The sequence below is a fragment of the Strix uralensis genome, chromosome Z, assembly GCF_047716275.1.
Source record: "Strix uralensis isolate ZFMK-TIS-50842 chromosome Z, bStrUra1, whole genome shotgun sequence".
In the NCBI taxonomy this organism is placed as follows: domain Eukaryota; kingdom Metazoa; phylum Chordata; class Aves; order Strigiformes; family Strigidae; genus Strix; species Strix uralensis.
This window is the reverse complement of record NC_134012.1, coordinates 89786615-89858703: the sequence shown is the minus strand read 5'-3', so window position 1 is coordinate 89858703 and position 72089 is coordinate 89786615. Positions and strand designations below refer to the sequence as shown.

General features: G+C 41.5%; 1 protein-coding gene across 1 annotated transcript; it reads right to left on the bottom strand.

Annotated features, from left to right (window-relative positions):
• Positions 1–12519: 12519 nt before the first annotated feature.
• On the bottom strand, positions 12520–61129 carry NPR3 (natriuretic peptide receptor 3). The gene is made up of 8 exons (XM_074856352.1): positions 60418–61129; positions 55537–55659; positions 49894–50060; positions 31477–31612; positions 28082–28176; positions 24751–24886; positions 23105–23192; positions 12520–20224 (listed from the first exon to the last, which is right to left on the bottom strand). The coding sequence occupies exons 1-8, from the start codon at positions 61127–61129 to the stop codon at positions 20113–20115; spliced, it is 1569 nt and encodes a 522-aa protein (XP_074712453.1). The 3' UTR covers positions 12520–20112.
• Positions 61130–72089: the final 10960 nt, after the last annotated feature.

Sequence of the window (72089 nt, the reverse complement as noted above, 5' to 3'; positions counted from 1 at the left end):
TTGCAAGAGATTTTGCAGGTCATATAGATATTCCAGCAATGCAAATCCAGTCAGCTGTAGTCCTTCGGTATTCCAGTCTCAAAATACAACTCTTCAGAGCTGTGCAGAGTCACAAATGAGTTGAAGCATTAGGCAGCTGACAGCAATCTGCCCTGGGACAGAGTTAAAGCTGTGGTCACTGACAGTTTCATACTGTGGTTGTTACAGTGTTGAAGTAATTTTCCTAGGAAAGTTCTAAAATGTATGTACAACCTGCAGTTTTCTTTTTGTTGTTCTTCATGTTAGGTGTGTAAAGTGCCATGCAACATTCACCTAGACTCACTGTGGTGTTTTTAGCATAGGAAAAAAGTCCAGAGAGACATTTTTAATTATGTCATGGCCCATTTTCACAGATTGACTATGTGATCGTTTCTAATTTGCTTTTTAAAAATACCCAAGGCACAGGGATATCTCACAGAAATATTCTGGAAACCCATCATAGAAAATGCTATTTTTTCACAGACACATAACTGCATGAATTCAGATAAGATTCTGACATTAATTTAGGCATGGTGGTTTATGTTTATGTATGAATCTTTTGCTTCAGGACACAAAATAATCACTAACTAATACATTTTAGGAAAAATTCCTCCTCTGGGAAGACTTCACCTGATGAGATTTTTCTCAGCTTTCTTTAAACTATCTGATCACTGCAGAACACAGGGTAAATGCTATGAACTAAAAAGATCCCTTGGAAAACCTGATTTCTTTCTTCTTATTATTATTCTCCTGAGTAATGCATACATTTCTCACTAATGATGATAAAAAGTCATAATGTCCCTCACCAGGAAGAGTCAGTCTCCCTGGTTTCTTTTCCCAGCCATAGCTATAGAACTTCTTTGATATAAACCCAACATCCACATCCAGGCTTAAAAATGAAACCTTGTTTCAAGTCAATTGAGTGACCTTATTGACTTCACTATAATTGCTCATACTGCCTTACACAAGGGAAGAACTTAAACCCCAGACAAATTAACGTTCCTTAGTTTTGTCTTTGACGCTGAATACCAGTGGTCAGACAGTTTGGCTGGCATGTTTTTCTCACCTTTATAAATGTTAAATATTGCCTTCTTTAAAAGTTTTCTTCCCCTCCCCCTGCCCCATCTCAAGATTTCCTCACACTAGCTGGTGGAGTTAATTTTCTTTCCATTGCAAGGAGGAAAACAACTAAACAAGGGTCTTCTGTCCACTTGTCAGAAAGCATTCAACAGAGAACTCCCACCAGAGACCAGATCCAGCAACTGTCCAGGACAGCTGCAGAAAACTGAAGAAGCAACGGAATTTTGCAGGCCAGGTTATGGTCTCCACGTCAGCAACATAAATCCTAAAAATTGTTTCAACTGGTAATACTTAGCGGTTTCATAAGCTCTATGCCTTACAGAAGTGCTGAGTCCTTTTTAGCATGCACTCCACAGGCCAGGAAGGCCCATGAGGCACTTGCTTCTCCTCTGATTGCAGCAGTACTATTTCTGTATCTAAAGATTTGTGATCAAAATCTCTTGAATGTTCAGGTACCTAGCTGTTCCTTGATAAGTAAATCAAAATAAAACTTATGTTTCCTCTCATATGCCACCTTTACTCCCAGTCACCTCCATCAATTTCATGGAGGGAATGTGCATAAAGATAGCATTCAGCACCGTACAAAAATCAGTTAATAATATGTGTAGGTTTTTTCTTAATTAAAGAAGTTAATTTAGTTAACAATGTACCAAATATTTTGCAGCATTAATTTATTTGTGTCAATTCAATTTAAAAAGTTTGTTAGAAACATCAGCTAAATCAAGTATTTCTCAAATAGAGAAGGCACTAATTTATCTGCAATTTAATGTGGCTAGATATTACTCGCTTCACTTGTGCTTATGTGCTTCACAGACTAATCCTATGGGAAAACTCATCGGTCGGTACTTTTCACATTTTCTTTTCCACCTCTGTACCAGACCAGCTATAATGCAAGTGGGGGATTTTATCTGTGAATTCAAAAAAGGTGCTTCTCCTTTTTTTGTGTGTGAGTTTTGAACCTTTTCAGACCAGAAAAGAACATCAGAAGATACCTCTTGTAAACAAGAAGTGGTTAAGTATTTTGCTTGGAGAGAGAGTTCCTATGTCTTTGGGAACAATGTTACTTGAAATGTTTATTATCACTTCCTCTTTGAAACAGTTAAATAAAGAGACCTTAAACCAAAGGTTCACAGTGATATTAGCAAAAGGTTAAGATAATATTTTTAGATTATTTTTTCATCAATTATTTCAAAGGGAAAAGCAGCATAATTTAATTGCTGATCCCATTTCCACAAAATAGTGTGTATTGATAAAACAGATGTAATCACATCCTCTCTGAACACTCTTGCATACTATAGTTGTGGACAGGGTAAATGAACCAGAACAGAATAGGAGGAAGTATGGGTTACATGAAAACACTGCAAATTGGTGTGTAAAAACTTTATCAGAAATGTGCTTTTATACAACGCTGTTTGAATCATTTGGTGGTCAGTTCTCCAGAGACTAATTTCATAGTCACTCCTGGCCCCTCGCTGTCCCAGTGAGAGAGCTCTGCAGGTGTGCTAGAGCTGCATGAGGAAGTGAAGGGATCAGCTGCAGCAGGAAATTACCTCCATCTTCTCTCACCTTGGGCAGGAACAGAGGCACTCTGGAGGATCTTGCAGGGCTTCAAGGTGTTTCTAGTTCAACAGCCCCCTCTGTGCCATTTCTTAGGCAGGGACTGTTAGAGTACAGCAAAGCTTTGGCCATCCTCTTTCTGTCCTGATGAATGCAAGCCCCATCTCCATGCTGAGATGTGGTGTGTCTTTCAAAAAACCAATTTGTATATGTGGCTTTAATAGCACAAAGAAAATGTTATAAAGGATGGAGAGATGAGAAAGTAAACATGAAAGAGTAAGAGGGGAAGACTGGAAGCCACTGATGTGAACAAAAGCTAAAAGATCCAAGCCAAGTAATCCAGGCAGCCAAAGAAGCTATAATCCTAGGACATAGTGTAATTTACTGAGCTACATTTTCATAGTACTGGAAATTCCTGAATAATCTCAAAGACAAAAAAGAAGTTAATTCTTTTTCCCCTGAAAAAATGGGAACATTTTAGATGTTTAATGAAAGAATGGGATTAAATGATAATGTAATATACAGCCCAATTTATGCTTTTGTTTTATTACTGATTTATTAAATAAACTGAAAACATCTGCAGGGAGAGTAACAGATTCAGAACAAATGAAAACAGGTTGTTTTCCCAGCAAAAGATCAAATAAAAAACTGCAAAATGTTTCAGGTTATCCTAACTCTACTGCTTAACACAAAATTAAATGTTTAATTTGATGATTATTTTGTTCGCTTTTTTTACTGTTTTCATCTGGAAGTATTTTGTCCAGTTGCACAGCTGATACAGGCATTTGACCTAGAGGGCAAGCAGTAAATTTAGAAATAAATCCAAGTAAAAAGCCAGGAACAAATGCTGAAACATTTTCTGTCCTGTCTGTTTTTCTGCATCTCAGATAACAAAACAAAAACTTTAGGAATTCTACCTTGAAATCCAAAGTGAAAGCTATCTGGTCCAGGGAGCTAACCTGACATCTTTTTCAGTGTTTCAAATACTGTTACTTCAAGAGTGACATAGAAAAGCAAGTATTTGAAAATGCCTTTAAAAAAACTTATAATGGAACTGTTCTCATTAGTGAATGAATTAGGATATAGAACTGGCCTGAAAAATTCCTTATGGGTTTACAAGTTGCAGCAAGTCTCTGGGGAGTTAAATTCTGAGCTATAAACCTGCCAAAGTACACAGATCTATGTGCTGTAGACAACGTTTGGGAGCTGACAACATTCCACAACAAAGACACCTCTGATACTGAAAACCAGACCTCTATGGTTTTGTGCCTGCTGTGTGAAATCACACTTAGTGCAGGCTTAAATGTAAGGTAAAAATGATAACGTTAGGAAGAAGGAAAATTCCAGATAATAGCAGAAAAACAAAAATAAGTATAGTTGTTCTCATTTTAACAAACTTAGGAGGGTTTCTTCCTTGTTTTCTTTGATTTGCAAACTCCTGTAGAAATGATTTAATGTTCATTACTGTTTTAGATGTGTTTTGCAAAAATATTTACCCTTCCCTTTCCTTGTCCTTCTCCTCTGTTTATTTCAATGCCAAATGATAAATAATGACTCCAACTTATAGTACCATTCAAACTGTTATTGTGAAATGGGCCTGGGACACCATGCTTAATTGCCCACGCAGTGCATGGATTTATATTGGCTAGCATCAGACCAAGAGAGATGATAAAAGCTGAATCCAGCATTGATTCCTTCCATCAGTAGAGACCTTCAGCTGTTTCTCTCTCCCGCTCACTCTTACAGCCTCCTTGTATTTAGTCATCCTTTTGCACGTAATCTCTGAACCCCAGATATCTTTCAGACCCATTCACCCCTCTGTCAAATGTAGTTGATATTGGCCAGCTGTTTCAAAACTTGCTACTGATGGACAAACTATTGGAGTGCATAATCCCATTCCTTTAGTAAACCAGGCAAATGCGGGGGAAGGCATAACAAGGCCCTTAATTACAGAAACCCCTTCTCTAAGTTTTAACTTGCTACAAAACTCTTGCTTGAACCTTTGAGTGTTTTTAAGAAAAAAAAGTTGAAGGTAATATTACTTAATATATTTACCTTACCTTTAAGTAACTTCTTTGTGTTACATGCTTGAAAACAGAGATGTTGAAAAGAAAAAGGAAAAGGACTATTTTCATTGCAGAAAACACTGATTTTTTTTTTTTTTTTTTTTTTTAAAGACTGACAAACGAATTTTTTTAGTTCAGGAAGATGTAACCGTCTTTCAAAGGTTTTGAAGGAAAGAGTATTATTAGCAGGGCTCAACAGTCTTTTTCACACTGTGCATGAACAATTTTCAGTCAACCTCAAGTATAAAGCTTTTCGCATGTGATCATCAAATTGGGAGTAAGAATGGCAACAACAGGAAATGTATCAAGAAGTTTCATAACTTGGAATAGGCATTGAGAAGTCTTTCATCCTGAATGTGGTGGGTGAATGTATTTTACTTTGCTAGGTTACATACAAGTGTTTGTGAGAAATCTTGCACACGTGTGTCTTAAAAGTTAAATTCAGTTGTGGGACAGGGGAAATAAATCTACCAAATTTATTTTGGTAGATCATGTCTTGAACAATTTCTAAAGCTTGTCCTTTATTGTAAGAGCTGTTTTCCTTTTCTGAAAACTACAAACCCTAAAGAGGGCTGTGCGAAGAAGGATGGTTAGGGAAAAGAGACCTTATTTCCATTAAAAACCGTTGCTTCTCAACTATCAATTTTTCTCCAAACACTGGACAGAAATGTGTGTATCTACAGGGGAAGCATGATTTTTATGGCATACAAAGCATTTAGCCCCGACTCTTTGAAAATAACATAGATATACAACCTAGCTCTGTTTCCACTATGTAATTAATGCAGACTTTTAGCATTTCTAATACATATATGGCATTATCTAACAGAAGACAATGTGTTGTGCACAAGAATGCATTGATACAATTTGTCTAGATTTATTAAGTTGCAGTTAATGCATTATTTAGGTAGTATAACATCACCTCCTTGATTTTTAAACAGTAACTGCAATAGGGAATAATTTGCTCCAGTAGAAGAACAAGATGGATAGTTTGTAAAACTGCACACTGTCTCCCACCTAGGACACTAACCTTCTTGGGAATCATAAATTAATCCAGTTAGCCCTGCAACCACAAGGGAGCCTAAGCAACATATGAAACACAGAGCACTAGAGCAGTGTAAATGTAAATATGTGGGCATTTAAAATTACCAGAGCTGCAGACCTGAGAGGTGATGTTTTTGATTGAAGGCCCTGCTTCAGATTGTATTTTGAACACAGGTGTTAGTCAAGCAATAACTTCAGGTTTGTTACATCCATGGGGCTGGCGGGACTCCTGGAATTCCAGGAGATCCTTTTGCCAATTCTCAACAGCAAAAAGAAAAAGAATTAGGATCATTCCTGACTTCCTAATGAAAGGACCACATATGTTTCTATAGTAGTATGTAACTTAGTTAAAAATAATTTCTCTGATTTTTTTGTTTTGGTTTGGTTTTGGGATTTTTTTAGTGTTTTAAACTTTCATACGTAGTTTTCTTGCTGTTTTCAGTGCTTTCCCCCTATGTGCATTTGCAAAACTACTAGTGAGATATAACCAGTTACCAAAAAAAGGACATAATGATCAGATTTTCAGTGTAGTAACTAAGGATTTGGGGATTGAGGAGGATTTGGGACTGACTTTTTTTTTAATATTTCTGTTCTCCAAATGATTTGTGATTTTGGATGCATTGTTTGTACATGGGCCTGCTTGAGTCAATCTAAAGTAGATCTGATTTTCTCAGAGTAAGGCTCTGCCACTGGAAAAGTCAAATTACATAAAAGTATCTCAAAATAGGCATTCCCTGAACTGAGAGATTCAAAACCACCAGTTCTTTTTCACAGCCTTGACTGCTGCACCTGGAAGCATTTTAACCCAACCAACCTATTTGGATGCAAGTAACTTACGGCATTTGCCCCATAGTCAGGTACAATATTTAGCCAAATCAACAATAGAAATGCAAGGACTGCATCAGATGCCTGATCTGTCATGGGACATACCAATTTATGTAGAGTTTCAGTTGAAGACCTTCTTCTACAGGGAAAACTCAGCTGGCATTCAGACAGAACATTAAAATATTCTTTGAGAGATAGCAACTGCTCATTGTCAATGCTGTGTGGTGTGTGTGGGTTAACGTTTCCACAGGACTTTCTTACCCTTGTGAAGCCTTGTGTAAGATGTTGCTACCAGTGTTCAAAGATCTTTCTCCTGCAATGTAGCTCTCTTTGCTGCCTAAACACAGGACTGCAGTTCTACAGATAACACACTCAGCTTCAAATTTTACAGGCCTGTAAGAATAGGAAGAATTATGCTAGCATCATGGGATACGTATGGGTGTGTCTTTGCCTCCTCCCTCTACAATAGTACTATCCTGTTAACATTAGTCTGCCAAGTTAGGTACATTATGTTCTAGCAGAACACAGCCTCCTAATAATGTTTGTTTGACAGAAAATAAACTTTATTTTCAACAGGTGGTCTGTATGGAATTGAAGGCTGGAATACTGCAGTTGGATTTTGATCATTCTTCCAATCTGGGAGGTTAGGCTCTGAGAAATCAGAGAGAAGCCAGTTATTTCTGGCTTCAGAACATCCTAAGGAAAGTTGTCTTTTATGAAAAAAACAATCATGACACTGTATGGTATTCGTTAATGGACAGGTGACATAAGCAATGTCCTCTGAAGGAATGCAGCTGCTTGCCGTTATTTACATTTCTGCTGTGAGGCAGAAATAAAATCAGAGCCCCATAACATTAGAGAAAGGTACTTTCTCTCAGTACCAGTCCCTGCATCAGTAAGGGGGTAAAATGACACTAAGGTCAGCCACAAGAGAACAGATTGCAGCACTTCTCAGCACAGCCTGGTGGACCCAAGGGAAAGGCCCCTGGGCCAGAGATTCATTGCCTCAGGTTGCCAGCTTGGCTGAGGCTTTTTCTCCAGGCGTGGACAATCCAGGTGGACTCTTTAAAACAAGACAACAACAATTTTTAAAACAGCTTTAAAGAAGGAGAAAGCAAGCACTTAGGATAACTGCCAGGCAGAAGGAAGGAAGCAGGTTAGGCATGGAGTAGAGGGACTAGAGAGGATGATGGAGAAAATAAAGGGATAAAATGGCAATGTGAAAACAAGTGATGAAAGGAGGGACTATAGAAAGGACTGACAATGTAAAGGGGTGAAATAAAACATGATCTCTTATGCAGACATTCAAGGTTAGGAAAGGTTATTTCTCCTTCATTTTTATTTCCTTGGCAGAGAAAGGGAGAGCTGTAGGGAGGAGGAAATTAAGTGTTTAGTCCTGGTGCCGATGGAAACTCTTGTTTCAGCTGCAGCTCAGGCAGAGCAAGAATTTCCCCTGGTTGGACCCGGGTGAGGGCTTACAGGGCAGTGGTATCTGTGTTGGAGGCAGAAGCCCTTAATGTCTATATTAATTTGTCAGGCCTTGACTAAGGAAAGCAATGTTAATGAGGCTTTAACATACTTGCCACTGACATGTGACATGCATCTATAAATATTCAAGGAATGATGGGATCACTTAACCACTCTTTTTTTTGTTTCAGTCTCAGTTCCCATCCCAAACTGAACTGGAAAATTTTTTATGGACTTTGGCTTGTCTCAGTTGAATTCACACACACCCCCCCCGCACCTCTTTCTATACCTCCTTTCGTGTGTACTTCTGAATCACTCTCTCGAGCTGTGTGCAGGCTGCTTTCGGTTCTGGCATTGTACTGCAGATTGTCACTAAAGGCATCCTGGCATGTACATAAAAGGGATTTGGAGGTGGAAATGACCACCAGTTAAATCACCTCATCCTCCCTCCAGTCAGTGCAGTATTGTTCCTGCAGCACACTCCCAAGGGCTTGGGGTTTTAATGCTTTGAGCAACAGAAATTCCACCTCCACCCCTTTGGGAGGGGTGCCTGAGGGCTAATAGATCATACTCTTATGCAATTTTTCCTGATACATAGCCTACATTTTCCTTTGTTTAATGTCTTTACTCCGTTATTCCTATTTATAACTGGTGCTGGGTGAATCCCGGGTGGTTCTGAGGTTTATTTCTGTTTAAGAAGGCATGCAAAAAGGCAGAGACTAGTCCGCATTCTTTAAACGTTCTGGTGCCTTCCTGACAGGCTCCGTTATTTCTTCCCTAAAACTGCCCAGGAACCCAGTAGAAAGCCTCATTTCTCTCCATCCCAGGAGTGTAGGAGGTTGGATACTGGCCAGTCCTCTGCTCTGGTAAATCTCTTCTGAGAGCAGAGACTAAAGCCCTGATCAACTTGATCTATAATACGCCTTTTTCTAGTCATTCCCTAGTCATTTTCTAGTCATTCTAGGATCCCTTTCCTTGTTGCGAAGAAATCTTGCATGAAAGGATTCAGTCAGGGCTGTGAATTCTTCCTCTGGTCCCTCCATCCTGCACATGGAGACGAGTACTGCAGAGGAGTCACAGCATACTCCACACTTTAAGACTGCCCAAACGATAGTTCAACACAATAGTTAGTGGCAATCGTTTTCAGCAGGGGCATATTATACATGTGTGCAAGTTCAATGACAGGCAGTGTTGTCAGGCCTTTCCCACTATCTGAAATTCTTCATCATGAGAGCAGCTTTCTCCTTCTTCAGATGTCAAAGATGTTAGTCCTGTGCTTGATTCAGGCATCTAATTTGGCCAGGACACATAAGTCACACTCAGAGGGACTGCTCCTAGTACTGTCTTTTTAATAAATACTGGTTACCAGGGCTGTAACAAGCCTCAGATAATTTCTTCTGTTTGGTTTGAAGAGGGATTTAAATCCACAAATCCATGTTGCTGTCAGAATGTCCCCTGTCCTGTAGTGTATAATCTGTCTTCTCACTCTTTCCCTTTGAAAGCTAAGTAACAATAAAAAAAATTGTTCTGCTGCAGCAAGAGAGATAAGAAGTGAGAAATGCCTGCTGTAGTGTGGTAGTCTAGGCATTTAGATTATGGGAAAATTATTTTTAAATGTCTTGAGGCATTTTTTTATATAACAGTAAATTAATTCAGCAAGACACTGGTTCACAAATGGCATTCATGTTTAGATTATTCTCTTAAAAGGAAAAAAAACTGTAGTTCTACCCCTGATCCAAATCCAGGGCGCTGTTTTTCCCCCAGTTACGCCACTACTACTCTAACACTACGCAAGAGGTAGCAGGAAGAGGCATAAGCACAGCTTCTCCTGTGTGTTTTGTATAGTTTAAGCTTGCTATTAGCCTGCTAGATCCCGAAAGGGAGACAAAAGGAGAAATAACCAGTTGTGAAGTTTGTTGGCTCATAGACAGCACTGTAGTAGTTGGTCTTTGGTGGTTGTTCACATAGTGAATACTAGGAATAGAGCAGGCTGGGGAAACTGTCTGCTTTGGTACTGGAAAAATATAGGTGAGAGAAGAATAGGGCCATAGACATGAGCTTCCTATGTCCCCTGTCCCGGACAAACATAAAATCATGGTTACAACTTTTGCCATCAGCTAATTTCTAAGCTATACATACATGTACCTAAAATTTGAAAGCAGGGGTTTATTGTATAAATTGAATGGCAGGGCCAAGAAGTAATAGACATTGATAATAAACCACTGCACTGCCAGAACAAATAGCTGCATGGGGTAATTTCTTATAGAAAGGGAAATAGGATATCTTTTTTTCTGAGGCAGAGAACTGAACACCATCAAACCAACCCCAAAATGACTCAGGAAAATTTACTAAGAGTAGCAAATGTACACAGGGAGACCCTTTCTGGCATTACAGACTGTAAATTATGGTTATTCCTAAGAGGCAACAAAAGAGGTTCTGTCAGTTGTACAATTGCTTATTGGCAGTGCTCTTTCAACACAAGAAAACATTGGCTGAGGTTCAAGACCAGGATTTGGCTCAAATGCCACCATAATTTTTCAGAAATGTGATGAATGTCCCTCAAGAAATAGTTTCCTAAGAAAGTCACAAAAATGCATCCAGCTAGGTTACAGGATATCGAATGATACCCGAAAGTTGCTACCACTGAAGATCAACTGCTGTAAGTAATTTCACCAAATGAAATTTTTACCCATCAGACTGGCTGATACTCTGACAAAAAGATACCCAACACATTTGAACCATTTCATAAATATGGATGTATGTATACCTGTACACAATTCATCACACGTATCTCAAGCACTCATTTTGAAAGATAAGCTATTAAAAGTGGAAAAAAAATATCTAGTGACAGCTGAGGAAAGTCCTGCCACTGTGAAGGTAATAACATGTTGGATATTGACTAATAGCCTGAGGGTCATACACAGCACATAAATTCAATCAATAACTTCTCCCACCATATTCCCAAGCCTGAGTGAAAACTTTATTTTATTGAAGCTGATGAGATTTTTTCCATTGCTGTCAAATGAAGGCAGGATGTCAAAAGTTTCTCCTGCTGTCTTCCTTGATGATGCATCCCTACAATATAGCAGCGGTAAAGCATGTATCATTTCTGATCTCAGTTCTAGCAAAGTTAGAATATTAGTAAACATTAGTAAACTAATCTTTAGTTTATCCTGAATAGAATCTTAATTGCTAGAAGAGACTGGAGATGAGTCATGTAAAATGTGCACTTTTCAGAAGATCACAAAACACCTTTAATGATTACTGCAGTTATGAGGAACACAAAACACTACTTGCCCAATTTTTTCTACAATGCTTTATACAGAAATACTGGAAAATTGCTTGGTACTTCAAGATAATTCCTGTTTGCAATGGGATGAAGACATAAGAGCATGACCATCAAGCAAAAGCAGGAGAAATATTTTCTATCTGTACAACATTCACATAATTAGAAGTGTATCTCTGAGGATGCAGATTTAAAATAAACTCAATTCTAACATATATTGGGAATATCTTCTACAATTTTGGAAAGTTAATCTCTTTGCACCTTTAATCAGCTGTTCAAACTAGTAATATTAATTTCCTTGTTGGCAATATTGAGTTAATTAAATTTAGTGACATATTTAGCTATTTACCAGTGAAAGGCATTGCAGCTAGGAAAGTATTTCAATCCTCCCCAGACTGAATGGGCCTCTCCAAGCCTATATTTTTACTCTTTGCTTTTTTCTTTCCTGGGCTGCAGAAAGATTTTAGGTCCACACTTAACCCAGAGGATGTTTTCATCTCTCTATCAACTCTCCAGTGAATTCTAGGTACTTGTAGTTTTGGTACGAGTGTGATCAGATACTTCTTCCTCACACTCATTTCCAAGTTATTCTAGATTATAAAGGCCTGGCATACTCTCAAGCACAAATCTTACATTTGGCAACATCGCTACAGCAGACACATGCACACAGAAAGCAGAAGGCTAGACAAAACAGGATAATTTGAAGACTGTATTTAATAGCACAGGAAAGAAACAGAATTAAATTCCCCCAATTTGATAAGATTGCTGCAAACAAATGAACTTGTAGCTTAGCAAAACGTGTAAGTTTTGCCTCTCTGCAGGCTATAAAAATTAATGCTTACTAGTTAAGGTTTCAGTGTTTTTAAAAATTTGGTTCCTATTTAATTGCATTTCTGGAGGACTGAGAATAAATAGAAAAATATCCAAAGTTTGTTTATACTGATTAAAACCTTTTCCAGACCTTAAAATACCAGGGGGAATTTTCTTCCCAAAGAAAGGTTAGATTTGATTCCTGATTTCATCAGTTGCTAATCATCATTAAAATCAGGGATTTATATGGTGTCTCAGGCTCAGAATAACCCTCCTGTTATTAACTCCCTAACATCTGGTAGTACCCTCTATATGAAACAGACTAAGAATTTATAAACAGGTGACAAAAGACACCACAGAAACAGGTGATAACATATTCCTATGTCTTTAATGGAAACATTTTGTTACAATTTAGGTTATGTGATATTCTTGCATTTTTAAAATGTGTGAAAGAAAATGCACAGAATAAAAAGTTGAAGGACACCAATGAATGTAGATACTTTAAATGACCAAGTTGTAAAAGAAATAAAAATACATTACACAAATAAACAAAGGTTATATCCACAGTCATGAATACGCACTCTCCTCTACACAAAAACAACAATAAATAAAATCACATTATATGCAGATAGTTCTACTTACATCAGTACAATATACTGTGCAGCTTTCCATTTGTTTTCTACTTGACTGGTACTAGGTTTCTCTGTTGTCCAGTATTTTTACATTAATAATGAACAGTATCACCAAAAAAAGGGGACAAAGTTAACATCCACAGTGTCTATCCTGAGTCCTCTTAGTTTTGTGATAATTACGCTTCATGCACAAGAAACACAGCAAATTCTACCCATTGCCTTAATCCTGCCGCTCTACCCAAGTCTTCTCAACACTTTTAGACCTGCACAGTAAAGACAACTTTGTTGCTAGGTAAATACCTAACCTAACCTAAAGGCATGGTACACCCTGACCAGGCCCTATGCACCAACTAAATCTTGTTTAAATTTTAGGTAAGGGGGTATGTGAGATTTAAAAAGTGAGTAAGCTTTCTGCCGAGTCTCTCAGAAAGGAGATACGGAACAGTGTACTGTGCAGAAAAAGCTTGATCCCATCCTCCATACAGTCAATAGTATCATCATGGGAGTATAATCAATCCCTGAGCATTTTCTCTCTTCTCTCTCTCTACCTCAACTGCACAGGTATTCTCCCTATATTATCAACAGGTATTTTGATCCCTTGCATCCTATACTGCAGAAGTCATCACAACGTCTGCCACAAAGCTACATCAGGGAGATACTAAATATGGGAGGAAACGTTTACCATCTCACATGGCACCAAGATAAACGACCACTGATTAGTAACTGTGATATTGGCTTTTCAGTGGGACCTTGTTCCTCTCTGCATACACAGTTCACAGAGAAAGAGAAGTTCAGATCATCACCAACTATGAACCAACACAGCTGTGCTCATTAGGTCTGCTGACGGTTTAGTGTAACATTAGCAAAACTGTTCATGGTTTGGTGGGGAGAATTCTGCGTTCCCTGTGCATACCAGCAGAGACTAGAAAGAAACCATTAAAACAAGATTATTTTTTTAAATACCCTTTTTGGTACATTTTCTTTGCTTGCTCGAGTGTCCTCTAAAAACATTCACGACAAACACCAAGCAACAGTTCACACAGAGTGGATTTTAACCTTTCAAAGATCTAATATCTAATGAATCCACGTAAGATTTCTGAAGTACTATAGTTTAACAGACAAACTTTAACAGTGTCAGGTTATTTAGAATATTTTGCCTTTGATGCAGAATATTAACTTAGTGGTTAGTGAGAGATTTTGAATGAATTCTAAGCATATCCTTTTGAAAGCTAGTTTTCTATGCTGTAAATTTGGTGTATGTCAGTTAAGAGTCATTCTGAAAGGTAAATTCTGGAAGAAGTTAATAGCATAATAAAACAGTCTATGCAATGATACACTGGACATAATTAAACACTAGCCCAAGAAAGCCTCAAAGTCATGGAAGCATTATCTTCTTGATCGAAACCAGTAGTAACCTCATTAAAAACACCAACATTAACCTTTATCCTTTCTTCCTCTAAGGTTGAGATAAAGGGAGACCGGCATTTATGCCAAACTCAAGGCTTCACTGGGGCAAACCACAGTGCTTAGGCTTCCTGTCATTCTCTAGAAGAGAAAAGACACTATCAAAGTCTGCTGCACAGCTTGCTGACCCCTGTAGACAGCCAGGTCTGAGGCCTCTCACAAACAGCTATTTGTTTTAATTTCAACAATCATTTTCCACCAGTCCCAGAGCTCTGATGTTAAAAGGTATCTGGGAATGGAAAAAATACACGCCTCAAGCAATCTGAATTCATTTCTGCCTGTAAGCAGTGATATGCATAGTGCAAACACTTCCATTCTTCTACTTGAAAGGTTTCACATACACACAAATCTTTTTGTGCTTTCAACAGCAAGAAAGAAAGGGAGGGAGGAGATGCACACAACACATCTGAAGCTGAAACTTTTTCCAGCGTCCTTAGAAATATATTCCAAAAGTAACTTTGTATTTCTTTGTTTCTAAAAAGGGCTAAAGCTGTTTCTTACAAAACATGCACTTTGCTGAAATTTGTCCCTTCATCGCTCACTGTTGGGAGACAAGTTACTAGGGCATGTTGCTGACCAACAGAAAAGGTAATGTACCATTACAAAGTTGTATTTCTGTTCCCATATGCCCTGCTTTGGGGAGGGTGGTCACTAGATTTAATGTCATTAGGGTAAAAAAATAAAAAAAAAGATTGTCTGACATCACCTGACATCATCTCACCATGCTTGGACTAGTGCATTTCCTGTAAACCTAGTGGCACCCTGTAATCATTTTAGCTTTAATGGGACTGCTTCGATAACCACAATTTACGTTGCCAGCCTTGGGTGTTTTTAAAAGGAAAGTATGCCAGCTGTGAAATTCACATTAACCTTCAGAAAGTTTTTGGTCAACCTGATTTTTCAACTTTGCTTGGTTAAAAGACAGGCAACATCAGACAATTCTGGGTCTAGATCTCTGATAACGGCTGGTGTGGCCATAGGCCAACACAAGGTGTGCCGGCAGCTCAGCAGCACGGTGGCAATGAACAATGGCTGAAATTATGTAAAAGCCACCTCTCAGTGGAGTGGGAGCGTTTCTGACTAAATGATGAAAAATGGCTGTCTCTTTTCAAAGTACTTCTGAAGCTAGAGAAAAGAGCATGAAAAAAAATGGGGAATTCAAGAGTGTTCACTCTACCCTGGGAGAAAATGAAGAAAAATAACCTCAACGGCTTTATTTAAAGAAACAGAACAGCTACATGGCTACTCTAAAGCACAGAGGAGGGTAGTGAAGGATGTGGAACTGTCTTGAGCTCCGGAAAAGGTGGACTGAATTGCCAAAGAAATTTATGACCAGGACTATTAGCTTCCTGTCTTTGATGTCTATTCTTGGCTTTCCAGGAGCATTATGGCATTCATGAGGTGAAAATCGTGCTGGAGCCAAGGTCAGTTAAGGCTGATGCAGCCTGTTCTACTGCAAAGCTGAGAAAAATTCACTCTGAACTGCTTCAAGATGCTGAGTTTAAAGCCTGAAAACACTTCACTGAGGGCCTGAGTTTACTGCCACTGAATCAATGAGAGGTTTTTTTTGTCAGCTTAATGACAGTGTGATTGCATCTCCAAGCCAAAAAATGAATCAGAGATCAACCTCAACCAACAATAAAACATGCTGTCAGGGAGCGCATTCTTATTTTGTCCAGCACAAATGTTTTCAAAGTATTAGGTACACCTTGATAATGCTCCATTAAAAAACAACAAAATACTTTCAATAATGCAATACAGCATTTCTTAAAAACAAACTGAAAATAGCTTTAACAAACTGAATTCTGGCCACAATCTTGCAAGGTGCACAGCACCCTCAATCAAAAGTTTTAGCAATGACTGAATATTCTCAGAACTTAGCTGGGTTTGGTCTTCAGTGAAGCACATCACAAAGAAACTGGTAACTGACTGGTGATGGTGGTACTCACAGACAACTTAGAACACACAAACTGTCCAGAAAAAAACCTGCAGAACTACCAATGGCCCAGGACAGCGCATCTAGGCATCTGACTCTGAAGTTGTGGGTCTCAGCATACTAAATCACAGGTACTATTGAAAGTTTTGCTTCATCTTTATCAACATGCAGTGGACATCCATGCATTGAAGATTAAGACGGTAGAAGTCAGGTAATTTGTCCATAGTATCCTCAAGGAGAGGACTCTGAGGTGAATCAGCTGTTAAGCTGACCAATATTTGGTAATTTAAAAAAATGTTAAATTTGCAGAATTTGTCAAACTTTGACAAACAAAAAGTATGAAGCGACTAGTTCAATTTCAATTTAAGAGGCACAACTGTAAGATTTAGAAATAAACACTGACCTATGGGGCCAACCTTTCTCTGATTCAAGCACATGGCAAGATTCCCTTTCGTTCAGCCAGGGCCAGGATCATACCCTTAGGTCCCACGTGAGCAAAGCACTTAGAAGCTGAAGTTGAGCACATTTTAAGTGTGTTCCAAAGTGCTGAGCTGAGTCAAGGTCCAACTTGTGCTGCTCTGTAATACAGATGTATGTTTGTAATACAGGCAATTTGTTGAAGCCAAAAATGTAGGTTTTGAAAATCTTTTGAGAATCAATTTTTATTATTTTGATTAGACATTCCCTTACAGAATTTGAAGCCTAAACATTGTGGCATTGAGCTAATGCAGATGAACCAGAAAGGAAAAGTGCATTAGCTGGTAAAGAATCTCTCTGCTGAATAATCTAAACTCAAGGCAATTTTTGATCTATGGTCCATAGAAGACCTGGGAGCTATTAGCAAGAGGCCTGTGAGAGGCAGCTAAGAAAAGCAAGTTTTTTCATGCTATACAGGAATCTACTTATGTGAAATGTCTTAAATGATCTCCACACTTCCATGGGAAAAACGCACATGTAGGTGTGCAACAATTCAGAAAGATTAAAACCCATGTGCAAGAAAGGTTCATCTTTCTTGGGAGGTCCTGGTATGTAAAGTTGTGGCTAGGCCTCCATCAGCATCCCACCAACAGCCATCTCATAAAAAAACTTCTTGAGGTCATGACTATAAACCCTACATAAAACTGGGAATCAGAATTACTGTATTTTTAATTAAAAAGTAATCTTTCATTATACTGTTTTTTCTTTTTTAGTATGTTTAGCTATAGTAAGATGATGTAATAAAAAAGCTGTCATAACAATTTATTGTCCCAGCCAGATCTCCTGGCTCAGATCTTCTGGTCTGACCTTGCATAGCACAGGAAAAATACACTACTGTCTTGCTCCCTAACTAATGACTCTTTTGAGTACTAGTTCACACTGCAAGGCAAGTCATAACAAATATAATTTTGGTAAAAGTTTATGCTTCAAATCATACCCTCTTTTCTCTACATATTTAAGGGTTTTCCTTCCCTTTTTCTGTGTCAAAATAGTCAAATGGATAAAGGAAAGTGAGAACTCTGAAAGGCATATTTGCAAAACAAGTAGATCAAAACTCCCTTGGAAAGTATTAAAAAACCCCAAACCTTAAGCATGCCTAAAGGCTAGACAAACTCAAATGCTTGAAAAAAATTCCAAAAACTACTCAGGAAGTCTTTTTTTCTCCCCCAGCTCTGTAACAGTATGAATGCTACTCTAGCCTACATTCTTCTCTGGTGTCCATGAGACAAGGAGGCTACTTCAGAAAACTGTCCATTGACCCCAGTGTTACATTGGCTAAGGCACCTTTGCAGAAGTCATACAGGCACAGACTGGGAAATGGGATGATGGAAATCTACTGTGTGAACAAGAGCTGTTACAGTCAGTCCTAAAGACACCACATCTACCTGGTCTACATCTACCACCTGTACTGGAGCTGCCCTGACAGCCAGGAAGCCCTGCCCTCTGGCTGCCTGGGACACTGGACAGTATTTCGTAAGGGCAGGTGATGAACCCCTGCATATCCTAAGAGACAAGTGAAACACAAGGAAAAAAAAGTCCAAGGAAATACTCTATGGGCTACTTCCCCATTAACAAATAAAAGGCAGCAGAAAGAAGACAGAGCCAGCTTTCACTCTTCATTCACTTCCAGCTACCCAAAATGGTTTCTCTGAATTGGCACTCTGGCTTCTCAGGACCTTGAATTTTTGTAGAACACAGGCTTCGATGTCAAGTCTGACTATAACTGCTGTGGGCAGAAAGTTCTGCTTATGAAATCAGAATAGGATAAACGAAAAGATTTCAAGCACTAGAACCACAGTCATAGCTGAATTTTCTCTCAGAAAATATTTTTATGGGTCTTCTTCACCACACTTATAATATGTACTGTTCATTTCCATTTGTTGACTAGAAAGTGCAAGCTCTCCTTTGTCTAGTATAAAATAACCTGTCAGTAGCTATTTCATCACAGATTCAGTTTTGTTCCTGGTAAAGTCAACGGCAAAAGTCCCAGGGATACTGATGGCAATGAGATTGAAGTCAGCCCTAGAATAGTGTTTTACAACCCCAATTCCTGAAGGTAGTTCCTTGCGTGTTTAATTGTATACACATGAATAGTTAGTCTCACTGACTAATGTAGGTCTATTTAACATGTGAAAAGTTCATTATTTTCAGGATCAGGGCCATCATCACACAGACAATTCAATAACTGCATTTATATTGTTTAAATGACTATTTGAATGTTGCACGTGCCTGGATAGAAAGTGGGGGAAAAATTCTGTTAATATCCACAAAGTCACTTCTCCTCCCCTAAATACTGGTTCTAAAACATATCTACAGCTGTTGACTTTCCCTGCCTGTTACTCCTATCATAAAAAATATGTCTTCAAAACATCCTCTCCCTTTTAAACCTACCAAAGCAAAAATAGATACTTTAATAGAAAAATACAAGATAAAAATATCCTAAAAATAAAATGGTAGCATGGAATGTCATTTTTACACAAAAAAGATCCCCTTTTGAATTGCCTCAGCTATACAAACACTTTCATATTTACAATTCTGGATGTAGTCCTGTGCTCACTGAAGTTAATGGGATTTTGCCATTGACTTCACTGGGAACAGGAGCAGGCTCTACATGGACTGTATTTGCCTCTCTGACAAGTCATGGCAGTGGAGAAAAAAGAGCATGATAAAACACATACAAGACTGAGGAATTAGCCAGTCCTCTCCAGAGGCCTGATTGTCTTCTCCCTCACTATCTCACACCTGTGAAACTCCTCATCCTTCACTGGAGTTTTTCCTAACTCCCAGCACCTAAGAGGGAGAATCAGTGCTTTTGTTTGTGATACTACACAAACAAGGAATGAATGGTTTGTGTGTGTTTCCACCTGCCCGACTTCTCAGTGGAGTTAATTACACCCCAGTGGAGTTAATCACACCTGAGTGCCAGTTCCCTCCCAGAACTAAACTCCATATGGCCAATCTTGTATCCCCTTTAATCAATGGCAATGATTCAGTGATGCAGGATCATACCCCAGATGAATCCCTTTTTCCCTTTTGACAGCAACCAGCACCTGTGTCTGTGAAACCATACTTGATACCCATGGGTGAGATGCAGTTAAGGAAGGAGGTGACAGGACTTAAAAAAAGAAGGGATCAGAATGAGGCATTCCCCATCAACTAAACCCAGATCTGCTGTCCCTAATATATGCTTTAAGAAATACTGTCTTTACATATTAAGTGCATCCTATAACATCAAACTGCATCATTTTCTTTTTTCATGAGATGAAAGGCCATGTGGCATAATGTGATTAGTAAATCATTCCTGAGCTTTTGAAAGAAATTAAGACAAAATTACTGCTTAAAAGAGTGAGTTCTTCAAGAGCCTCTTCTTTTTACACTGATGTCTTTGGTTGTGTCCTTTTTCCTAATTCTTTTTTTTCCTAGGAAGAATGGGATTCTTTTTCTTCTTCTTCTTTATGCAGCAGAAAAATGAGATCTAATGGAGTCTTCACGTAACTGCCGATGTTTCCCCATGTTACACTCCTCCTGTCGAGTTCGTCTCTCAATAGTTATTCTGTATTTCTTTCTGCATGAAAGGAGAGGAACAGAGTGAGAAATCCTTCTCCCGCTACAGGATAACAAGACTTCCCTTATAAAGAATGCCTGTAGGGGACAGCTGGGTGCCAGTTGAAAAATGAAATGTGGCAGAATGTGAAACCCTGGTCAAAGATTAAAGTAGTTTGCCTCAAAACATTTTACCCAGGCTCAAGAATGCCTGTTAATTTCTACACAGCAGTCTCACAGACGTTTGCTTCTTTGAAAATTTCTGATCTAAGTGATTAGGAAGTTTTTGCGAAGTGTCATGTGAACTATGTCACATCACTGCTTTATATTGATCAAAGCCAAATCTCTCTGCAGTATATGGGGGGCGGGGGAGCACTTTCTGCAGAGTTCAAACAACAGATCTGACTCTTTATTCAGTTGGTTTCTCACTGAAACTATATATTAACTAACTAATCCTCCCATCTCCCTCTGAGAAAGCTACTATGTTTGTAATGTCAGAGGAGGTAGTATGATGAATTAAGAAGAGGGATGTAGAGGACAGATAAGAAAAATACAGTTGCTCATGCATCAGACAGTTTTTCCTGTGTGTCTTCCTCTAGGGCCTTTTGAAGAATTCTGTTATGTTACTTTATACATCAAACAAGCCCTCTGACTGCCTTTCAGTTTCCCCTTTAGTACCCAAATCTCTCCCCAAAATCATAAGAAGATTCACATGTGTATTTTATGCATTTATGCTTCTACTCAGTTTCAGAATGGCATTAGTCCAACCCCATGTGCATACAGTACCGCTTGTGCAGATGCATGACAAAAAGCTTTTGTGCCAAGGAAAGCTCTGCTCCACTTGCATGTGTAGCAGGAGTCAGAGCTAGATGTGTAGCAGTGGAAGAATGATTTTCAAAACAGCAAGGTTTTAATTTGGGTAACATGGCTCAACAGAAAGTGGGAACCTACAGGTTCTGAAAAGATTCCCTAGACATTTGTGTCTCTATCAGTAGGCTCTAAAACAACTTGAAAAACCTATGTTCTTTACTTCATTTATGTATTTTCAAGTCAGATCCTTTCACAGGTCAGAGCATGCACAGTAGTAGCTCATGCACAAGGGCAGGTCCACATTTTAGAAATGCAGCTCTTTAAGTTTAAATCCTTTCAAAGCTACGTAGCGGAACTACTACCCAGATCTTTTAACAGTTCGCATACACACTCAAAACTGTGTTTGCATGCTTATTTATGGTAATCAGAGATCCAAATGAGATGTAATCAGAAGGTACGTGTACAGTTTGAAAGGTACAGAAGGTGCAGGTACAAATTACTTCTAGGCTCACAATTGCTAGACCTACATTTTCTGAAAATCTGACCCGTAAAGCCTGATATGTTATGTTTCATATGTTTATTCTAATGGTGGAATTAGAGGGTTGTCCCTGTTCCTGCTTTGAGTGAGTGTAATCAGATCTCCAGGGTGGAATTCACCCATGTGTCTTCAGATGTCTCCAACATTCAGATTCATCTGACAGAATACCTGTGGCTTCCTTCTGTCAGTGCAGAGAAACAGGCATTTCTAAGAGGGATTCTTCTGATCTGGTTTAGCTTTTACATGAGGATGACATGAACTGCACCAAAAAATGCTCTTTTCTCCCCTCTGATCATAAATACAAAGATGGGGTGTTGAGCTCATGTGTGTACATCTACTTTTACAGACACTCACCTTTGCTCACACGGATTTCCAATCCAAATCTTTGTGTCAGATGACTAAGGGGCTAAGTTCCTACAATGATGCTTTGCATAGTTTTCTACCAGCTCAGGATATGTCTTTTGCCTCATTTCTTGTCCTCACATATAAATTCCCTCCCAATATTAGCCATGCTAAGAAACACACCTAAAAATTGTCATCTCAGAGTGAAAATGTATAAAAGATGCAAGAACCTCTGACGACATATAAAAACAGACTTGTATTTTTTTTTCTTTTAAAGACAGTCTTTAATTGGCCCCAGCTAACTTATCTTGTCTCAATCCCAAATAACATATTATATAAGCACCAAACACATGCAAGAACAAAATCACTCCACAGAATTTCAGTTGTAAACACCTGATCCTGGTTCTGCAATCCTTTGAAACCCTGTAAGTGTGCTGGTGAGTTGAAGCAGTTTTTGCTTGTTTCATTTTATTAACATGTTTTTATAAACAGATATTTTTACTGGGTAGAATTTTTTGATTCTTATATGCAGAGGTTAATTCTATTCTCCTATCTGCCTTTTCTCTTACATAGCATAAGAGGATAAATTATAGCATATATAAGATGCTGAACGCGTATAACTAATTTATTCTGTCAGCGTAGGATCAACTCTCAGGACTTTAGATTTGCTGACTAGCAGTGTAAGAATTATTTTACTTAAACAGGAATAAACCGCTGATCACCCTGCACTGACCTCAGCTTATTAAGTTAAATGCACAGCTTTGAAATCCAAATGCTCTCTTATACCAAAACAGAAATCTCTTTCTAGTTTCCAGTACAATTCCACTCAACACTCAAAAACTAAGCATGGTACCAGGCAAGTGATATAAAACTCTTGCACAATCACAGCCTGCACAATTGTGCTGGCAAGGAGTACTAAAAAAAGAAGGCTTTCAAGGCCAGGGCACTTCACTAAAGCAACTGTGAATGACTGGAACTCACAGGAATCACTTCCATGAGTAAAGTTACTCAGAGATGTAAGTGGTTTCAGTATAAGGCCCTGCGTCAATAAAATGATTTGGATATACACAAAAGGACAGTCAAAGCGTGTTCACTGTCTGTGGTGAGAATGTTACCACAGATTATTATGGCACCTCCGTGTCTCTCATCAAGGATGTCCTGTCAGAACCTGAGAGGTTTGGATGATGAATACTTTCAACGAATTGGACTAACCTGAAAAAGTAGAAAGCCATTAGCAATCCTGCTCCAAGCAAGGCACCCACAACTATTCCTGTAACCGCTGATTCTCCTAGACCACCTGCTTGAAAAGGGGAAAAGTAAACAATCAGGGTTCATATTGAGAACTATTTGCATTCACATATTGGAAAATACACACAGCTAGGAAACGAGTGACCAACATCAGATAATAACTAAAGCCTTTCAGAGCTCAGGACGCCATGGAACCTCTTCCTTAGTTCCAGTTTCTCCATGTGTATTTTTTGTCCTTGCTTTCCCTGGGGCTAAACCAGCCCTCAAGATCAGTGTCAGATGAAGATGCAATTCTAGAGATGTGATGGACAGGAATGTTTTTAAGAAAACTGTTCTGGACAGCTCGGTCTGAATCATAACACAGACTGGGATTACAGTGATGCACTAATAGGAATCAGCACTGAATATGCCCTGAGTCATTATAACAGAAACAAACTCATTTCACCTGGTTTAGCATCACAGCCCTCTAACACCCAGGTTTATTAAAACAACTGTATGATTATCCAACAGTTCCTCAGTTCCTGTTTTTTTCTGAACCTATGCTGTTTCAAGTTAAAGCCCTATGACCTTCACCTTGCTCCAAAATCTTGAGGCAAAGCAGGGACACTGGCTGAAGGGGAGCCCAGTTAGGGACTGTCACTCTGCAAACTGCAAGGGCAGCTGAAGAACAATGGCATTTTCATGTGGATGCAGCCTGCTCCCTTTTCCACGCCTACCTGGGTTTGTGGAAAGGAACAGAGAAATATTACGGAAATTAAACTGCTTCCTCCTTTTCATTTATCCTTCATCCTTTGAGGAAATTTTGTCTGTACATCATGATGTGTGGAAAGAAGAAGGTGCATAGCTACACCAGGCTGAGCACGGAGGGTATGGCCTGGAAACAGTCTCTACAGTATGTGTGTACACAAAGGTTTTTCAGGGATTAAAGAATTTTCAGGCTGCAGGTACCTTTTCCCTGCAGGACTAGCAATTTGTTTCCTGTGAAAAGCTAAGATCACCGTTTGCCACTGAGACATCAGCATCTTTCTACCCTTACCTCCTTGCAATGTCCTGCTCACTACAACATAGTCTGCAAAGTGTGTATACTGGAAAACAAGGACATCTTCTCTATAAAGGGTAGTCCCAGTCTTCTGTATTCACAGGTGTTGCCCCATTCAACTGACTTCCCTTATTCTCAGCCTACTGGAGCCCTTGCAGTGCCTTCCCACGGCACTGAAAATCATTCTGCACTAGGAAAACACTGCTCCCATCAGCACTGGCCTCCCCAGCTGCTAATTATCCATGTGATATTCTCTGTTTGGGGTTTCAGTTAAATCCTCTTTTCTGGCTAAAACAGGTTTTACCTTTTAGCCCCTGGACAGTCCTAAAGCCCCCAGGGCCCTGGGTGTGCATCATGACCACTGTCACGTCTAAGTTCAAGGAAGTGATTCAGACCACGTACCACCCACCACTGCCAGACCTTAACTTCCCAAACAGTCAGCAGAGAGACAGTCATGATGTCTCAGATGGACAACTGTCCTAAGCAATTTAATATGGCCCATTATGTTGCATCACCACATGGATTCCTCCCTCTGACAGCCTGGGCAAGAGCATTAAGTCACAAAACTTACATGATTTACACGGTGTATTGTTTGTGTGCTCCGAGACTCGGCTTTCATCCAGTCGCAGCCTGCCATGATTCCAAGGATATTTAACATTTGATCGAATTTCAAAACGTCCCTGCTTTCCGTAGTAGTCCCCAATCACCTATGCAAAAAAGAAACAAATGAAAAGATTTTCCTATCAACTTAAGGAAATAAAACAAGCAGGACAGCAGCATCACTCACTTGGACTCCTGTGGCAGGATGCTGAACAGAGAATAGGGCTGAAGGGGTCTGTGGGAGGTTATGTAGAGCACGCCCTGCTCCAGGGCAGGATCAGTTGAACAAAAAAAGCCTTCCTGACTGATGTTTATCTAACCTGTTCTTAAAAGCCTCCAAAGATGTCGACTTGACAGTTCCTTTAGGCAATTATTCTGGAATTTGGCTATCCTTGCTATCAGCGGTTTTCCCTAACATGTAACCTAAATCTCCCTTGTTGCAATTACCCATCACTACTTACCGAATTGCCAGTGGACATAAAGTATCTTCCTTTCTGAAACATCACTTTACATATTCACAAGCTCTTATCTAGTCTGCCCTCAGGCTTCTCTTCAATATAAACCCAGTTCACACAAGTATTTTTAACCCTCTGAATATTCCTCCTACTCTCCCTGGGCTTTCTTCAGTTGCTCCATAGTGGGTTGAGTGCTCAGGACTGTCACCCAACTACATGAAAGTACCATTTCAAGTGCCTTATGTGCTGAGACTCCTGACTACACACTCCAGGCAGGAATTTTATATTTTGCAAGGATCTGGAGGTACTTGATCACGGTCTGCTAAAATCTTCAAATCTTCTGAAGAACTACAACAAAGCCTGTCATTCTTCACTTTGTATTTCTGCAGTTGTTGATATTTACACAGAAAGGGCCTTTCATGCTTATTATCCCAGTAGCATGGACTATTATTTCAGACCAATTCATCAAGATACTTTAGAATTTCAGTCCTGCCCTCAATAGTAAATCCAGGCTTTATTTAAGATAACATACGTTGGCTCTACCGCAAAATTGCAGGACTAAATTGTGCTAACAGTAGTAGGTCACTCAGCTGAAAACAGTTCCAAAAAAATCTATCTACAGTAATAAAGGCCAAATATCATGACACTGAAGTAGTCAGAAGCAATGGTAGAAGCACATCAAAACATGTATTTATCTTACCATGAGTAAAAAACATATATTAATACACTGGGTTTAGAATTCACGCCACCAGTAGCCTGTTCAAATATTTCACCTAAATTTCATTTTGAGGGGAATGAGTTAAAAGATAACATTTCCCTTGGTTAGCTACACAAAGGTAGATTTCACTCTAAATAAAGGAACTAATTTCTCTCCCAGTTTTGCAACTGGGAGATAAATCCTTAGGAGCCTTTCTTTAACATTTATTCAAAAATGAAGGCAAATTCAGTACCTTTCAAACTGGAAAAAGTAGAGGGGAAAAATCTCAGAGACCATTTGCAGGCAGCAAACAATTAACTAAGAGATTGTTTAATTTATCAAACAGGAGTGGGAGAGTCCTCTGTGAGCAGGGCTTATTAAATATGAAAGCATGCAGGCAGACTTAAGAAGAACAAATAGCTATAGACTGTACCCAAACACATTCAGATCAGAAGTAGGATATAGAATTTTTAATAAGCAAGAGTGGTTAAACAGTGGAACAAACATCGAGGGAGTAAGCGAGGCAGTCCCTGTTCTTCACTGTCTCCAAATGAAAAACAAATGCCTGTTACAGCGTGAGCTTTAGTCACATGTAAACTACAGGGCTCCATACAAGGGTAAGAAACCTGCCTGCCTGTAATACAGCTGAGGTCAAACTAGGTAATCTGGTGTTTTCTTCTAGCTTTAAACTGTGTGAATGGACCTGGGAAAACAGCTCTGCCCAAACACCCATTCATCTGGCTCAGTTCAGCCGAGAAACATTCTTGCACAGATGTAGAAAAAATTGGCAAAATGAATAAAGCAAGGCATCAAAGAAACAACATTTTTAGAGTGAGGCACGAGGGTAGAAATGAATGTAGCAGACACAAATAATAAGTAATCACATGTAAGATATGTTCATTGCATGTATATTTACATACATCATAAACAAAGCAGAGGGAAATTAAAATGAGCAGTATGTTAAAAGGAGAAATGTAACATCAAAGAAATAGAGAGTTTAAATTGTAAGTGAAAGAGCAATGGAAAGAAGGGTATGAGAGGGGAATTAAATTGATAAACAAGATAAAAAGCTAACGGACTGAACAAACAGAAGAGATACAAGTTGTTCAAACCAAAGTTATCCCAACCAATCTGTACTCCTAGCTTCAATTAATGATGATTACTCCTACCCCTGGGAGTGTCTGTAGTTTATTGCTGTAGTTTTTCAGTCACTTTTACACACCAAACCACACTAGACATCCACATGCTTTTAAAAATGCTTCTTGAGTTTGTCTCTGTAGCAGCACTGACAAGAACAAGACAACTCCACTAGATTCAAATCCACACATAGAAATGTCCAGCTCAGATTTACTGCTGCTTTATGTTTGAGCTTGATGAAATAGGGAAGGCCAGCAAAGCTTAGGTTGATGTTGACTTTGCAACTAACAGAAGCTTTACGCTGTAGCTGGAGTTAGGGCAATATAAGTATTAATAAACTCAACCCAGTCATGCTATTCTCTATGTGCAGCTGGTGCTATTTCTCCTAGACTGTTTCACAGTCTGGCTGCTTCCACTGCTGCTGCGTCCAGTGGAATAACCCATCTGGTATATACTGAGCTGTCTGATTAAAATGTCTCTTAAACATTGAATACAAGGCACTCAGGTCTTACTGCCTGATAAACAAGGTGAGGCAAGGTCTGCCCTCCTGCCTGTGGTTGACCACAGGGTAAGATTAAAATACCTGTACTCACTGTGTTTATACATCACGGTAATTTGTGCATCCCTGTTGCTTTAAGATTAATCTTTCTTCTTACCAATGAATAAAAGGCCTTGCTCATTTAAAACAATTATTTCTCATATTCAAAATTTGTCAGTAGTTAGCTAGCTTGTGAGATTTCACTCTTTAAATTTTAAAGATTCTAGCATCATGTGAAGAAACATGTATTGTTGAAAAAAAGAAGTTAAGAGAGTTTGAAAAAAAACTTAGGATAACTACTTCAAGATAATTATTTTACAGACAGGATTTGGTCTCCAGGTTGATAAGATTAAGCAATACTATTTTAACATGTATATTAAATAAACAGATGCCTGCCAAGTAAACAGATGATGTCATGTTACATTACACTAGCTAATTCATCAGTGGCCAGTTGCAGTGGTGTTTGTTTCCTTACCTCCTGTGTGCCTGTCTCTGGGTCCGTCATTCCAATCACAGAGAAATCCCCATATCTGTCTCCATTGGCATCAATGGACACCTGCCCTGCAATGCCTAAAGAATGGCATGTGAGGAATTAGAAAATTAATTAGTTAAAATACTGACCCTTTCCAAGGAAAACAAGAAAACAGTGGACAGGTTTTTACAGACCGATATGACAGGAAATGTCATCAGTCTCCCAGCATTTTTGTTGGCATTCCAAGAGAAATTGTAATTTCATCTCGGTGTCTGCATTCCTGAATTCTTAACATTTCTCCTTTTTAAATATCAAATGTGTGAGACTGTTTGGGGAATACGTGAGAAAAAATCTAATCCAAAAGCCAGCATGCAAGAACAAAACACAAATATATGTAATGTGAATTATTTACAGAGAGCCTAACCCTGAAATATCTAATGATGCCTCAATGAGGAGAGTCCAGAGGACATAGGGGCACAGACCCACGCCCCACAGACTGACAGGGTTGGTGCACCTATACAGCCAGTCCAGTGTTGTTTCCATCTGATGGGATACTGAAGGAGGCACAGACAAGGGGCACCATGTGCATCACATATGTATTAAGTCCTGCATTCATTTACATAAGATTAACTGCATAATATGGTGCTGTTAGTTTTATATTTTTAGACCCTCAGTTTACTTCCTTCCTTTACAAGTTCTAAGGAACTTTAGGGAAAATGGGAATCACAAAACTCAAAGGATAACTCAAGTCTGAAGGGGCTTCAGGAGGTCTCGAGTCCAACCTCCCACTCAGAGCAGGGTCAGTCAGGAGGTCAGAATAGGAGGATGCTCATGGCTTTATCTGGTCTTCAAAGTGTCCAAGGACGGAAACTGTACAAACTCTCTGTTCCAACTGTCATGGTGAATAAAAACCTTCTTGCATTCAGTCCAAACCTCTTCTTTCAATGTATGCCCTTGTGTACAAAGAGTATAACTCCAACTTCTTATAGTGCAAGTCAAACAGGTTCTTAAAATACATCAAACAATACCTATTAACTATGATGAAGACATTGTAAGACTTTGCTGATATGCTTTATCATCTCAGATATTCTCCAATGTGATCCTCCACTGTCTGACATCAAACATAGCCATTTACACCAGTGCAAGTCAAACAGGCACCATTATACATCCATGTTACACCAACTACATGACTAGACCAGGCACAAAGCAGTAGAGAATCAGGTTCTCAGTGACTGTAAATCAGGAGAGAGAGGTCAGATATTCAGCCAGAGTATAAATTCCCCTTAACATACTTAATGATAGTAAACACGCAACAGATTAACACACCTCCATTTATCTTGCCTCTTTTCCCATTTAGCGATGTCAGGAATGCTTAAATTTACCGTGATTTTCAAAACATGTAGTGGCCATCAAAACATTATTGTCAAGCATCTGTTTCATTATAACAATACACGAATCAAACAATTGCCAATTTGATTACTGCAGGAAAACAGAATGGGTGTAACAAATTCTTGGCCATGAAACACTGGAAGAGGCTGTTACGAAGAGCTGCCATGTCCTTGCCTACACAACAATTTGGATTCTGGATCTGACAGGAGGTGTAAATTGGAACAGATACCTTCCTGGCCTAAGTAAGCCAAAACTATGTTTTTGGAAGTAGGTACTAAAATTTGCTGAAACTCAGAATTCCTATGGGATTTTTTTTAATGGGAAAGACTAATTTTTAACTTTTCTATCTGAATCAAAATAAAGACTTCGAAATGTCAACATTTCCTGCAATATTCTTCCTTAAGAAACATACGCAGGAAATTTTGAAACAACCTTAATGGAGAACTGCATTTGGATGAAGGTGGAAGGATTTTATCCAGACTCTCTTTTGATCTGTTAGGTATCCACATACAGAAATTTTTGCTACTTTTTCAGAGGAAACACCAATGAATAGAAAATACTCTCCATAAACTGTGCCCCGCAGTCATTCCAGGGTATCTCTAACAAACCAAGCAGTAATAAATCCTTCGATCATTTCAGCCTTATCCTTTCCTAAGCACATGGTGTTGTTGCCTGTGCAGTTGTGACTGGGAGACTGTGAACGCTGCAGGAAACAGCATCCACATCCTGCTGGAGTTCTATTGGGTCACCTATTCAGAGCAGGCTGTAAAATGAAGTGCCCAGGCAACTAGATATCTAGATGTCAGCAGTTAAATTAATGACATTAATGAAACTGGAGTTCTCATCATTGAGGCTCACAAAAGTTTAAGTGAATTATAAAGCTTCAGTCCTGCCGTAGAGCCCAGTGGGTGTATGCATGGACTGCAGTGCTGCATCAACTTCAGAGAGGGGCTTACAGGCAGAATAAAGGGGTGTGGTTTTCCTAAAAGGACTGGCTTGCAAGACATCAAGTTAAAGGTCTCTTTCAAAATCAGTTTCATCCTTGTAAATTATGTCCAACAAACTACTGCCACAGGGAGGAGACAGCATATGACTTACCTGTGTTCAGGCCACAATCTGAAAACAGAAAAGAGTTTTGGAGCTACTGTCCTTGCCTTCCTCCACTATGTCCAGTGGTTTCTTAGAGCAGAGAACCTGGCCACTGAGGTTTTTCTTAAACATTCAGATTAATCATGCGCTTCTTATCTAGGGGAAATGTTTCCTTCTCTGAGGCATTTTCATAGGAAATCCTGCCAATCCTACACCAAAAGACTGGAGTATTGTAAGAGATGGATGGGAATACTCTAAGAGATGACCGATTAATCCAATAATCCTTGGTTTCTTTATTACAATCCCAACCAGGGAAAAGCACTCACATTGCTTTGCATCAGAAGGGTGACATACAAGTGCCAGTTCCGCTGCCGAATTGCAGCCTACAGGATTAGGCACAGAAAGGCACAGTGCTGTTCAGCTGCTGCCTCTGAAATAACAGGCACAGCTCCTGAAAGGAGGCTGGGGAGAAATCCTTCCAGGGCCCAAAGGAGCCCTGTCAAGAAACAAAAAAACCTGGCACCTGCTTGCTTCTATCCATTCCCAGACTTTTAAGATAAAAAAGTCAAATGGAAAAAATGAGGCAATCTCAGAGCTAATAGATGCACATGAGTAAAGTGAGCAGCTGTAATCTTTTCAAAAACAAAGAAGGAGCCTGAGAAAATTATTGGTTTTCTTTACAAGATCAGTGAGGGTCATTAAATCGTTAGGAGTTTTTTGAGCTGAGTAAGATCTCAAGGGTTGGTGCAAAAAAAAGTCAGACTGGTGAGATATGTGAGCCAGCCTTAAAGACATATATGGTTTGATATGGTTATTTTCCTCTCATTTAAGAGTGGAATAGGCATGAGTCCTTACTCTGCACACAACGAAGACCTGGATTTTTTTGACTCTGGAAGCTGGAATAACATATTAACTCTTACCTTCGTATGTTCTGTTCCGTGTTTGCTGAACAATTTTTTCCCCATCTTTCTTACTGAAACCAAACTTCAGGACTTCCTGTAAAGCTAGAGCATAAAGAAGAATAGCATCATGGAATCCTTCCACAAACATGTTCACCTAAAAAAAAAAAACAAAACAGGAAAAAACCCAATGGCAATTGACACATGAAAAACTTTTCTTCCCTATGGAACTGATTAACTAGAGAGAATCTCCAAATTAACCAAAATGACTAATTTGGAGGGTTATTTTCTCAATGGCTGGAACACAGAGGGAGGTGTTTCAAAAAAACCCAGGGGAAAAATGGCAACTTTTGACCCATTTTTAAAAACAGTTAACCACTATCTGCTATTCTGAACATTCAAATTACACTTTAATGTTGTGTCTGAATAGCTCTGCAGACAGGGGAGAAATTTGCAGATCACAGTTCCCATGCTCAGATGCACAAATTCTTCAGCTGACCACGTGAGGTTCTGTAAGGTGCTGAGAACCCTCTTCATGCCACAGCACCGAGTATGTCCTCCTTCCCCTGCACAGAGGACTTAGCACCTTGCAGGATTGGGAAGTATGTTCTGCCATGATTTTTTTTGGAGCGCGCAAGTGGTGGATTTGCTTGTTTAATGATTACCACTTTCATTTCTGGCCCTTGTTCAGCTGAACATCTTTCCACTAGCAAATGAGCAATGGAGGAAACTACTTACCCTCTATAATAATGTGTTCTCTGGAACTGCCAGGAGAACAGTTTCCTGTCCTTTACAGTTTTTTCAGTAAGTGACATGAAATGAATGAAATGTTGCTCTCTAACCCTAATTTAAAAGGAGACTGCTGCCAACCAACTCTGCCTCCCATGAGTCTATGTAGGCAACCTACAGCTTTTGGTCTACATCATTGTGAGTAACAACAACAGTTAAAAGCAGAGTGATGCAGAAACATTACAGGTTTGTTCACAGTAGCCTGCTGTGTTTCAGTGATGAAGCAGTAATTATTTTAGGAGCTGAGTTCAGATGGAGACGCATCAGCAGAAGCAGACACACATGGCTTGGGCCATGTATTCCTCTTCTGTAAGCAGCAACTGACATCTCAGTAGTGCAATACACCCTGGCTTGATGCATAATAATTCAGAATTAATTCTCTTTTCAGCTGCAAGAAAGATGTTCCCATTCACTCACAGTTTCATTACAATGGAAAAGCTCCTGACATACTAGTAAATGCGTAATCAATGATTATGCCACATTATGAGGTCTCTCATTGCCATTTCCAGTGAACAACGCACCTCTACAAATATCCTCTTGGACAGAAACAACATTTAGCTTATCTTCCACTTCAGTGCATCTAAACAATTTTAAATGCTGGTAAATAAAGTGCTATTCTAACTCTCACAGTTTTATCTGGACATTAAAAATGTTAAAAGATAAAAAACCATGTAACTGGTTAAGTAAATAACTGCTCCATAGATAAAAAGTACTACACAGTTGATTGGCTAAGCTGAACTAACCAAACCCCTAGTAATGTAATTCCATGCAAGATATTACTTCACTCTTAAACCAGTTGCCAACAGTTAGGAGAATTTCAGAATTATTTACCGATAATACAAAAGTTTACATTGCTCTGACATTTAAAATTGGACCTTTAGGTAACTCCAACCTATTTTTCATTAAGAAAATGCACCACCAGTTTAGGGGAAGAACCCACAGTGCTACGGAAGGCGCAGAACAGCTCAGCTCAGTCTGACAGTCAAAGACTAAAAGGCAGCTGCAGTTTTGACCTAAGGAGAAAGCATGAAAGAAGAGGTGAAAGTCAGGCTTTTGGTGGAATAACAAGAGCTGATGGACAGAGTGCACACTAGGACAGGCTTTGCCAGCAGGGGCTTTAATTTTTCAGAACTGAAAAAAAAACCCAAACCAAGAAACCACAAAGCTTGACAACTGCTTTATGTGCCAGTGTTAGAGTCCAAGTGGCCTGTGGATGGTCAAACATGGCCTTTCTTGATGTGACACTCATTCTCTCCGGAGAGAAATGAGTCTCTCTAGTTGCTTTACCTCCTGCTGGCTGATTTACAGCTTGTGGCTGGCATCCGTTTCAAGGAAAGCTATTTGTCACTTCCTTTGTCCATGGCAAAAACCTCTCTGTAACACAGCAACCTTCAAAATCCACTTTGTCAGCTGATTTGCTCAATCTGAAATCTACCTATGCCACCAGCCTGAAAACCTTCCTGTAGACACTGCAGATTTGCCAGACAAGCCCTGTCAAAATTCACTTGGCAGTTCGGGAGGTTACTGCCACAGCCCCTTGCCTTGACTCTTGGCCAAAACCCCTGACATTACATGCGAAAAATCACATTAGAAAAACATCAGAAGATGTACAAACCCCAGCATTTTATCTTACATTGTCAAGGAAGCTGAAAGTGATGGTAATTTATGCCATGTCAAATCTTCTTCTAAAACAGTAATATTCACTGTTTGCATGTGAGATCACGCCTACACTCCCCAGCCAAACCTTATGTTGGGCACACTGGCTACTTTTCACATTATTTCAGGAACGTGTTCCAGCACCAATTCTTGAAAGGGGATACAGGATGCCATGAAGGGCATAGGGTTTTCCCACATATCATCGATGCTCGCCCATTTAGAATTTGCCACGATCCTACACAGAGAATAGGTTGCATGATGTATAAGACTGCTCTAACCTAGAAAAGAGAAAACATCAGAGATGGGAGGTATTACAATGCGAAGTAATGGCTGCAGATAATTTCGAAGGGATTGCTCTTTTTTCACTCCATTTTCCACCTGCCCAGAGCTCACTCAGGTTCATTTTGCAGCCCTGTTGCCTGTGACTGCCTACAATGGATTCTCTGAGTAAAAAGAGTGCAAAATTCGTCCCATCTGATACCACTCCTGACTTATTAGAACAGTCCCAAGCCATATAGTCCCAGGACTTCCTTTCTGGACAACATTAACTCTGTTAATGATATCTCATGTACCCTCATGGGTATAAAGGATTTTCTTTCTTCTTCTTTTTCTATTACTTTAACATAGATTCTGTTTCACATTCAGGCCTATCAAATGATTACACAGTCACCTATCAGAAATGATGAAACAGACTGATACTAAATTTTCCTCAACAATTTTTACATTTTTTGGCCTGTAATTTTAGAATACCTGACAGTAAGAGTAAATAATGCTTACCAAAAAATCCCATCCTTCCTTTGCTGCAGGAAAAGGGTTAAAAAGGGTTGGAATAAGTATATGTTCCGTGAACGTTTCAAACAGGGATGAGTGTAAATATGAAGATGTCTTTACAGGTTGCTTGAAAGTCTCCATGGTAATTAATAATGTGTGGTTCAACATCAGACAGCCCTCAGGACAAAACTAAACAGATTATAAAAGCTATTAAAGATCCACAAATCTTATAGGTAATTAACAGTTCTTTTAGTTCAGCTCTTAATAAAAAGCAGAAGTTTTTGATTATGGTATTTTCCATTTCGATTTATGCTGGGTTTTTTTAATTACAGGTGCAAGCTGAGCTCCAAATGCTGTGATCATAATTTGCGTGTCAGATCTACTAAAATGTTGTTGTCCCTGACCCATATTGGAGAGCAGAGCCACCCCACAACATGTGTCATCAGCAATATGAGTGGCAGCAGAGAGGCTGCCAAGTTTGCTGAACATCTTTGCAGACTGCAATACAAATATGTGGAAACCCCCCCTGATGACAAATCTTCTGTATTACTTCCATATCCCATTCAAGGTACCATATAACTAAAAAGCAGGTAAGCTAACTGCATAGCTGGATGAGTTAAGCATACATTTGTGTCTTTTAATTTCCTACCTTTCTACTCTTAATTGACCATCTTCCACCAGAAGAAAAAACCCACCATGGAAATCACATGAATAAATTTTACACGGTTCAAAGTTATAGTTCCCCAAGCAGCTATAGTGTGACCACACTATTCATATATAGCAAGGTGTTAACAGCATACACAGCAATGCGAAATACTACCGACATGGAAGACAGCCAAGCTACAGCTATGCAGGACCCATAATTTTCCATATCCTGCCCACTGACTGTTAAGTAAGCTTATTGTCTTCCACCTGGAACCACCCAGCTCTGAATCACAGCAATTCCACCAATTCATACCACTTCAGTGCTAGGTGAGGAGGGTCATCATCACTTTACTGCACAAGCAAACAGCTAATATTCCCCCAACTCAGTCTCTGCATCTACTTCCCAGTACATTCGCAGTGATTTTCAAGTTGTCAAACTATAGTCCCAGCCAAAATCAGTGAGGACCCTGGGGAATTGTGTAGGGTATACCCGACTTTTTGCAAAAATCTTACCAATTTCATACTTGACATGATGCTCAGGTGAGCAAATGCCCATTGAAAGTCTACCCTCTTTCAGATTAGTCTACAGGGATGAAACCTGAAGCAATCAAGTATGGAAGTTTGATCCTATAAACACATGAAGCTCATCTAACCTCAGGACTATGAATACTGTAAATGAACCCTCATGAATTTTAGCAATATTGTGTTACATTGTAAAACTATGGCATGACACAGTAAAAACACGGCAATGAAGTTCAAATACAGCAACTATATTCCAAATATATATATGCTGTGATGTACTTCAAAGCAATCTGATGTCAAGTTGGTTCACCTGCTTCACGACTATGGACTTCTCCAGCACAGCAACACATTTCATAGTTTAAGTAGGTGTTTTCCTACTATCTCAGGCTGTTTCAATGTGTTTCAAAAACAGCCTTTTTCTAAACAGCTGTAATTTAACTGTCAGTACTCTTTTTAATCTTTCTTCATCAAGCCAATTATAATTACAGTTCTTCCTTTATGAGCTTTTCCAAGAAATCCTGACACAGCTAACTTTTTTACATGCACTTCTTGACATGTATATTTGGTTGTCTTCTGTTGATTGACTCACGCCCCAGCAATTTACTTTTCACTGACCTTTGGAGCAGGGACTATTCTCTTTGATACCATTTGCTGATGTTACATGCTCCCATTCAGGACATTGCCACTGCTGATGCCATTGTTACAAGTACTTCTTTAAGTTCCTGGGTATGCACAGGGGCCCTCAGCAATTCCTTGATGAGTTGCTATGCCCTTACTCTGAGCTGCATAAATCCAGAATAAGGTGCTCATGATCTCCATACAGTAGATGATAGACAGATACAACTGATTAGATTTTAAATTTGTTTTTAAAGATAAAATTGTTACAAACTGGTTTTCTGTTAAACGTTCAATTTGCATAAACTCTGTGAGATGCTCTGGATTGAAGCAAGATACAGACTGAGAATGTGAAGCTGAGGGAAGAATATCCTTACATCTGAGCATTACCTGAAAATAGGTGAAGTGCACTTCAAACCACTAATGCTGTATCCAGTTTCAGCTTTGCAGTAATTTATTAGTCCTACTGCCATAACACTACCACATATCATCCTGTGTGTTACCATTGTAACAGGATTATCACAGCTCTCATTAACTCATCATCCAGTTCCTCAGATCCTCATGTGATTTCTTAATGCCCCTATGCAACAGAAACCCACAGTTTCTAAATCTCACCTATGGATAACAGCTACTCCCCTGCATCGGGGACTTCAAGGACTCCCAAGTGTAACAAATGCAAAGTCACAGCATTGACCCATAGCCAGCTGGCATAAACAGCATGTCTTGTGGTGCCTACAGACACGGACACATGACCTGACCTGTTTCCACAGAGATCACATCACTGTGAAACCAGCCCACCAACCAAATGGAAAGGAGGATAAAGCTGTAAATAGTTAATCAAAGCTGTATGTTTAGATGCCTAATACTAAAAATACAGCCTGTCACTTGGGGAACCAGACTGCTTCCCTACCAGAGTTGGACCTTAGTGGTTCAAAGAAACAGGAAGGGAAAGAGAAAAATAATAGAAACACATGCCTTCTCCAGAGAAGGCCATTTCCTCAATATTTAATTCACAACTCAAAAAGAACATATGGCGTGATGCCAAATTCTGGGCAACACAGCTGTAGCCAAGGACAGTCTCTCACTGTATTCACTGATATCAACTCACTATAAATACATAAATACGTAAGCTGGCACCCACTCAAGAATACATGAGGCCAGAGCTCAGGACTTGGTTTTCTAAATGACAGATAACTGTCCCAATTGTTATTTGGGGCTGGAACCCACATGTCTCCCTAGAAAAAGAGCATAAGCATTCCCCAGTGTAAGGAGATGTCACATAACGATAAAACCTTGTGAATAACTAGAAGAGATTTATTCAAACACTGTTGCATCAATTTCGTCTTTCACAGGGTGACAGTGTGTATGTGGAAACCCACATAAGACTTTTCTTATAGGGGAGCACGTGCCTTTATTATGTGAATTCTGCAAACTGAGGCTTATACTCTGCTTTAAAATTATAGATTAAAAATTCAGCTCTGCAAGAGAGAATCTTGACATCACTTGACAATCACAAGACATCACTTCCCTTTAACTTTAAGGAGGCTTTTCCCAACAAGGCTGCCTGCTTGTGTCCATCCCCTTGCTTGTATTTATTGGTACAGCAGTAACACTGAGCACAGACTAGATGGAGACGTATGCCTCCACCTAAGCACACTGCACACCAGGCAATGTGGCCGCAGCGTGAGGACTTTGTAATTGAAGTGCAAGTTGACAGAGAAGGTGTAGGTAGAAAAACCAGGGTGATGACTACATCTGGAGAGCAAGCAGCAGTCACAGACCATCACCTGCTCACCAACATCATGAAACAGCCTGCAAGCACCATTTCAGAGACAAGATGTAAAGAAAGATCCCTCCTGTTACTGCACTTTCTGTTTGATTTGGACACAAAGTTGCTCTGCTGCAGCTAAGCACTTTCCCTTCAGGGTGAGACCATGCCTTTGCCTGTCTGCACTGTTCAGCCATGCATCTCACCAGTTGGTGCATAAGCTGATCTGCACCCGAGGCATGCCAAACCACTGCTACCCTTGCTCCACCTAGACAAGAGGATGCTTACTCCAGCAGGACTGAAATACTGCCAGTGACGAACTCCCATCCATTTTACCATTCTTGTAGACAAGAAGCCAGCCCTCTGTTCCATAAAAACGTCTGCTGAAATAAAAGAAATTAGCAAAAAGAAAATAAAAGTAAATTAACAACCAAGATGTGGGATTTACTTTAAAAAGGCTGCCAATTTCAGGGAGTTAAGGGATTTTGTCAGTAAAGGTTATTTTCTTCCTAGGGAAAGAAAACTAACCACAAACCAGCTCCTTCTCTCTTCTATCTCATCCTCATTCTTCATGCTCTTTTCCTTGTTTTTCTTAATACCCTATTCTTGAAAGACTGGTAGATTTACTCACTGTCATCTGGCTGGGGCAGCCACAAGTTGCTCTTTTGTCTCAAGGGTGAATTGAAACAGAAACCTATTCAGTCCCAGGCTGCAGGGGAGCTGTGCTGTGAAACTCCAGCTAAAATGTGACAGGGCACAGCAACAACCAAGATGCAAGAGCATGGAGGAACCCTTCCACCCCACTGCCTGCGAGAGCTGCTCATTCTTTGTTTGTTTATTGCTTGCAACACTCTCCTATGGTTATCTAGAAAACAGCTTTAAAACCCTAGTGCCTGCTGCCAACAGGCCAGGCAGAAAACTTTCAAGATACAGCCAAAACTCGTTCCTTCCATTAAACACAAACACGAGAATCGCTACTTCAGCAGATTTAGAGCCTTACCCACAGTCAGCTCACATCAAGGGTACTGTTGCTGATTTGCATGAACTTCGGACCAAACCCACGGCCTGACATCACTGAGTCTCAGACGGCCCCCAGCCCTCCAATGGCACAGCCAAAGCAGGAGGGGGATGAGCTGAAAACTGCTCTGCTCCAGGAATGGGGAGCACTTCTGGGACCAGATTTTCTCCCTGCAAACCTGTGTGGGATTTATTCCTGGCTCTATCCAACGTGCTCACTAATTCCTTCTGCAAGTTAGTACCAGCCATCTCCCTTCTGGGGTTTTGGTTCCTGTATTACCTTTTAATATTCGTCTCAAAGGAGTGCAACCAATGTAGCTAAGGAGCAGCACTGTTTTGTACTGGAAATGAACTACCTACAGAATAATAATTTACGGGAATTTTTCCTTTATTTTTTTACTTTACACGCATACTATTCACCTACATAATTTAGCTCTAAAGGGCTCCAGGCCACCTATCAAGGAAAAGGACAGACTCAAAGAATGCATTAATGTGCTCCTGAGGTTAAGGTGAAATCCACCTCCACTTGTTCATAATACACTCTAACTCCAGATAAATGACCAATGCAAAGGATCTCTAGCACTCAGCACTGTATTATCATTGCTTGAATACTGAAGGGATCTTAACTATAAAAGGTATTGCTGTCATTTAAAGTTAACCATTCTACTTTTTTAGGCTTTCCTGCCTTCTAACAAACTATGTGGTCATTCATGTGATGAGTTACAAAACTATGTTCAGAAATCATACTTCTAGTCACAGTGGTGAAACACAAGAAATATTAAAGAAGTTACTCTTTGCAGCTGAACACACACAGAAACTAAAACATGCTTGTTTTAAATAGATTTTTCTAAGGACCCCATTGGTAGTGTGATAATAACCTGTTGTACAGTTGTAATGAAGACTTACATTTTAAGTTAGCACTATGCAGCCGTTGGGACATTTTAATTGCAGATAAACACCTCGTAATCAAAAAAAAAATCTCAGTCCTTTCATCAGATATTAAGTTTTAAATGTCAGTGAGCAAGTTTGTTTTTCAAGCAGGAAGATATTTCAGTTTTCGGGATGACAGAGTCACTCATCTGAAAAAATCAGTTCTACTTGCTAAAATAAGCTAACTGGTTTAAATAAATGCAGAGCTAGGACAAACAGGAAGGACATTTTTTGTTAAATGTTTATCCTTGTACAATATGCAATTGTTTTCTAACATTATCACTAAATCACAAAAATCACAGAAATGTTTGTTTCTATACTAAAAATTCTCAAGATTACATCAGATCTCATGCAAAACTCAAGACAAAACTCGCATGTTCAAACTGAATTTACCTGTGCTACACCAGCTGGTGAATAAATAGTATGAGGGTGAGCTGATGAAATCTTTGATGGGGTAAAAAGCCACCTGATGAAAGGACCATCATATTTCTGCTTTGCAGTAGGCTAGCAAAGGCTACCCAGAGGAGCTTTTGCTTTAGAAGCAGTCTTAAGGGCTGGATAAACATGGATGATTTAGGTACAGCCAAAAGTAGTGCTTCGTTCAAAAGTATGCTCAGAGCTGGGATTAGTCATCTAATCTCCTTATTCAGTACCAGGCAAAAATTAGGCACATAAAACCAGGATTCATAAGCAACAGCACCCCGCCTCACCCTTGCCAGCAGAGGATGTAGAGAATGAGGGATGGATGTGACCCAGTTACTCTCACACAGGCAGGTAAGGAACTCCCCACTACATGGAGATGCAGTCAAGTCTTTACAGAGGGAGTCAGTCCTTTCAAATCCCCTACCCCTTTCATCTAAAAGCCCCGGGGCTATGACTGCTGTGCTAGCATGAGAGAAATTCAGGATCAAATCCCTGCTTTCAGGGAATCTGAGCTCCACCCTTCCCCTGCCCTGTCTGCAGGGCATCCTGGGGTGCATGCACCCCGGAGCTGAAACCTGGGTGCTGGGGGAGAGGGATGACCTGCCAACACCTGGGGTACCTCTGGGCTGGAACTATGTCATTTGCCAGAAGAGCCCACCTGAGGCTGAGGTTGCTATGACAAATGATCCTTCGAGGGTAAATGGGAGTGTGAACTTGAAAACCTTAATGGCATGGAACTAATGCCAGCCCTCAGGCTGCTATTAATCATGCTTCTATTCCAAATAATTTAAAAATTAATAACTTGTTTTTGTTATTTTCTTTCAGTTACTGGATATCTGATGAAAGGTGTTCAGCTGGCTTATTAACCATGCCTTCACTGGCATACCTGTGAGGATCCCACTAGGACAGGAAAGGAGAGGTACAGCATCTATCTCCAACAATATTTATATGTGCCTGCCAGCAGGCAGCTAATCACCTGGAATGTGTCCTCCCACTCTCAAGCAGCAGCATGGTAGTTAACACCTCAAAATTTGAGGATTTACAGCCCCTCCAAAAGGCTAAACCCTCACTCTAGCTTCTTGATTCCTTATTGACTGACTGATCCCTGAGATTCTGCTTGATTTTGCTTTCTAAGGTATTTTGAGTCTGCAGTCTGGCAGGCTAACTGTAAGCATTGTACAAACGTGTGTCCCATCAAATGTAAATGTCCTCCTGCCTACTGAATGCTGCCTTGTTCCCAGTCGCCAATCGAAGGGTGCCCAGAGCTCCTCACCTACCCTCCTCCCATTGTCCCATGCCCCTTTCTCATGCCCCTCTTACTCATTTGCTCTGGGACATAGACAGTCCTTGTCTTTTCAATCCGCCTTGATAGATTAGTTCTTCTCAGAGTGGACTAAACCTTTTGATTTTAGTCTCAGGCTTCCTTTCCTAATGAAAAAATATCTACTAAAGAGAGAAGGAAAGTTGGGAGTATCCTCCTGTGGGTTCCTATGGCTCCTTGTGTGCACAAGAACACCGTTGCCTTTATTCACTCAGCCCATCCTCACAGGCTGACTACATTAACCCCTCTGCATCAGAGGAACTGCTAAATATCCACTGAAAAAAAATCAGAGCTGGCAGTGCAGTACACTGATCTTCTCTCACTGCCCAAGTGGAGCACGTCCGAGCCCTGCTGCCTGCCTTCGCTCTGCCAACGCTCATACATCTGGGAGATTTGACTCACCCACAGGGTCAGTGTGCCCTCCTGTTAAAAGGTTTGTCCCTCTGGAGAGTGAGTTAGAACTACATTCAGGTTGCTTAACCTCCCAGCACTCAGCCATAAGAAATGCATGTGCCGACACAGCAAGAGATCACAGGCTTGAGGTGTTACTGATTGCCACCTACACTTTCTTTCAGGAAGACTTGTCACCTGAATGTCATAAAGTTAGACCTTGCATTGCTGTCATTCAGGATTGCTTTCATCATTTCAATAGCTCAAATGAGTACAGGAAGCTTCTCTGAACCACCTCAGTGTGTGGGATCTTCCCCTGTGGAGGCAACACCTCTTCTGCTCTGGAGCTCTCAAACAAGGAAAAGGCATTTCTGGCCTTGAAGAACTGTCCTTCCTTTATGCCCCTAAAGAAAATAAAATGTGTCTCCTCCCACCCAGCACCTGCCACCCTCCTAATCAAACTCTCTGACTAAACTGCTCGGCTCAGCCAGATTTCAAACAATTGATATAGTATATGTCACATTTGCTAGTAGCCACGGTTAATGATTTTGCTAGTAGCTATAGTTATCATATGGGAACAATTGTGAGGTCAAGCAAGAGAACAAGCTTTGGTCTCCAAACCCTAGAAAATAGGTAGAACGTCCTGGACCATAAAGACAATGTCTGGGATTGTCTTGAGAATGAGTTATTTGACAACTTGGCAAAGTGACTATTTGCTTACTTAACTTGACAATGAAACTAACTTTTGAGTGTCCTGAAAGTGAACTACCTTCATCATAATACTAAAGAACACAACCACAGGTCAAAAAGACCCCCGTCCAGGTTAAGACCCTTCCCCTGAGCATGCATAGTACTAGAAGCACTAGGTAAGCCATATTATAATTGTATGTTAATCACTAACCAATCAGTACCTACCAGGCGTGTTATGGAAAAGTACTAATCTCTCATTTTTGTGTACGAAAGGAGCATGAAAACCTGATGTTGGTGTGCTTGACCAGTGGAAAAGTCCACTGAGCACCCAGGCCTGAATAAATACAGTATCTCTCCTGAGCGTGGCATGATCAGTTTACTGTCGGGCACGAATCCACTTTTCGGGAAACACAATGAACTACTAACTCAGTCTGTGTTACTGCAGCATGAGGCTACACAGGTGAGCCCTTGGCAGCACCCACAGTGCTGAGGCTGGAGCATCCCATCCACCATCTGGCAAGCACAATACTCCCATGAGAAAACAACTTCCATCTGCCTGCCCGGGACGCTGCTGCTGGCTGCAACAGCATCCTGATGTGAGACAGGCTCACCCAAACCTCCTGCTTCATGCCTTGTTGAGCTGAGGGTATTTTCCAGTTAAAAAGGAAACTTTCAACTGAGTGTTATTTTCATAAGCTACTCAGGGGACAAGGCTTGTAGGAGAAGGTATTAGCTGCCAGAAATTTAGTTAGCAAAGGCCTTTCACTTTTTAAGTGTCATTTTGTGCAAAACGAGATACGTAATCTCTCCTTGCCTTCATGCAAACATCTCGGAGCCAAAGCTGAGGACCGTTTAATGCCAGTATCAAAAATCCTACGAATTTACATGATAACAAGACCTCAACGGGACAAATTAGCTTTTGGATCATTAGCAACGCAAATGGAATGGAGAGACATTAAAAACTAAAAGAGGTCATGAACTTTGTTGGAAGACATATTTTTCACACTTTATTAGTGGAAAATAAGGTGTATTTCTAGCAAGCACTTCAAAGGGAGAGTGCCTTGCCCATAAATGTCTGAGTGTCTGTTTAGTAAAGTAGAATGTGAATATCTGTGAAACCCAAGTAAAAACATGGGGCTATGGAAAATATACAACATATATATATGAAGATCAACTCTAAACTTTTACATTCCCAAAGAGTTCAGATGTTACTATTTTCAGATATACTTACAGTTTTATACTATCTCTTCCATGGTTTAAGACAGCTTCAAAAATATGCTTAGACAGGCTAGAAAAACTAAACAGAAATCCATTGGAAGAGAGAATAATAATTTATTTCTTTTACTATCTTTTATGACATCTGTTAATGGCAAATAACATACTATTACACTGTAGTTTTGCCTGAGACCCCAACATGGAAGACACTAGTCTTTCATATCACTGAGAAAGCATTAACTTTAGCAAAAAGTGTCTGCTGTATTCACCAAATGTAGCAGTCCAGAGTTCAACACTGCTCTTACAGAAATTAAAAAAACTCTCATTAATTCCAAGAGGTGAAGGGCTGGTCGTGAAAATCCTAAATATGTTTTACTAATAGAATTCATCTTGTTAATAAGCTGGCATGTGAACCCGTTTTTTCCGGCTGCTGAAAGCAGCTTGTGGTTTGCTTTTATTCTTTCAAACACAATTAGCAAAGCACTCCAGCAGCTGAATAGACCTATTCATTTGAACAAATTATTCCCTGGCAGGGTTTTTTCGGGGAAAAAAAAAATCTCCCCAAAACTCTCTTCCATCCTGGTGTAGTCAGAATAGACACAAAAGCCTGCCTGTCATTAATCTTGCCTGCCTGTGCCTGAAAAAAGACAAGCGGGACATACACTGCTGAATACATTACATTTTCAGCGTCTCTCCCAGTGACATGACTGAACTACTCACTTCTCCCAACCCTTATCTTAGCTGCTGTACAATCCTAATTAAAAGGCTGACGTAAGGAATACACATGGGGAAGAGTCTGGCATGGATATTATGGATGAGATGATAAACTTTATGAGCACAGCTACCTCCCACGTAGCTTTTGTAGTTAACTGTTGGAGCTCGAACAGTTGCTCTTATATGAACCACTTCTCATTTCAGGGCTGAAAATGTTAAATAAAACAGACTTGCCCTTTCTAATAGGTAGTAGCATCTCGCTGATCTAATTGATCTATGTAGTTCATTCTTTCACTGAGATAACTTTACAGGCAAATTGGGCTCCGGTTCCCCCCTCCTGCTGCTCATTTTTGGTGTGAAAAGGCTGTGGATAGGATAAAATCCACGCATCTACCTTGTGAACAATGCTGTCATGTAGTTGACACAGCAGAAATATTTAATTACTTACATTTTCAGCTTTTAAATGAGAAGAAAAAACAAGCCATGGGTGGTCTGTAACCTCAGAAGAGCAAATATCCTGGGCTGTAAAATCACTGCAGCTCAGAATACTGGGTTGGACATAAAAAAACCATTTATTGAATTCTAGGCCTGAGTCAGGAACAGAAGGTGCATTAAGAGCTTCCAAACTGCAGCCTACCACCAATTCATTAAGTGTTCGGCATTATTTAATAAAAATGGCTTATGCATATACTTTAACTAAAATGCTATTTATTCATAAACATTTTTAACTAGAGTAACTGTTGGGACTTATTCACACACCAATTCAGAGACAGTTTCAAATTCTTCTTTCAAGTAAATGCATGCAATTCTCATTGCTGTCTGCCTCACCTAGGCTATAGCAGAACTTGTCCTGTATTTTGCAATTAAACCAAGGATCTCAATTGGTTTATAGAGACCAGGACACATTGTTGTTAATGTCTTGGTAACACATTAACATTACAGAAGTGAGAAAACTGCTATTATTTGTGTAATAACATTAAAGTGATTCTACTGTCCGTATGCCTGAACCTCAAATTTCAACAGATTTTTGAAAAAATTCCTCTTTTTTTGGGCTATTTTATCAGAGAAGTCAGTCTCCAGGTAGGTGTGAAATAAAATGATCAGGATTTCTACAGAACTACAGGATGTTTCTTGAAAAAATCATGGCACTACTGTATGCTGAAAGGAGGGCTGAGGAGATCTGATGCTTCAGCCCACAGTTGTTTGGGTTACATTAATGTGACAGTAACTGCTTGTAGGCTCTGAAAGTGGTGACCAAGCAAACTAATAATATTTGCTAATGGACTCAGGCAGCTGTTGCAACAGGATGTTGCAATGAGACATTGTAGACAGGGAACATGACCATTTTTAGCCCCATCCTATGCAGCTAATACCTACCCAACTACTTCTAAGATGCTTTCTCAAAACATCTCTGCCACTCTTATTTTTGATGCTGTCTAGTTAAAAGGTGCTTAAGGAAGCTTCTTCCTTCACACACGAGATTCCTGGAGGAGTCAGAGAAATTGCATTTTCCATGCTTTCCTGCTCACCCACAAGGGACAGGTTCTTCCACCTTCCCCATTTCCACAGCATAACACCCAGGCAGAAACAATAGCAACTTCTGACCTCGGAAAGACATACCCAGAACATATTTTTCTCTTTTCTGTGTGATTTCACAGCTGGAGATGAAGATGGCCAATGCTCTTTGACCTGTTACTCCTCCAAGGGCCATATGTGTTCTCCATCTGGCAACTGGACAGCTGCTGCTTTAGGACTTTGCCCTTTCTGTCTACCTTATCTTTCCTTCTGTCATCTGCTTATTTTCCGTTTTTATGGTATTCTTTTTTGGTAGATAATAATGCCTTTGGGATTAGTGCTGGCAAGAGGCCAGGACAAAATGGCAGTGCTAATGACTTTTATTTGAGTTAGGGTCACTGAGAGATAATTTAGACCATGGACCTGGGGCCCCATTTTCCCATGACACTGAAAAAATCCACACAGAGAAGCAGAAAACTGAATGCTTCAAATCCAAACCTCCCTGAGTTAATCCTCTTGGGACACAGCAGAAAGGGATGAGGATTATATTTCAACACCCGTAGATAGGACTTGAGATGGACTGCACCACCGACTATCTTTCCCCAGAGTTTCTGTTTTCAGGAGCAGAATCCAGAGAAAAATCCACCTCTGTCACTTCCCACCCACTCAGCTGAAGGACCTCTCCCTCCCAAGCTTCCCTTGGATGACACAGCCTTGCTTAGTGCATGCCCAGGCCAAAATTGCCACTTTCTTCCCATGCTGTCAAAAGAAGCACCATTAATGAGGTGTCCACTACCCACATATCTTTCAGAGAGGAAGGAAGTGGCCCTCAGTTTGGCTTTTTACTTTTCTCCATTGTTTAATGGATTTTTTTTCTTAAGCCTGAAGGCTGCCCCAAAATGTTTCTCCTCCGAACATGGCAGCAGGACAACCAGTTAAGGGAACATGAAACATCTCTTTCCCACTGTCCAAAGTGGGGAAATGTAAAATTCATCATAAATGATGAAAAGCAAACTAGATAGACACTTAAAATTCACACACTGTCAATGAAGTAAAGCAGCTAATGTTTTTTGCTATGCTCAACCCGAGACTACCCCTCTTAAAGATGTTTTATTATCCCCTTGGGTTAGCAGGCTGTGAGAAAGCAGATGGGGGGGGGGGTGGTCTGCTGAGGTCTGTATAAGTTAAGCATCCATGTAATATCAGAACACTGCATTTGAAACCAAACCTCCTTTCCCCATAGTCATGATCTGTAGCTCCTCCACAGGGAACCCCACATCCCTACGGCCTCCACCACGAGCTTCCCGTGAGTCAAGCATTGATGTTTCAGATGTCAGAAAGCTGTCGTAGGTGTACGTAGGGAGATTAGGAAGGGTGCAGAAAACCAGGTGGGAAAGGAAGAGCGGGAAGAGAGGCAGCAGTAGCAGCAGGAGGGGACCCATGCCACTGTCTGGCCCTAGCAAAGGCTGACCTTTTTGGGTGAGGGAGCAAGATGAAAAGCTCTGAATGACAGGTGGGAATGGAATATAGGGAGAGGCAGCCCTCAGAGCCAGGCAGAAGGTGGTAAAGGACGAGGTGGTAGGGAGCCAGGCACCTGCGCAGCTGCCCTGGGACAGCCAGGAGCACTGTCAGCATGGAAGACTGATGGCACAAGCAACCATGGAGTGAGGAAAGAGAAAAGAGGACTTCTGGCAGTGGGTATGCAGCTGTGCAAGTAGTCTCTCTAACAAGCACATTAGCCTGCAAAACCTTCCCCCTGCTGGCACGGGAGGGATTTGCTCTCTCATGGGTCCTCTTCTGCCTGACCATAACAGGGCTTGCATCTATCCAGTGTCTATCAACGCTGAACTTCATAGGGTTTGCAGTGAGTCCCCATACTGAAGAACAGCAAAGCACCCCCTTGCCTGCCTCCAAACCACCCACAGAGAGCATCCTGAGCTCTTGGCAGTTTAGCATTTTTCTCATCTGGGGAAAAGTCACACTGCCCAGACTAGAAGAGCCACAAAACTGTGGATGCCTGGATCTTTAATATACAAAATCAGATTTCTCACCAACCACAACCATAAGCACATGGCAGATTTTCAAGGTATGTAGCTTGCTAAGTGACACCTGCAAAAAGGGCCCTTAGAGGCAAAAGGGAGGAACAGAAAAAACTGTAATCCCATGCCTTCTTCAAAACTCATTTAGCAGGTTCTTCAGAGAGTAGCACCTTGAACTCGGCAGTTGGGGTTTCTCCACTAACCCAAGGCAAAGAATGCCAACAAAAGACCACTTCTGCCTGCCTAGACTGTGAAAGTTTCACAGGAAAAATATAAGCCACTGATGTGATTCAAACTTAACATTTTAAGCAAAATATTTAAATAAAATATATTCAAGTTCTAAGAAGCACACGTTTTCTGACAACAGCTGAGGTTATACAATAAACTGCAGGAAAGGTCATTTATTAACATTCAAGTTCATCAGTCTGTGCTTCAGACTGAAGATGATGCCTCCACCTGTGAGGGACACCATGCTTAAAGCAAAGAGATGAGGTAGATGCCTAAGTGGGAGCTGGCAAATGAGGGTTTTGGGTTGCTTTCTTGAGTTTCAGGCATCAATTTCTAGGTCTCATTTCCTACAGCTAAAGACTGAACAAACTCTCTTCAAGCCTCTTTTCTTTATAAGAGTACTTGAAAAATTTACTCCCCATCATGGGGAAGGCTGACTGTCTGGGAAGTACTTGTATCAGCACGCAGAAATCCCTATAGGTATGTGCTATACATTCTTGCTTTCGCAGAAGACTTTTCTATGAAAATGCCTAACGAACTAGCTTAGCAGTAGCTCAAAAGCAATTTTCAGAGGCATCTTCCTCCTACATTTGGAGATTAAAAAACTACATACTTTCCCACATCCACCTCTGGAGGACAGTGGCACTCCCCTAGGCTTAAAACAACTGACAAGGACTATACTGATATTTTAGACAGTTTAAAATAAACAACAGCAACAGCCTAAATATGCTTAGTTGGGAAATATGACCACTCATTCACATCAAGAAAAACTTCATCAGATGCAATACAGAGAGCGTAATTTTCTGAGATCTGATTCTACAAAAAAAAAAAAAAATCACTGGGAGAAAACAAAAAAGAATATAGTTCTTTTCCTGTTAAAAAAAGACAAGTGATTGGTGTGAGAGGGAGAGAGACCTGGCAATCTGCCTTTCCGCAACCTTCCTGCTGATGAACACAGGACAACTGGTCATGGATGATGGTGAACAGACTTAGTGCACTTAGACCAAGTCTATTCTGACTATCTGAATTATCCACACACACAAAAAAAAAGAGATTATATAAGCAACAGTGGGATTTTACAACTGAACCAAGGTGATGCGGTCCTGATAAGGTCTCACTGCTACTTTTGCTTTAACTAGGAGCAAGTTTTTGAAGATGTTAAGACCTGATGCCTGTCATCAAGTACTTACGTAGTCATCCTCATGCAGACCTTGCTTCTGAACAGAACTTTTCACCTCCAGGGAAAACTTCTCGAACTCAGGCTTCACGGTCCTCAGCAGAGTGACGGTCTGGAGGTACGAGTATGCCTTCTTGGCTTCAAGGTCATGTTTGTCTCCTCTTCTCCATGATCCATTGCCTAAGGGGAAAGCAAGCGTATTTCCAATGCCAAATTAGGTACCATTACAGGATTGCCTTCCTTTTCCCACCCAGAAGTTCCCTCTCCTGCACCCTGGGGAGATGGCAGAGTACAGGGAAAACTGAACCTGCTCCAAGATGTGCAGCGAACTGGGCAGGGAGGAATGGCTGGTGGGAAGTGAATGTGCAAACAGAAGGGCAACTTTACTCCCATGCTGTGCTTGCTTATTTTTAAAGGGTGGAGTGAAGTCTAAGCATGAGAAGACATCTCAGAGCAAAAAAAAAAGTGCCAGATCTTGAACACAGCGATATTTAAGTTAGAATAAATGAGGAAGGATTTGACCACAACATTTTTGTTACACATCACCCCACCAGCGACACTCCTGGACAGTTGGAAAGGCACCAATAAAGTCAACAGTATGATCATCACCCCGAATAGGAGGCAGTTGGTGCAGTTACTTCTCCCACAGGTCTCCCACTGCGGTCAAGGAGAAAACCACGTGTGCAGTTATGATCAGACCAGCCTAATCTTAGTGGAAAAGAAACACTTAGAAATAAAATGGGATCCTGCACCTATGCTGATTTCACACATGTTTTGTATCACAGCAGGGGAACAATTTAACTCGGTGTGCTGGTTTTGGCTGGGTTAGAGTTAATTTTCTTCACAGTATCTAGTATGGGGCTATGTTTTGGATTTGTGCTGAAAACTGTGTTGATAATACAGAGATGATGTAGTTATTGCTGAGCAGTGCTTACACAGAGTCAAGGTCTTTTCTGCTCCTCACACCACCCCACCAGTGAGCAAGCTGGGGGTGCACAAGAAGCTGGGAGGGGACACAGGTGGGACAGCTGACCCCAGATGACCCAAGGGATGCTCCATACCATATGATGTCATGCTTAGTATATAAAGCTGGGGGAAGAAGAAGGAAGGGGGGGGACGTTTGGAGTGATGGCATTTGTCTTCCCAAGTAAACGTTACATGTGATGGAGCCCTGCTTTCCTGGAGATGGCTGAATATCTGCCTGCTGATGGGAAGGAATGATGAATTCCTTATTTTGCTTTGTTTTCATGTGCAGCTTTTGCTTTATCTATTGAACTGTCTTTATCTCTACCAACAAGTTTTCCCACTTTTCTGATTCTCTGCCCCATTCCACTGGGGAGGAGTGAGTGAGCAGCTGTGTGGTGCTCAGCTGCTGGCTGGGGTTAAACCATGACACTCAAGACCACCAGTAAAGTAATCAGATTTTTAAAAAGCTGAACAAACTGGTTGTTAATTAGCAGAGAAGTTCTACTGCCTAACAGGGCCTGACCTTAGCAGGTGTTGAGATCCTGATCCAAAGCTTCAAGAGATTAGTGGAAAGGTTCACATTGCCCTGGAGCAAGTTTTGTGCTATTCTACGTAAATTACAAGTAACAGTCCTAGAGGGAACAATGGTAGCCCTAAGCAGTGTGCCTTAAAATGCTTACAAATAATTAAAAGCTGGACAGTCATTTTATTTTTCAAACAACAGCAACAAACCCCATGATGGCTAAAAGAGCCAAGATGAACACTAATGCTAAACTCCCAAGGGTGACCCAGATGCACATTGGACCCTGAGATGAGAGAGGATGTGGCTGCTTTGCTCAGGTCAAGGACCATGGTGTCATTTGGACCAAGAGAAGCAAGTGGTTTGGCAGTGGAGATGCTAATGAAGATGGAGTCCAGGTATCAAACCCATGGTGCTCCTTGCACAGCACTACCTGCTGCATTGCATGCCTGCAAGAGCAAATTCATAGACAGACCACCTCAGTCCCCTCAAATCAGGTGAATACAGAGCCTGTGTTTTGTCCTCCCAGTACCCCAGCACTGCTGCTGGGACTTTTTTTTGACCATAAATGTAACTGGAGAATTGCTCTGCTTCCTCAGAGAGCACAGGGGAAGGAACTGCACTTCTCCAGAGCACAAATCTTTCCTCCTGCTGCTTTTGACTCCAGGGCAGCTCCTGTCACTCCCAGCACAGGGCAGAAGGCACAGGAGTACCTGGGTCCTTTTACCTCTCTTTTTTTGCCCCGGGAAAGCCTTATTTACCACAGCTCAGCACAAGCTAGGACTGTAATCTTTATAAATACCATGAACCTTGCTAATTCTTAATTTATTTTCTTTTTCCTTTTTTCTTTTTTTTTTTTTCTTTTTTTGAAGTGATTTCATTCTCTTAGGAAGAAGATCTAGACGGCTTGGTTTAGGAATTTCTTTCCCAATACAAAGTTTAACCAGTCAAATTACTTATGCCAGGACCCTATTCATCAGACCTGATGGAAACAATGGAGAGCAACTAACAGCCCACCATCTGGTTTTGCCCTCAGAGGTAGCACTCTTCCCTTCAGTACCTGCATCCTGTCCTTGTTACTTCTTTCGAAAAAACAGAAATGCACATCTGGCAATTGTAAGCTAGCATGTCTTGCTAGTTTCCCCACAAGAGGGTACAAGGCCTGCTGGAGCCTCAGAACTGAAAAACCTCTGCCGCAAAGAGAGGTGCAGCATTCAAGAAGGCAGACACTACAGAATGGAGGGCTTTGCTATAGCTTTGCATTTACAAATGGGGTTGGCTAAAAAGAGTGAGATTATAGACCAAAAAATGGTAGTGTTGGAAGAATGTGAGTAAGTTTCTGCCCTGGACGCTATACACATTTATTTTTAAAAATCCTGACACTGGGAGCAGGGAAGGTACACTTGCATAACAGCGTTCCTAGAATAATTTACATATTTAAATTCCTTCATGGATTATTTTGCAGGAGGTCATCTTGCCACAGTACTTATGTGCAATTATTGCAGCCTTGACATTTAATATGCCTGCTCTTCCGAAAAATTAAAAATATTCAGAACAGAGGGCAACAACAAACTGCAATGTGGTCATCTGGACTTAAAGGCAAAGTGCCAATTTGCCAATCACACCCACTCTAGTATCTCCAGGCACTGGGAACAAGGAATTTTGGGGGAATTTCTTTATATTTCTCTTTTATGCTTGCTTTCCACATGTAAAGACCATCTGCACACAAGTCAACTTTTGATGCACAGTCATTTCACTCTTCATGCGAAACACATCCGCAAAGAAGCAGAAAAATTGGTTTAAAAGAATTATTACTTATAAATGTCAGGAAATGCCACATCCTAACTACACTACTTCAGAAGACAGACAGTTTTCATTAATCCCTTGGAAAAACTACAGGATTGGACCACCTGTGATGTAAAGGAGGATAGTGCTGAGGCTCCCACATGACCACGGGGCAAACGGGTATTGCCCCCATCACCATGCTGCACGGAAGTACCACACCAGCATGGAACAGCGCTACCCTCTACACACCTGAAGAAAGTGTTTGTCTACTGGGGGCTGTATCACTGGGGACACCCATCCCACATCAGCTGTGATGCCAGGGTCCCTCCTGGGGAAGGGTGCTGAGCCTGGGGATTGCAACACTGCAACCACCCCTACCTCCTAGCAAATACCATCCTGGAAAGGAAAACCACTCCAAAATGCAGCAGCCCACCTCCTCCAGCTGCTCTTACGTGAGCATCCCCTGCTCAAAGGGAACTTTGGGTACCATCTGTCCCAGCCAGCTTCAGTGCTTCTCAGGTAGTCACCCAGCGCTCATTTCAGCCAAGGCAAGGAAATCGTCAGTTGTAGGGGATGATTCATCTGAGTCACTGCGGACACCCAAGGATAAGGTGAATTGCTGTCCAGGGGCACCAACTTCTCTCCTGTGACTCCAAAGGGAGCCCAGCTCACACACAGGCTCATACCTATGGCCAGATGAATCACTTCTGATGCATTCCTAGACTGTGAGATGAAATGCAGCAGTAGAGCAGTGGTAACAAGTCACCATCCCAGCCAGAGGGGCTATTCAACCAGTGGTTTCTAGTAAAGTCAAGGCTGCAAAGCTCCCAGGGTCTACAAAGAGCCAAAACTTCAGGGTTTTGTGACTGCTTATATGGGTAGACCTTCAGCTTTTTGCTCTGGTCCTGATTGAGGCTGCAATGCCAAACGGTTTTGCTTATGCCACAAGGGATACAGTCACTCCAAATTCAACTCAACAAAAAGAAAACCTGGATTCAAAGCATTGGCTTTGATCTTGTTCTGCAACTTTATCTTTTAGTTATTTATGTTACTTCCTTATTACCTGGCAAAATTTGGCACTTCTTCAGCTAACCTAGACAATACATGTAGCAGTATACGTACTCCTGTACACATCTGTATCTCTGAATTTAAACAGCTACATACATTCATTATAGAGCTTTTCAACAAACAGCACTGTTTACTGTGAAATAATCTCAGAGGTGGTAGATGGATAACAAAGTTTATGCAAAAGAATTAAACTTACAAATAACTGATTTATGAAACAAAATACATCATCCTTTTGTTAATTCAGTTGTTCTTGTTGGTCAGCTTTTTGAGGCTTGAAAGAAAGAAAAAAAACAAGTTTTCCTTCTCTCAACTCCCACTTGGTTTTCAATTTGAAATGAATTTGTTATTGTACTGGATTAGTTAAGGCAGCCTGCAGGGGGGAAATTATTTTCTCTGCACCTGCAAAAGAGGCTGCTCCTTTCAAAAGCCACGTTGACACTTCAACAAAACCTAGTCCACAGGCATGAACTTGCCTTAGCTTCAGCCATCTGATGTTTAAAACTCAGCAAATGCATTGTTCCAGTATTACTTTGAGTTTAACTGAGATAGCTGTAGCAGCTGAGAGCAAGTTTAGTCCTTGCCATGAACTGCCATAATATCAAATGTAACTGAATGTAAGTATATTTCAAAAAGCAAATTTATTTAATTTACATTTTAAAGTCATGTTTTAATTTGACAAATCCGATCCTTTTTACTCAGGGGTGGAATTAGCCACTTTTATCCACCCTGCTCTAGTAAATTTGGACTGTCCATGTCCCACCCACTGCTTTCCCTTCAACATAACGCTGCTGAATAATTTTTGCAGGTGCAGTTTCTGATCAAAAGCTGAAACAAATTAGACTTGTGGATCCTGCAGCACAGAGATGACTTCTGGAGACCCAGGCCCTGCAGCTGCCCATGGCACTGGCAATTGCTAGTGCCTCCTTCCAGCTAGGAATACCCCCGCCCTGAGATTTGGCAGTCACGAGGCTGGGGATGGTGCAAGCCAGCTACCGCTGAGCACACACTGCAGCATGGGGCACTCACACCAGGCTGCTATAACCAATGTCTCCATCTGGTGCTGCTTTCCCCTACAAGTAACTAAATAATGCCTGTAGTGTATTTGGGAGCTTGTGATCCACCCAGTGGCAACTATAGCTGTGAGATCTGTTCTATTTCCTGCGATACCATAGCCCAGGTGGAAGTTAACTACAACAACGAGGAGAAACAGTGGTGTATTCTGGGACTGAGTGCTGCATATTTTGAGGCTAACAAATCTAAAAATATTACCAGGCTTACAGAAGACTTTGCAGCGTACTTGGGCAGGAAAAACATTACCATATGATGAGCTATTGAAGAGTTCAATATTGAAAAAAGCGTAGTCCCCGTTGGTCATTCCTTGCCGATGAGCAGCCAGCATGATGTTCCTGATTGTGTCACCGCTGGCACACATGATTACAACTGGTGGAAGAAAATGAGAAACACAGATAAGCAGTTCAAGAACTTCAGGGAACAGACTGTTAAGCATGAACGCTGCCAGAGACAGTGACCCCAGCTGTCCTCCCAGTGTTGCAACAAACATGACAACGCAGATGGCAAACAAAGCTGATTTCCCAAACAGCTGACAGAAGACAAGTACCCAACACAGAGAGGATTCCTCCTTCCTTGGCTCCTCTGAAAATAATTAAACAGAGCCGGTGTGTGATCTAAGATTTTTACCCCTGCAACATGTGATAAGTTCTGGCTTCAAATTTCTTCAACTGCATATATTCGTAGAGTCAATTGCAACCACAAGCCTCCGTTGTTACTTCTAAGTGGATAGAAGACAATCTGAAGAATTAAGGTGATACAATGACATTACCATTTTCATTTCCACTCCATTGAACAGTTAGATGTAGATTCATCTTGCCTACACCTCACCTCTCTAAAATTTAGGTATCTGGTCTAGAATTTGTTGCCTCTCCACAGTTAATGGAGAGCAGCATCTCTGCAGTTGTCTAAGGACAGTGGTATGAATCTGCCCAGAACGTGACCTTCTCTCCAGAGACTATACAATAAGCTTAGGCAATGACCTTTGATGACATGCTTAATATTCAGAAATGGGACAAGCAAGTGCCACTTTCTGAGGGTGAAGATTAAAAGTAGTTGCAAGATTAAATGCCAGAGAGCCTCATTTATCACAGACCAAGAGCTAAGCAGGGGCTCTGCTGCTACAGCAGGACCTACAAACCCAAGGTGTGCTCCATGTGGGCACCATGATCCACGCTCTGACAACCATGGTTGAGAGGTCTCTTCCCCAACCTGCTGGGCAGGGGGGACTACTCCCCTTGCTACCCCTTCCCTCTGCAAAGGGAAAGCAGAAACTCAGGCGAGGCCTTCAGCAATGGGGAGACACCTCCCACACTGAGCATGTTAACACTATAAACTTTTATACAGGTTCACAAGACTATGGGTATGAAACTACTGACATCAGAGCGAGCAGCGAAGTATTGTACCAGTGCGTGCTTCGGGGCTATATCCTACAGCAAAAGTCGTAAGAGATCCTGTTGGGACAATGATTTGAAACCAACTGCACGCACGTTTCCAAGAACGCCGTCACGCATGGCAGGGCTCAAAAGCTACAACAATGTACGCAAATATTTTCACCACAACAATAAAACTGAATCAAAACCACATTCAGCTTTTCTGGGTAGAAGTGTTTGCTATTATAAGAAATGAAAAGGCCAAACAGGCCAAATCTTTTTTACACACAATGAATCTTTTCCCATCACTTTTCTGGTTGGATGCCATCACAGGCATAAAGCTCCAGATGCGCTGCCGGGGTGAGTCACGTTCGGTACATCCCCACGCTTCAGGAGAGTTATACCATGCAAAGCTCTGTCTTACTGATTATAGCAGAGTAATATAATAATTTCCAGAGCAACAGAGCAAGACATATTTCACTACCATTGTGAAGTAGATTAGCATGAAGGAAAAGAAGAAGAAAGAAAAATTTCTCACAATAAAATTTGGATCAAATCTTTTCCAGATGCACATCAGGAACAAGTTTGTCTCACTGTTCCTAATTTCAGGATAGGTGAGAGATTTCCTTTTGAAACGTTTCCTTGCTGTCCTCCCAATTCTCCCTTGACTTCACCCTTATAATTCACATCTATCATGAAATCATAATCTGTAGATGGAATCAAAGAGACTCCCACAACACCACTAAAAGACCTTGAGCAAAAGGAATAAAAAAAAGAGTGGGGGAAAAAACCCTACTTTAAAATACATTAAATCATCTTTTGCAAGCCTCTAAAGGAACGTAAGGGAAGTAATAGTAACTATTTGGATGTGGTTTTTAACCCAGCAGGAGAACAAAGATTACATATTTCAAGATTTTGAAGCAAATAAGCTATGGACATGTCTCTGCAACCTTCCAAAAATGTAAATTATGTGTATTTAATCTGCATCTGTACCTTACTATTGTGTGCATACAAATGTGTACGTGCAAACACATATAAAATGTTCTCCCTTCAGTATAATACATGCAGACCACAGTAATTCTAACTCTAATATTCTGAATTTATTGACTAGGATTATTGACTCATCCTGCAAATACTTAGGAGTTTAATTCCAGTTAAAGGAGTAAGCTTTCCCTTTACTACATGCATCCCTTGGACTACGTGCCTATGCAGAATGCATTTAAGCACAGTCCTGGGTTTGCGACCATTATGGTAAACATACCACACGTATAGCATTAAGTCTGCAGCGTGGCTAACCAAGCCTACAAGGGAGCTTGAACTACTAATGAAATTTATTAAAGACTTTTATCATCATATTTTTCATCACGATTTTGTTGTGGCTCTAAGACTTGAGTCTTTTGAAGCGGCTCCAGGGACTGAACAGGCAGATGCTGGCAAACACGAACTCCCAAGAGCTCAGTGCACACCCTCAGACAGCAGCAACCTAATGCATGGGGCCAGCCTCTGCCACGGGTCCTCACCGGCCAGCTGGTAAGGCAGCTTCTTTCTCATCCTTGGGAGAGTGTCAAGCCTACTCCCACTCAGGCAGCTCAAGGAAGCCCAACCACTCGGGTGGGACCACCACCAGCAGCAATCTCTGGAAACAGAGAAGGTGCAGGGTCAGAGCTCAGGACAGTGTCATGGCAGGTGTGACACAAGAGCCCTCAAAAACTGCTGAGAAAACCAACCAACCAAAAATGTTTCTAGAAGGTGCTCTGGACAGTGCCCCATCACCCGCAAACCCTGCTGCCCTGCTGGGGGGACCTCCAAGGAGACCCCAGGAGAAACAAAGACCTCATCTGGTCAGCTAAGGCACGTGGTGCATCCTTCACATGATAATATGACTTTTATATACTGCAACAACCTGAAAGATGCCGTGAGCACAAGGATCACCCCACAGGCCCAAAGGAACATGCCAAGGGAGTCCTGCAGTCAGTCTTTACAGTCAGAAAAACACAAGTGAAGATGGAAGGGCCCCACTGACTGCATTTTGCAGTAGCGGCATGAGCCAGAGGACAAGTGAAGAGAGGAGATGGAGGGAGGCACCCCACAGGGCATAAGGGAGGGGAAAGAAGTAAGACAGAGGGGCTGCTTTTGTTCAGTCATTTGCAAGTTAACAGAATGATGCAAGACCAAAGGTCTCAGCTCAGCAAAGCACTTAAGCCCAGGCTGAAGGCAAGCCTCTCTTGCGAGCGGCAAGGGGGACTGTCTGCACGGGCTGAAGAGCGCGACTGTCTTTAGCCATCAGACACGTTCCTGCAGCACAGCCACAGCTCCCTGTCGCTAAGGGTGAACACTCACCTTTTCCTGCTGTAAGCATGCCGTTATGCTCTCAGCATCAGGGAAGCCGAACACACACACACACACACATACACACACATACACACACATACACACGCAAGTTACGCTGATTAAAAAAGAAAAGGATCTTTCCCCACATAGTGGTTTCCTCTAGCACTTACACATTTCTTTCTCTCCATTCAGTGTATTTCCCTGAATGGTACTTATTAGGAAAGCTCTATTTTAAGCACCTGCTTTGGTGAATAGAGAATTAAAGAGGCATATGCTATTAGACCTCAGTTATCTCACACACGCTCCTGCGCACGTTAAAGACTTCACAGCAGCACAACATCAGCAGTGCGAGGCTGCTCCGTCCGCAGCCTATGGCACCATAACACCAGTTGTGCTGGTCACGCACGGCATGATCTTCATCAGTCCAGTTCTGATGCTATTTAACATTCTGCAATGAGGGATGTAAAAATTGTACAAAGCACTTTGCACATCTACGCCTCTTTCAGAAAACTGCTATGGGCTTTCTTTAACTTGATCCTGCCGTCCACTCCTGGAATACACCTTTTCTTTTTTTTTGCAATAACTTACTGGGGAAGCCTATGGGTGTAAGAGCCTCTAACAGAAAATGCCTTTTTGGTAAGCCTATGTATCCACACATTGCTCTGTGAGATCTCACTTAAAAACACATCTAACGACAAATCTGCATGTCCCAAAGCACTTTGAGCATTTTACTACTTCATGAGGCAGAGCCTGTCCATCCGGCCCAGGGGTGACTTTCCAAGATGTTTTACAAGCCATTTATCTCTGCGGTATTTTGCTAACAGTTGGCGGCAACATTACTGCACACACTCACGGGTTTCGCATCCACACATCCCCCGAAACATCCGCTTCCCTGAATGCATTTGTTATTTATGAGGTACTCAACGGGGCTTCCAACGGCAGGAGCGGGGGAAAAGGATCCCCGTAGCAAGACGCAGCAGGGTGAGAAGAAAATACCGTTGCTCAGACTCTGAACTTGCAGAGAATCACCGCAAAAATCTCCGAGAACAAGCAACGGATTTGTTGCTCCGCAGATGCGGGCGATTTTGAGTAACCCCGACGGCCGGCAGAAAGCTTATTTCTTACTCTGCCACAAAAGCGCGGTCCCCGAAGGCAAGCCCCCGCCGCCCGCCAAGGGAGGCAAAGCCCTAACGCGCCTCCGTGGGCACCGCTCTCGCTCGGGGCAGCCGGTCCCCAGCCGTCGGGGGATGCCCGGCCGGGGGATGCCGGCACAGCCCCGCAGCGTCTCCCCCGCGGGCGGAGACGGGAGACGACTCCCCGCCGCCGCAGGACCCTCCCTCCCCGGTGCTCCCACCGCCCCGGCGCCCCGTCCCTCAGCCCGGCCGCCACCCAGCGCCGTCGAGGCGCCCCGCCGGGCGCCACTCACCCCTCTCGCCGGTCTGGAGGGCGCGGACGACGTCGTCGAGGTCGAGGTGTCGGCTGCTCTCGTCGAAGCTGTGCACGGCCATGTGGAAGGCCTCCTCCTGGAAGACCACATGGACGCCCTCCATGGCGAAGTAGCAGCTGCGCTCGGCGTTGTTGTCGCTGTAGAGCAGCGTGGCCCGGCTCCACTGGTGGTGGCGGAAGAGGGCCAGCAGCATCTCGCCCATCTTGGCGTAGGCGGGGGCGACGCGGGTGAGGTGCGAGTACTCGCCGCCCTTAGCGCCGAAGCCGGCGGCCAGCGCCCCCGCCGACAGCATCGGGACATCCCAGTGCGCGGCCAGCCGCGCCACCGGCGCCGCCGCGTACTCGCAGACGGGCCCCAGCAGCAGGTCGGGGCGGCGGCGGTGCAGGGCCACCATGTCCACCAGGCTGAAGAGGGCGCGGTTGCCGCACGCCGAGTCCTCGTAGGTGAGCTGGAAGGCGTAGCCCGGCGGCAGGCCGGCGCCGCTCTCCCGCAGGCTCCGCACCGCGTACTCGATGGCCGGGCGCACCCGCCCCAGCGAGAAGAGGTACGCGTCGTCCTGCGGCAGCAGCACCAGCACCCGGATCAGCTTCTCCTCCTCCTCCGCCGCCGCCTCCGCGCCCGCGGAGCCGCCGCCCAGCGCCGCCCGCGCCGCCAGCACGCAGCAGAGGCTGCCGAGCAGCCAGGGCGGCATCGCGCCCGCCCCCCCCACCCCGAAACGCCTGAGCTCCGGCAAACTTTTCGCCCCCCTTCCCCGCCCGCCTCGAAATTGTTCGGTCGTGCTTTATTTCTCAGGTGTTTGGCGAATTCACAACCTGCCCCCCGCCTGCGGGTTACGGATGGAGCATCGCGGCTCTGCTTTTCTCGTTTTCTTATAGATAGATTATGATGATGATGATGATTAGCCTTTCCCCCCCCCGCCCGCCCCCCCCGCCGCCGGATCCCCCCGCGGGGCTGCCGGGCTGCGCCCTCCCCGCTTAAGTAGCGCGGGAGCGGCGGCGGCTTCTCCGCACGCCCGCCGCGGCGCGGCCGGGTTTGTGCGCAGGGAGGAGCCGGCCCGGGCGCTCCCGTCCGCCCCGCCCGCCCCCTCCGGCGGCCCCCCCGCACCCCCCCTCCCGCGTCCGCACACCTCTCCCGCCGGCCGGGGCTGCGGCCGTGGGGAGCGCGGAAACCGCGGAGCGCGGGGTGTCCTTACCGCGTCGGTAACCCTCACGTACCTCCCTGCAACGCTTCGTGTACCTACCTCCCTGCAAGCAGGGTCGAGGAGTAAGGGACCCCGTTGTACTTGTATTTTTTTTTAAATATTTTTGGGGCGGTTGCTTCAGCCCGGTTAAGCTGCGCTTTACTGCGTAAGGAAAGCATTTCAGGTCGTCGTCCCCGTCGTGTCCGTGTCCCCCACCCGCCCCGAGGGCTCAGGGGTCGGTGCTCGGCGGGGCTGGGGGATGTGGGGAAGGGAGGCGTTGCAGCATCGGCACTGGGGGGATGCAGGCAGCACCCTGAGGGCACCGCGGCAGGATGCGAGCAGGGCTGACCGGCTCCCGTCTCGTCACCCAGAAAGGTGCCTGTGATCTGGGACGGCATGACCCTCTGGGGAAGCCGGCACGGGATCACCGACCCCTGCCTGTATCTCTCTGGGGTCTTTCTGAGATCCCCATGCCAAGAGGGCCCAGATGCAGTTTTCACCTCCCACCCACTGTGTCTCAGAGACACAGTTTCATGCCCCAAGCACCAGTGAAGGCAAGTCCTGTTCTGAGATTATTTTCTTGCAAGAAAAAAGATAACTTTTTGAATTATCTTGACAACACTGTGTAGTCAGAGCATGTTAAATGTATGCCTCTTCAGCCCTAATTACTGGCCATAAAACTTCTGTGCTTAAGGTTTTGTTAGGGTCTGTTTAAAATGGACACTCCTGATCTGGAATAAAGTCAATGCAAAACATGGTTTTGTCAAAGAGACTTTGGAATACTTGATGCTTTTTGACAGCAAAATCCTAAAGGATGGCTCTCTGTGGAGTTTTCTGTGCCCCGTAACAGAACGCATCCTCAAACCCAGAGCAGGGCTGAGCAGTTCGATGGTTTATGGTTACTCGAAGAGTGCCAGGTTTTCATTCAAAAGGTGAGTGAACTGCTCCTGGCTTTACAGAAGGAGTTTGTTTAGTTCAGCACAGAGGTCGTTGTCAGGGCAGTATGTGTAAACTTACTTTTGTTGCTGCCTTCACCGTGCAGTCTGTGAATGGGAAACCTGTGCTCCTAGGGTGACCATCTGCTCACCTTTAGGATGCCTGGATTAAAAAGAAAAGAAAGCTGGAAGCGCTTGTGCAGTGACAAGCAAGCAGGGGAATGAAAACAGCAGATATCATGATCTACAGAAATAATCATCAAAAAAATCTTTTTTTCGGGACCATTTGTCTAACAGGGCTCGGTAAAATAAAGAAGCTCAGAAATTCAAAGATGGGTAGCGTCTCTGAGAAATGTGCCTCTCACGTAGTTTTATTTGATTACTGAATTGAACTTCAGAGTGTTCTTGAAGATTACATAAACATCCACCCTGGTGAATCTGGTTTTGTATGTTCCTGTACTGTAAGTTATGCCAGGCATTTTTTGTTGTAAATGACTCCATATAACATAGTGGAGATTAAGCAGAATGTTACAATATACAACACACCAGCCATCTTCACCACAAAGCTTGCAAAAACATTTTCTTAAGACACATTTTGAAACACTGACCTTTGTAGTCACTGCTTTATGGTGACCCTACAGATGTGTTTACAACACCGAAATCTGGACGGATCTCTCTTGATTCCCTCCTTCCCCCACCAGAATATCTTTTTCATTTTATGTGTGAGCTCCATACTATCCTAGCTGTTTTATTTGAGCGTAAGCTGTGTAAACACAATGGAAGAGATAGTAAGCCCATAAATTACAGGGCTGCCATCCCTTCACACTAGCTGCTCCTTGTGAGGTAGAATACTGCTGGGAATGAATAAGAGTGGGAAAAGCAGGGCCAACATGAAGGAGGGAAAGAAACAAAAGGCATCTAGATAGTACTGTGTAGCAGTAGTAGCATCAAAGACCAATTTTAATGTTTTCAGAAAAAGATTTGGCCCGCAGTATGTGGTCCTTACTCATCTGAGCAACTGCATTCAGCCTTATGGGAGTCACAGCGTCTCTGTGGGTCCAAAGTGTCATGAACATTTCAGTTGTTCCCCTTCACCCTAAGCAGTTTTATAAAGAAGAATCCCAGCCTGGGATTGATTTATTTTTCTGAGCCAGGAAGTTATGCACAAGAATTTACTTGTTAATCCCAATTCAAAACGTCACTAATCCACCTCATCATTAGTTTTCTTACAGTATTTTCCCTAGCTATAAATTCAGCATTTCTCCCTGGACACTGTTTTTTTCAGCTACATACATGATTTTTTATAAGAACAAATTCTGCAGTTGTGAATCAGTAGCAGGCAGAACGCCCCCAGACTGCAGCAAGAGCAGAGATTACAGGCTGGCCCTTGAGGTCTAAAGTCATTTCAGACACAGGCTATTTTCCCCCCAGAAACAACTCATGCACAAATCAAGATTCACTTGAGTCGCTCCGATAGCATTAGCAACAGTCTGAACTGCCTTCTGCAGATTAAGAAAATTCTTCACAGACAGGTTCACTGAAAACATAGTCCCCCCTAGAGGTTGAAAAGATGAAAAATTTTAACATCGTCTATACTGCAAATATATCCTGCCATTCAGACTTCGAAATTCTTTCCTTGTTTTTCAAGAAATATATTCTCTTTTTATTTCAAGAAATCCATCTGGAACACACCTAAGGGATTTCTTACTGTGACATGGTATATCTGGGTGTGTCTTTTTGTGTTTTGTGGTCTTCATATACTTACATTGTGTAAAAATTCCAACACAGCTTTTAGGTGAAAATATTGCAGCATGAAAACTGAAGATGAGCCAATTTGATGCTAAAAAAATAAGTGAAAAAGGGACAAATTTACTTGTTCTTCTTTTAACTGAAACCAACTCCTGTGTAGATACGTATACAAGAACCACAGGATGACAAAACTACACACACAAAATGCGAGCATACATAGATACATACAGTAATAACCCTTTGCAGAACTTGCTACTCTTGCTATCTTAACAGCTTCAACTTCACAGCACAAAGTAAGGTAAAGGTGGGCAGGTGGATTTTTATTTTACATATGGAGAGAACAGAACTTGGGAAGGCTAACTGTGGTGTCCCAGACATCTAGGGTGATTTCAAGATCATCCCTCCACAACACTGCTTATCTTCACTACTGCTGCTAAAATCATGGCTTGATGGTCCTCAGCAGTCACACAGTGCTACAGCCTCCATCCCTTCCCACCAATACTGAAAGGTGAGCTGAGATGCAGCCCCACAAGAGATGTGCTGTTCTGTTACGTAAAAGATGGTAGGATGAAAAAGTCTGACACCTGCTCCCCCAATTAGCTGCAGATTCTGCTCATGCTCCCAGAGGGTATTTCAAAAGCACATACTCTTCTAAAACATACAAGTTATAGGGCTAAAACCTAACCTGATGACCCAATGTAATCCAATCAGTACTTGCTCTATTTCCTCACATCTACAGGGCAATATTGAATGTGAGGTAACAGAGTGGAAGACAACAAATTGGGAAATCTTTGCAGAGATAAAACGTTCAAGGCAAAATACAGGAGAGCTTCCATGGTTTACAGAAAATTCCTGTTCTCAGAATTGTCTTGGGAGGTCCCAGACTGGCATAAGAATAATTACGACAGATACACGTTAGGGATGTACCCTGATTTATCAGAATTAGATTACTGACAACTGGTATGAGTTACAGCAACTTCAGGAGGGCCCAAATTAATACCTTGGGAATGATACAGTATAAATCACAGTCAGCAAGTGTGTCTTGTAACAGTTTTATTTCTGTGCCCCATATAGTTATAGCAAAGGAACTGGATCCATACATTCATTTCCTTCTGAAGACTTTGGAGACTCCCTGAAGCACTGCCCTTCACTGCATGCAGGAATAACATTAATGACCTTAAACTAGAGATGTCTCATTAGCTGTTCCATGATACACTTTCAGTCACCTTGTTCCTTCTCCCCTTCCTTTTCAGGTCAATCTGTCTGGCATTATAACAGGGATAAATCAGCTCTGACATATTTTATGTAAGAAAAAGCTGAAGGCAGGCAATAGACTTACTTGTGAAGTTGTGAGACCAACCCTATTTTACAGTAGCAGCCCATCAAGACAGCACGTCTAAATTATATTCTATGTTTCCTTTCCAATTAATGCTCTAGTCTTCATGATCAATAAACTGTCCACCTTAGTAATGAATGTGTCTAAATATACGATATATTGCCAAGGAAATAGAGGCCTTATTCAGATTAATGTTAACTTTAAAATACAGGAAATAGTTTTTCATTTCTATGATGCCACTAAAATTGCCACAAATTGTATAAAGCATTTTTCAGTTTCTAGTAACTCATCACCCGTCTCAGGAAGGTTATCCTCTGATAACTGCAGGAAGAAACACTTCAAGTTCTATGTGGGACAGGCAAAATCATCTTTTGAAGTGTTTCGAAATAAGAACGGTGTCCACAAGATTATACCCCTACTGGAAGTTAATTTGTCTTCAGGAGTCTTACCACTTCCAAATCAAAGTAGTTGCTTTAGGGATTATTACAAAGCACGTTTTTCTTTCCCTCCCTGTGACTAGTATTAATGAAAAAATAATTACCTGTATTTCTGCAGTCAAGGCATGTCTGCAGCTGCAGCAGTAACTTTGCCACACCTATGCTTTTCATTTCCAAAATGAAAGAAAGCTAAAAAAGACATGACTACTGAAGAGGTCCATAGTTTTCAACAAACACAGCAATAAGATACTTTAGCCACTATATTGTTGTTAGCTCTACATACTCTAGCCTGCTTGATATTGCCCTTTATATAATGGCATTTACATACAGCCATTATATATAAACTGACACTATTTTTGGTTGCTTATCATTTTAGTTGAACATTAACAGTTTGGGTTTGAGTTTTCAGAATGTGTGTCTACCATGGCATTTTTTTGTTGCTGTTCTTATTCTAACTTCAGCTGATAAAGCTTGGCCACTCCTCAAGAGAGTAAGGAAATATTCATTGCCTTACATCTATAAAAAACACTGCAACTTCTCTTTGACTTCAACCCTTCAATTTGGGTTAGGGGAGAGGGAGCTTCTGCATGAGAGACAGGCACATGAAAATGTGATTTACGTTTAACCAGGTGTGAATTCTAAAGTTAGAAAGACTGATGTTCCTACAAGCAGTCCTACAAGCACCAAAAGGTTAACAGCATAAATCCAAGATTTCATCTCCCCTACGTGCGCACCATCCCCTTGCAACTTGCTTATCACGCTGTACCTGCACTGTCCATGCCCAGCAACAGAGCTTTATCTGAACCCCAACCCTGTACCCAGCCAGTGACCCAACAGCACATACACAGCACCACAGGGGTGTACACACTTGCTTTGGGCCAGGACTTTGACGTACCTCCATACTGCCAGATGAGGGTACCAGAAATAACACTGGGAAGCCTCATTTTGTTTTCTTTGTATAGTCCAGGGGAAAGCTGGACTGATTCTTTTGTCTCCTCCTGAGACATCACAGCACTGGCAATTCTCCAGGGACAGCTGGGCACAGCAATACCTAGCTGCGTCCTACCGCAGATTTCCCAAAGGTCTTCACATGCTTCACAGAAACAAAAAAACACCCTGGGTAACAGGAACTGATCCATACCTTTTATATTCAGTTTGGAACAATTTTTTAAATGGTTCTGAATAATCATAAGAATGTATGCTATATTTACATGGTATTTTAATTATAAACCTCTGCTAGGGAGAATTTAGTCTTCTCATTATATATACCCGTGTTATCTACTGAACTCAATCTCAATCCAGCATCCGCAAACTGTAGCCTCTGAAATTATACTGACAGCAAGCAGCAGGACAAGTAAAGGTGTAAGAATTCAAAGGCCAACCAGAAATCATGGACTCATTTGTTAACATGGCCTTATTAGGAAGAACCAGCTGAGCATCAATTGCTAGCATTGGCTTTGAAGGTAATTAGCTGCCAATAAAAGCCAAGAACAACCATTCAGATGCAAGTCACTCCATTCTCACCATAAAAATTGGCGACAGGGTGTAGGGGAGGTGGGGGCTGGTGCAGGGGGTGGGGATGTGTGGAACCAGTTCCAAACATAGAGCCAGACAATGTGGACAAACACTCAGAAGCAGTGCAACACTTGGGAGCTTCACGAAAAACAAAAGAGGAAATTTGAAATGACTGATCAGGCTGAACATAACCCAGGTCACAAGAGGAAATAAGAGGGTGAGGCCTCATGGGCCATGGAGTATGGCATTACTCATAAATCCACAAATGAAAAAGTGCACTGATTGCACAGCACCATTATTGATGTGGTGCAGGTGTCATTTCTGTACCACACACAAACAAGAGCCAGTGCTCTGGTGGGTTTATTGCAAATCTGTGAGTAATACAATGCTCTACTGTGAAAGTTGTATTGTGGTGGTGTTGAACACAGTTAAGAGAGGCTGTTAAAATAGACATCTTAATTCTGAGCCAGTCTCAGGTGTTGGTCAATCCAGTTTAAGTTTTGTCTGTATTTATATGGGAATTACTTGTAAAACTGTAAATGTAATCCAAGTATAAACTCAACCACTAACAAAGCTGGGGATTTTGATTTGCTTTGTCTAATGTGGTACTGCCATTGGAAAGCTATGCCTGGTCAAGTGATTTGTCATCGACTGAACTTCAAGAAAAGAGCAAAAGAAATCCCCAAAAGGACAAAAGAGTAGAGTTCCATCTTTTTGCAGCAAGATTAAAATTACAGAAAAAAAAAATGGAAAATGTGGATTTTTCCCTCGAAAGTCTGTGAAAGAAGCTCCTTGTTTATGGGTCCACAGACTAGATCTATGCCTGACACTTTGAGAGCAATGATGAATTACAAGGAATTACCATATTATACTTTGGATGAGATCTTGTTTAGTTCCTACTGCTAGGTGAAAAGTATGCCTGTTATATCTTTTGCTCTAAAAAATCCCTAAAAAACAGTAAAATGCAATGCACAATAGGATTTACATCGTCATTCTTTAAAAAAAGGGACCAATATCCTGAACAACTGGAAGCAGGTGCCTCCAGTAAACAAACTGTATTTTCTCAGAAATGAGAGGCCAGTTCACCAGACCCCACTGACTTTTGAGCTCTGCAGGGTTACTCCTCAGAAGTGTTGGATTTTCGCAGAGTGAAAGTTATGTTTCCTTTCTCTTCCATAAATAGAAAAGATTAAACTTTTTTTCATGGCTGTTCAAGAAGGAATAATGCCTCTTGTCTGCTGCCTGCCACCACAGGCAACATACAACATGGTCAAAATGCAGCTTTATAGGCAGCAAATGTTATTTATATCAGTTGTTAGTCTTTTACAGCATGTGCATGGTTCCACTGAAGCCTGTGGAAGAAAATACTGATCATAAGTTAACAGCAAAACCATCAAGAAAATTTATTTCTAACAAGAAAGATGGTTTTGTATTTTCAATTTAAACAAAGTATTCCCACACTTCCTCTTTTTTTTCCAAGTACTTTCAGAGATGAGACAAATATTAAGGAAGCAATTATTGCATTCTTTTTAAAAGTGTAACCTTATAAAGTACCCTTGACTCATATTGGTCCTCCCTAAAATTCACCTTCTTCTTCTGCCTAGGCTACGCTGGAAATTATTCACTTTCTTTAGGCAACCAATTTCTATATTTATAGATAATATCTGGGCATAGAACAGAGTGTTTATACTAACTGAACTGAATTAGAAGGATAAATCATCTTGGTTTGGATCAAAGTGATGCTGTAATAACTACTTAAGCTTGTGGAGATTTTCACTTTTGTTTTCGTTTCCATGTTTTAGAACAACACCTAAAAAATATTCCCCTGGGATTTTACTAATGTAAATATGTTGGACTCTTCCCTGGGCTCAGTTCAGCCTTGGATGGTCACCCTTGAAGTGCACAGGACAATGGCCACCTTGTTCCTCATGTGCATTGTCTCCAACAAAGAACCATATAATAGTTTGAGATAAGTAGCCAGTGCTGAAATACAAATGTGCTTTTCCAAAACCACAGCAATTCTGTTCAGAGGACTTAAAAGGCTTTGGAGAACAAAGATAATTTCTGCTCAAGATTTAGTAACTCTACAGTAAGGTGCTCATATCGTTTGTAAAAGGAATTTTAGCAATATTGTCATGGTGTCCCTCAAAAACAGAATTTGGATCAGACATCCCAGATCCACTGTTAACCAAAGCACTGGACTGCTGTTATGTGTAATCTCAAAACAGGAACTATTCTAATGTGATACTTTCACATGTATTCCCATATAAATGGAAAAGAAGTCTCACAACATAAAGAAACCAGACATCTATGCTTTGGCTGGATATTCAGCACTACAGGCAGTATCAGTTTACACAGTAATATCAGCCCAGGAACTGATTAATCGTTAAGAACATTCTGAGTGAAAATGAGGATTATTTTTTAAGCCAGATCAGTTCATTGTGTTGGCATAGCAGAGCAAGACATCTGAAAAGACAGCATTAAGCTGCCAGAGACGAGAGGCAGGAACTCCTTAGAGTTGGCATTAGCACTGGAATCTCTGTATGTCTTTTCTCTTGCATGCTACTTAATTATTAAATTATGAGGAAAGGATGGAATAAACCACTTCTAATACTATTGACAGATCTTGTTCCAGTGAGTTGACTGTTAAAATATTTTAAAAATTTAATTAAATAAAAATATGTGCTTCAGGAGTTCTGTCATTTCCAGTTTATTAAAGCACTAATGTGATAGAAAATGAATGTATGGACTTGGTGGAATACACATTTGTCATTTGTCATCACATCATTGGAATGGGAACAAATCAGATTACCAAGAGAGAAAGACAAAGGCTCCAGGAACAGATGGGTGGATGGAGGAAGACACGGCAGGGTAATTAAAACAGCCCAGGGAGAAGAGTGGGATAGCAGTAGTCAATAAAGTGTTATACACCAAAGCAAGTCAAAAGAGGAGATCTTACACTTAATGAGGAAGTGGCCATTTCATACATCAGTTAATGTCATTTAATTTGACTGAGATAGGTAAGAGGTCAACAAACAAAATGGACACAGGTTCACAGGTTCTAGTTCCTTCTAGAAGACAGGAACTTGACAGTGCAGAACAGATTGCTTCTTCAAACTGCCAGAAGCAGAGGAAGAGGAAATTGAGGTGTCCTCTGCAAAGACAGACAGGCCTTTGGGTGGTGTGGCTTCTATTTGCACACTGACAACAGAGACTTCTAGGAAGTGACATCTTCTTTATGTTCAGTTTAGCATGTATTTCCTAAGAGCCTACTTGTTCTTTCCGTTAGCTGTGTATTTTGTTTTTGCTGACAGCATGAATAAATGCTTTTAGGAAATACACACACACACAGAGAAAAAAATACTGCTTGAAAATATTAAACTCATTCTCCTGTATGTGCACTTGTAGACTAAGGTCAAAAGGACAGAAACATTCCTTATATTTGTAAAAAAAAAAAAATACCTTTTCCATGTCTTTTGCTGCCAAAGCAGACAGAAAGAGCAAACACATGCAATTGTGGAAGTGTTAGCAGGAATTAGACTTCTTTCTGAAGAAGTAAGCAGTTTTACAGTTCTCCTCTAGAATTTTCTCAGCAGTTTTCACATAAGAAAACAAGGTCAGAAAAGATCAGGTTTTATTTCTTTTCTTCTTCAACTTTAATCGTTACACCATTCTTTTTCAATACCAGACAGATCTTTTTAAGAAGATGAGTTTGGCTGTATTTGTTCTCTCAAAGGCAGTCAGGAGCTGGTCCAATGTGGGACAGAGCAGAGCAAGACCCGGTGTAATTTGTAGCCGAAGTGTGACTGTTCCGGTTTTTGTGTACAACTGTTCTTGCTGAAATCAACTGGACTGTCATGAATTAAAGAAAAAAAAAAAGGCAAAAAAAATGGCTTGAGGTCACATCCATTCTGGCAGTAGCTGATCTGAAAAAAGGGGCTTTGTGAACTGGTCTCCAGCCCCTAGCTGGCTGTCTGGCTGTGGGGGTCCTGCTACTAGAGTTTACTGCCCTTCCAGATATGCCAGGACAACTGCATGTGTAATTGGTACTTACCCTCATTCTGTCAGTATGATCTGAGTGTAAAAGGTGTTTCCGCTAAACTAGGTCATTTGACAGAACCGGGCTAGGGAGCGGCTCCATGTGAAGAAATGCCAAAAGACTGGAGGGGGTAATAATTTTTGGTATAGTGGAGAAAACAGCTCCAGGTGAGCTGCAGTAACAAATTTCTTATCCCAGGGCAGCTGCACCCAAGATGGTATACTGGGCTCAGGTGATCTAGAAGATAAACATACATGTAGACAATATATTTTTTTACTATCTTTTCTTCTTCTCTTGTGGTTTACCCTTGGGGCCAACATTAAACAGTACCCTTGTTTAAAGGGGTAATTGACCCTATGATGTTTGTGAATGGAAAGCTTTATGTACAGAGCCTAGCAGCACAGGCTGTGTAAGTATGAGCTATGTACAATGAACAGTGCAGTGCCCCCCAGGTATAGGA

What these genes read in the sequence shown, in the direction of transcription:
- NPR3 (XM_074856352.1), bottom strand. Translation starts at nt 61,129, where the DNA reads ATGCCGCCCTGGCTGCTCGGCAGCCTCTGCTGCGTGCTGGCGGCGCGG. An exon ending in CAGAGACAGGCACACAGGAG is followed by an intron (nt 24,887 to 28,081) that starts GTAAGGAAACAA and finishes TTTTTTGCATAG; the next exon opens with GTGATTGGGGACTACTACGG. An exon ending in CAATACACCGTGTAAATCAT is followed by an intron (nt 23,193 to 24,750) that starts GTAAGTTTTGTG and finishes CCCCTTTTCAAG; the next exon opens with CAGGTGGTCTAGGAGAATCA.